The 72,089-nt window shown below is 37.4% G+C and overlaps 1 protein-coding gene across 1 annotated transcript; it reads left to right on the top strand.

The window, feature by feature from the left end:
• The first annotated feature begins 17,942 nt into the window (after positions 1 to 17,942).
• Positions 17,943 to 54,303, top strand: LOC131029477 (uncharacterized). The gene is made up of 4 exons (XM_057959969.2): positions 17,943 to 19,595; positions 53,112 to 53,214; positions 53,381 to 53,592; positions 53,683 to 54,303. Exons 1-4 carry the CDS (start codon positions 18,541 to 18,543, stop codon positions 53,942 to 53,944), a joined length of 1,632 nt encoding a protein of 543 aa, XP_057815952.1. The 5' UTR covers positions 17,943 to 18,540; the 3' UTR covers positions 53,945 to 54,303.
• Positions 54,304 to 72,089: the final 17,786 nt, after the last annotated feature.

Consider the following 72,089-nt stretch of genomic DNA (forward strand, 5'->3'; position numbering starts at 1 on the left):
ATCAACAAGAGCAAGAAAATCAGAAAGACATATATTTCCAAGGTATCATTAAAGATTTTTGCTCCAACCTTGATAGTAATTTGACACCTTTGGAAAGAGAGGATGATTAGTTGCAATAGGCCATCAAGCAAGAGAAGGTTAAAAATGAGGAGGAGGGCCCAACCCCCTAATTTGACTATCTTCCTTTCTTCATTAATCACATGGAGAAGGATATGTGTACACCTTCCCCAGTGGTTGCTTTCGAGCAGCAGGCTAATGTTGAGGAGGCCACAATGGAGTGATGTTTTTGCAATAGATGGCATGGTGGATAGGTCATGCCATGAACCCGAGGTTGTTGTAGTTAGCTTCCAATAAGAAGAGACAAAAATAGAGAGACAACCTAGAGATTTTAGATCTTCTTATGAGGTGTCTCATAAGCCTAAATTTTGTATTGATAAGTTGGTTGTCAGCACATGTGATTTTGATTTGCTTGAGGAGCTCCCTTATGCAGATCAAGAAGGAGGTGTGGCATGCTTTCCATCCTCATGTGAGTTTGAGGCCTTTTCCTCTGGTTTCAATTCATACTAGGAGCAGGATAGTTGTGATAGCAGTGACTCTCCCTTGTGTGAAGAGGTTTCTTTCTCTTCTATAAGGGTTAATTCTTATATTGGCCTACCCCTAGTGTATCTTCCCTTTACTACTGAACCTTCATCTAATATGCCTCCATGTGTTTCAAAGGATTTTTTTATATGGATTCCTTGTGGTAGCAAAGTGAATGGTGAGGTGTTCTTGCACCACTTGAGCAACATGTATGATCTAATGTATGCATGCAAGATACTTTAATTGTTGCAGTTGGCTGGTGACTGCAACCATGGTCTGATGGAGATCAACTCCTTCAGAAGGATTGTCTTTGACAAAGGAAAAGGCATTAATTGCCTCTTAGTTGTAATAATGTAAATATTAGTTAGGTTTCTTGTTTTCTAAGAAGTGCACGAGCACAAGCTATTTCTCTCCAGAATGACAAATATTTTGATTTTTGCAGGTTGCAAGGGCAGAGGTTTATCTTCATTTTTCAATCTCGACTCTATGCCCAATGGATTTCCTCCCAGGTTTTTGGTCTTGTGCCAAGTAGGCTTGCCATCCCCTCTAAGTTGCCAAATATGTTGACCATTTTTGTATCGACCTTAGCCATGTAGACAACTGATCTAAGATATATTCAAATGACTAAAACCCCATGTGTTTTCCACAAGGCCTAAAACCCTAAACCCTTAAGGCTTCTACCTTAACCTTTTTTGGCCTTATTCTTTTCCTTTGCTGACTGGTTGGGGTGGTCATTTCACTTAAAGATTATTGGTTGGAGGGTCCTTCTTCATGGTGGGACCGGTCCCTTTCACCTGCTATTGGCTGGTGGGAGTTCTTTTGGTTATCGCTGTGTCACGTTGGTCAGGAACTACCACTTTTGTTTCCTGTTGCGACTGTGCTACTTTCACGCGACACAACGATGAGTGATGCTGGCAGGAGTTACATGTTGTTATCACTAGAGTTTGCCTATCGCTCTTTCCTCGCAAATAGGAACACTGCTACTTTCGATGCCTGCGATGATGAGCAATGTAGCCAATGATATGAAGGAATAGAGTGTTAATGTTGTTTCACAATGATTAGGAACTAGGTCCCATCCTTGGCTGCAATATTGTGATGGGTTGTTTGGCTGGTATGACCAGCTCATTTTCATGGCACAATCATGGCCATCCACCTGCGCGTGAAGATGATGATCAGGTGGTTCAATTTCAAACCTGGAGAGTGTGTCAAAATTCAAATTTGTTGCTCGGGGTGCTTGTCAACTTAATGGGTCAAAAATTAGTTTCTGACCCTGTCGGTGGCCCAGATTGAATCCGATTTATCTCAACCACTTTCAGGCGGCTAGGAGACAACCACCATTATTACACCATGACTCTGTAGATGCTTCTCTTAGGCCACCCATGCTCATTTATTGTAGATTGAAGACTTTTTGGGCCTAACAATGGGCAATCAGATGCTATTCTTGCAGGGATTCTCCCTTTTTTAGGGATTGTTGCTCTTTCCCAATTCTAGGAGATGTTTTCATACATGCAACTGTAGACGTATAAAAATGACCATATTCTTAAATGAATATTTTATGTTCATTTCCCTATTTGATTAAATCCAATTTAATTAAATTATCCACATTCTTCTATTTTATTAAGTAAATTACTCAATTTATTTAAATAAAATTCACTATACCCATTTAATGAATAAATCATTTTATTCAATTAAATCCCCCTAGCCACTTTTAATTAAATTGAAATTTAATTAAATGGTTATCCTAAATTAAATAAATCTAATTTATTTAATTTCCCCAAATTGCAACCAAATTGAATTAAATCATTTAAATCAATTAAATCCTATTATCCCCCCATCCACTTGCAAAATCCCAAACCCCTTTCTAATCCCTTCTAGAATCTTCTAATCGCTTCTAATTAACCTAACCCCTCCTCTAAACTTTGTCACATCCCTAAGCAAAAGGGAAGTCACTTCTCAATGTCTCAAAGTCTTTGATAACCATTAAAGGCTTTCAACCTTCAACCACTAAATGTTTCAAAGTCTTTGATAACCTTTGAAAGCTTCCAACCTTCAACCACTTAATCCACAAAGTCTCCAATAACCATTAATGGTTAACCCAAACCCTCCTACATGGTTAAAACATTTGTTTTGACTCAACCTCTACCCAACCCAGGGGTCTCATCAGGCCTTTAATGCTTTGACCATGATTATCTCTTAATCATTTGCACAAAGGTTTATCCTTAGATTAACTCCTAATCCAGTGGGTAACCCTAACTTAGACTTGACCCTTAGCCTCTAGATAACCATGAGGTCTTCTCAGGAATTCAATGTCTCCAACCCCTTCTTTCAACCCAATCTTATGTTGACATTTGTCATCATTTCATTGGTGCAAATCATGCACATGGATCCCCAACTTTCAAACTTGGCCCTTGATTAAACCTTTCAATCCTAACCATCCATTGCCCTGTTTGTGCTATAAATAGAGCTCTCATTCCTCCATTTTTAACAATCATCCTTCAAATTTGTAGCATCACACTTATGCTCAAATATATTCAAGCTTTCATTTCATATATGCTCATCATTTAGCCTCTCTTTAAATCAGGAAGTAGACTAAATATGCATGTTTAGATTAATTTCTTTATCATTTTAGTTCAATCATAGACTAAATATTGTATGCTAGGATAGTATTCATACTAATCTTGTCATCTTATCATTTAGTTTATTGCATTTCTAAGATCATACATAGCTTAGCATCCATTTCATACTAAAATTCATCAAAGCATCTCTCGTTCTCATATTTGCCATCCCTAAATCATTTTGCTCGGTAATCTGAGAGCAAAAACGTTGGTTTGAGGGACATTGTGAGATAGAGAACCATGGGACCCTCCTTGGGAAGCTGAGTAATATTACGTTACTCCATAGCTTACACCAAGAAGTCCTGTGTGTGTGTGTGAACTAGTAATTTAATCATGTTTATGGTGAAAATGGATAACAATAATAACAAAATTGAAAGGCTAAATGAATCCAACCACTAAACCCTAGCCTAACAATGAACAAAGATCCACCATAACATATGAAGATAACCTAAGACAATGCAAATAACTCAAAATCACAAAGATTATACCATCACATGTCCAATAGGGTTTTGATCTCCATTCTTCCTATCTCCATTGATCTTGCTTGATATACTTGCTCTCAGATTTTTGTATGCACAAGAGCTCAACAAAGAACGGAATGTGGTTGCAAGTAGGATCGTAGTGTAGCCAAGTACTCCAAAATCAGTCATTAGCATGTGTCATTAGCCATTAGGGTTTGACAATGAAGAAAGCATCTCCTTAAATAGAAGACACAATATGAAATGGAGGGTTAAGATTGAGAGGTGTAAAAAGAGAGGTCGGCTAGGATTAGAGGGTAGGTAGAGGAAATAATAAAATAATGAAAGAGGTAGGTAGTGTAGGAAATAAGAGATGAATGACATGTGTCATGTGTAGAAAAAGATAATGAATTAATTAAACAAATAAAGATTTATTTAATTAATAGAAGAAGTAGGACAATTAAATAAATAAAATATTTATTTAATTTAGGAAAGGGATAATTTAAATAAATAAATGTATTTATTTAAATGAGAAATAAGGCTAGAAGAGGATAAATGAATTAATTAAATAAATAAAAATTTATTTAATTAATAGAAGAATTAGGCTTAGATAATTAAATAAATAAAATATTTATTTAATTAGACATGACAATTTTGAGTGTCTACATTTTGCCCCTCTTTGAGACAATGCGGCTTGTCGCGTTGTTTCAAAGAAGATAAGATGAACTGATACAGAGTTGCCCCAAGATGGGAATTATATGCCCCCTCGAGAGATTGGATGAAAATGTCTGAAAAGATTGCAGACAATCTCTCGATAAGAAAGACGGGATAGAATGGACTGATCAGATAAAGTGACAAAGTCACAGGATAAAGAAGACTGACTCGAGAAATGAAGGCGAGGGCTAGGGGTAGTTTATAAGATAGACCACGGGGGAAAATATATCCTCATTGTCATCTACACATCCACAAGAGCAGAGTGCAGAGCGAAAATAGAGCAGCAGCAGTCAGCAGCGATGGCTTTGGTTCATAGATTTGACTGCGTTCGCCGATTCTAGAGGCCAATAGAGGTAGGAGAGCCAATAAGTACCACAAAACCTCCTTGTACTTTGACGCATTTATTGTCATTAATGCATGTCGAATAGGTTAATAAATGCACTTAGATTAGGGTCCAAAAAGTGTCAAAAAACGTCCAGTCGGGTGAACATGGGATTGTTGATTGCACTGGCTGAGAGATGGCACTCAGAGACTTGTAGTTTGTATTTGTCGATGGGTGAGATGACAGTCACCTTGGAGGATGTATACAGGATTCTACGGATACCGATCGATGGGGAGTGAGTACCCTATGATCGAGATGGAGATAGGGATGCACTAAGACGAGTGTTCTAGGATCCAGGACTAGGGATGAGGGTGGGACATGTGGCATGGGATACCATGACATGGACAGGATTAGCACTACCAATAGTGTTGACAGGAGTTATCAGTGGGTTCCTCTGTCTGGATAGGACGACACGAGGGGTGGCTGCAGGGGACACAGGGGCCAGGAGAGTTGATCTTGGGGTGGGTCCTTCTAGGGCTCAAACTCCATCGAGGCCAGGCGGCTCTGAGGGAGGGAGTTCATCATAGCCTTAGAGGGCTCCCTATGTATCAGTATTGTACCATTTTTGTATTGTAGACACCTGCGGGTGATTTTGTAGCCATATGATTCTTTTAACATCATTGTATCATGACATTTTTAATTATATATGAGAGATGATCCATTTTTGCGGCAGCTATATGCATGTGTACCTTATGTGATGAAATGTTCTTATAATGTATGTTTTATGATATGGATGCTTATATGATATGGATGCAAATATGTACATAATGCAATGCAATATTTTTGTTCTTTTATGTTGTATATGTGATGCATGATGCAAATGTGAATGTATGTAATGCAAATGAATATGATAATGCAAATGATTATTTACATAATGAAAATGTGAGATGTGCTAACATGTGTTGTATGCAGGATGTGATGCAATTGTGATATCTATATGTATGTATGAAATGCTTATATGTGGTGATGTAGGTGTAACTATATGAAATGCAAATGTTTTTGGTGTGTCATTATACTCAGTCATGTGATAGTGGGCTACGCGGACTCGAGAAGGACAATGGAAGTCAATCAAGAAAGGGGGATGGAAGACAGAAGATATGAATGTGAAAGAGCTTCTTGTGCATTATCATCATTGAGCTTTATTATGGTAGAATAGGTTATGACAATCGAGACATATGTTCGACCCAGAAAGTCATTGTACCTGTTTGCATGGAGATAAGACAGTCACAAACAAGGAATGCCCCAGTTCATACTAGACTCATAGTGTCCTCATATCCTTGGACAAGTCATAGCATTACTAAAAGACAATCCACAGACAACAAATGCAAATAGGTGACGATACCCCATCCTCGCCTTTATAGTCAAAGACATCCTGGAGATAGAATCTCTAGTCAAAGACATCCTAGAAAAGCTAAAAGACATGTCACCAAAAAGATAAAATCAAAAGAAAACCAAGACTCGACACCAACATCCACTGTAGTCCTCAAGTTTAGTGTCTCTTGTCACTTGTATAAGTCTTATTTTGATTGTGGTCACAATGTTCACTTTCACAAAAAGGATAGATAGCACTGAACCATAATGTTGTCCGAGTCCGTTGAAAGATTTGATTTGTTGAAGCCCATTGTTGCTGCTGTGTCTCATCTAAAACTGACTGAATCCATGAAACTGATACTTTATTGTGGAGAAGGGGGAACTTTATTGTGGACTGGCGATGCAAATGCTGCTTTATTGCGGATTGTGCGCGGACAGACTGAAGAAAGCTGGAAGAAACTGTACTCCTTGAACACGTGACGTTCTTAGTTCCACACCCATTACTAGACTTAGGAATTGGCCGTAGTCACAGATAGGATCCGATTTATTATGGATGAAAAGGGGGTGAAAAGGGAGGGTTATGGATGGCTAACCAATCTTAGGTAGATCAATAACAAGCCATGATGGGAATGGGTAAGTTTATTGTGAGTGAATAGGTTGTGAGTGTGTGCAAAGTGAAAGGATGAAAGAGAATCCTGAAGGAGAGAGGAGCAATGTCTCTACGCATGGCACCGGTGACCCAGTTTTCACCATGGTACTTGCCCAGGGTGCCACCGAAGTGGTTTTCACCGTTGGACGAAATTATTTCTCTTTACTTTTCTCGATTTTTCAATTTTTTTGTTGTCACAAGGCGCCTGTTTGCCAGGTTTTCACCAAGTAACGATTTTTTTGTTTTATAATTTTTTTTGTATTTTTTTGTATTTTTGATTTTTTTTGTATTTTTGAATTAGGATGTTCCGAAGAGCTTATGTGTAGAACCTGCGAAGGTGCATGCTATTGATAGGATTCTCCAAGGGTTCACCTTCTGTAGTTGAGAGCTGATATGCCCCAGATCCATATACCGCTGTGATGATGTAAGGACCAAGCCAGTTTGGTTTGAACTTGCCCTTCTTATCTCTGTCTTGCTGATTCTTGGGGTTCTCTCTGAGTACTAAGTCACCTACCTCAAATGCGCGAGGCTTGACTTTGTGATTGTAGCTGCATTGTTCCTTGACTGAATGATGTGTAGCTTGAGTGACTGTCTTCCTTGATAAAGGAACTGAGATAGAATTACTAGTGTGTGGACTACACAGGCCCATATGCGTGTCACCTAAAGAAGTTTGGGCATCACTGATAGCAAAGTCCTTTGAGGAAGCTCCATTAAAGGTCCATGATGTATCACCAGAAGGAAAAGGATGTGTGGAACAAGTGGATGAGTTATGAAGGCTTATGATTGCGAAAAGAAGTGAAAGTAGGATAGCATGATGGAGACTTAGGATCAACAAGTATGCTTTTTGACTAGCAATTGTAGAACTTTTGCCCCCAGTTATTTTGATATTAGGGGAGATCAACTCTTGCTCTTTTTGTTGCATAGGATTTTTATCCTTGACTTTGATTTTTGCTGAGTCCAGTAGCTTTTGATTTTGATTTGGACTAAAGGACTTTTCTTTAGTTTTTACTTTTAGATTTTTCTTTTCAAAGCTTGATTTGTGATCCCCAATGAGTAAGGGCTTTTGTAATTCTTGTTGATCCAAGTCTGGAAGCGAAGTGGAAATGGAATGAGTGGATGAAATGGTAAGGCTATGTGAGTTCTCAAGAGGGTTGGCGATATGCTCAATAGATTCTTCACTGGAACCACTCTTAGGACTATTGATATCAAGAGCTGCTTGCACCGCTGGAGGAGATTTGCATTCGGACTTAGTAGCCACAACACTAGGTGGTTCACACACAATTCCTTGGTCTTGCATATTGCTTGTAGATTGTTCTTGTTGATTGAATGTCTTAGGAGACTGTGGGAGTTGATCAACATGAAAGATATACTCACCACATCCCATGTCTTTAATCTTGAACTTGTCTTCTTTTAGCTCTGCCTGTTTTGATGTAGAAGCTTTTAAGGATTCAGGATCCACATATGTCGATGAAGGAATAGCTTCGCGATTGACTGGGATTGTTATTTCTGATCTAGGTTGTAGATTGTTGCAATAGATGAATGGATTTGGATCCGCTTTGACGGTCACTTCAACTCCATTGTGTGGAAACTTGATACATCGATGATATGTAGATGGTATTGCTCTCATCTCATGAATCCATGGACGCCCTAGCAATATGTTGTATGTGAGATCTAGATCAAGGACTTGACAAACCACATCCTTTGTGACTGGCCCTATTCTTAGTGGTAAGGTGACTGTGCCCTTGGACGAACGCTCTTCATCATCATAGGCCTTAATGGTGATTTGGTTTGTAGCATTCACAGCTTTGTCAGAATATCCGAATTGTCTGATGGTGCTCAATGTACAAATATTAAGACCTGCTCCTCCATCTATCAGGACTCGTTTTATTCGGTGTTTATGTATGAAGGCTTCAACATGTAGGGGTGCATTATGAGGCTGACTTATGGAGGCGTCATCGGCTTCTGTGAATGTGAGGGAGTGTGGAATGGATAGGTATCCCACCATGGCTTGAAACTGGTCCACGTTCAGATCAGTGGGGACGACAGTATCTCTCAAGATTTTGTCAAGGATAGCTTTATGTGCAGGAGATATACGTAAGAGCTCAAGAATAGAGATGAGTGCAGGTGTCTTCCCTAGTTGTTCTACAAGGTCGTACTCAGGCTTGGTTGATGAAGAATTGGTATTATTAGTGGAGGCACCTGGCAATGTAATCTTACCTCGACGGGTTGTAACATGACATTTGGAGGTAGCTTTGGATGAAGATCCCACACCCTTTAGGACAATTTTAGGTCGTTGAGGAGGATTCTCAGGATTTTTATTTTTGATAGTAATGGTAGAGATATGATTGTCCATTGAGATGTGATTGATGGTAGAATCATAATTGTAAGGTGCTCTGGTGTAATTGGCTTGATCATCTGTGACTTTGCCTTTTCCTTTGTCATGTTTTGGGAATGGTTCCTTAAACACCTCATGCTCTTGGTTAGATGAATGTCCCTCAATCTCTATATCTCCTCTGTCAATGAGATCTTGCACAATGTTTTTCAATCGATGGCAATTACCTGTCTTGTGACCCTTGCTCTTATGAAACTCACAATATTCATCATCATTCCACCAATTCGGTTTGACCTTTGGTTCATATGGAGGAAAATCTGGAACTGTGATCACTTTGTTTGCTACAAGCTTTTTGAATACTGATTCAAGTGGTTCTCCCAATGGAGTGTACTTCCTTCGTGGTTTTGAAGTTGTTTGATTGTTCACTTGATTGTTGGTAGAACTTGATCCAGAAAAGACGAACTTTGGTCTCACTGTGTTGGCATCAACAACACCATCATTGACTGTGTTCTTGTTTTTATTCCAAAATCTTGGCTTGTCTTTTCCTTTAAAGTCATCTTTGTTTTCCTTAAATATCTTAATGACTCCCTATTCAATTAGAACCTTTTCTGTTGCTAAGCCCTTTTCAATGACATCCTTGAAGGTGGACAAACAAGCTTTCCTTAGATCATAGCCAATGTCTTTGTTAAAATTTTGTGTGAACATCTCTACCATTTGTTTTTGCGGAATTTCGCAAGAGCATCTGCTAGCTAGGTTTCTCCATCTCTGTAAGAATGTTGCGAAAGATTCTCCTTCCTTTTGTTTCGTATTGCACAAGGTAGTAACTGAGACATCTATTTCAATGTTGTAAGAGAAATGCTGAATGAATGCCTCTGCTAAGTCGCCCCATGACTTAATACCAGGAGGTAATTGAGAAAACCATTCCATAGCTTGGTCACCTAAGCTCTGTGGGAACAACCTCATCAAGTATGTTTCTTCTGCCGCTACCTCAATGCAAGCTGTGAAGAATTGTCTTATATGTGCCTTGGGGTCTCCTCTCCCTCTATATTTGTCAAATTTTGGTGTTACAAAGTGCGGAGGAAACGGAGGCATTGGAATGCTCTTATCAAAGGGATAAGGGCATATATCTCTCATAGTGTATGTAGGTTTGGATGTACTCATGTCCTCCACTTTCTTTTGTAGATCTCTAATTTGTTGTTCCAAATTATTCTTGGGAGGAGACTGATTTCTTGTAGCATACCCCATGTTTGAAACACCCATTTGAGGAGGAGCTTGTTGCATGTATGGATGATACTGATCGTAAACATGTCCATATGGAGGTCTATATTGTTGCGACATATATGGAGCACTTGGTGTAACTTCTTGTTGAGGAACCCCATATCTGTTTTGTGTGTATAAACCATATTCAACAGGTCTTTCATTTTCCATTGTGTTGCCCCCAATTTTGACATGAGGTCTCCTTGTGTCAAAATTTTGAGGATGTCCTTGAGTATCCACTTGTCTTGATTGATCCATACCTTGAGCATGTGTTTGAGCATAAGGCCTCCATGATGGTCTTTGAATGTAAGTATCATATGTTTGAGCTTGTGTATGTGGGATTGCCGGTTTTTGAAGCAGAACTGATGGTGACTCAGGCATCATATTCGGTCCTCTATTTCCTCCACTATTTGGTCTCCTTTGATCCATGTTGGATTGAGTTTGTTGTGAGGGTCGACTTTCCATAAGTTGAGATAAGTCAAAATCATGCGGTATTTTAGCTCCACTTTGTGCCATCATGTTTAAAAAGTATTGACGATCTCTCCTCATTATCTCTTCAACCAATCTATTGAATTGAGGATCCATTATAAATTCTTGTATGTCTGCTGATAGTATTGAAGAGTTGTCAACATTGTCATTGTGTGTAGTATTGTTGTTTATAGTGTTTGCGCTTTCCACATTTGGATTGTTTCTATAAACATTCATGTCTGGTAATGTAGTGTGCTCAGGATTGTAGAATAGATCATTGTCATACTCATAAGAACTCATGTTTACGGATTCTTGAGCTTCTTTAGCTATTCTCCTAGATTTTTGAAGGCGGGTTTCAACCATGAACTAGGTGTTTGACCAATATGTGAGAGACTAGATGAAAAATGAAAAGAGTATGGAAGACCAAGAGTTGTATGGAGTGTAAATGAATCTTGAGGTGTACTTGCAATGTCCAAAGTGTAAGACCAAGTATGTAAATAGTAGAGTAGGTGTGACTTCCAAAGAGAGGATAGTTTCTCTTGATGAGGTAAGCTGACCTTGACTCTAAGTAAGACCAAATGAGACCCAAAGGTAAGAAAACTTAATGAGGGACCACTTAGCAAAGTGTAGTAGTATGTAGTGTGTTGACAAAGTATGATGAGGACAAACAAGTGACCTTTTGACTCAAGTTTAGACAAGTATGAATGTAAAATGAGATGTGAAGCAATGATGGACTATGTGAGACCTTAGAACAGGCTGAATGCTAGATGAAATCTGAAGAGACAACCTAGGAAGCTCAAGTATGCCGAAACTGATTTCTTTTGTTTGTTGGATTGTGAAATTTTTCCAATTTGTGAAGTTTTTGGTGGTGACCAAATCTGAATGTTTGACTATTTTTGGTGACAAGAGGACACAATGTTGATGAGGACTCAGTGTTTGCAGGTGTTTAGACTGACAATGACTCCAAGAAAAGTGTGTTGTTTGATGTAAAATTGTTTTGCATACACTTGAAGACACAAAAGACACAATGTTTTGCTGTTTGGTCTTGATTGTTTGAATGTTTAACATAAGTCAAGCACAATTCTTATGGCTGGCCAAGACAATAGTTGTTGATCCCACATGGGGTTTTACCCCCGAGGCTACGCTATTCAGAGCGGATACTTAGATGCTTGACCTCACTGGCTCCACCCTCGGCACTCACTTCTCGGGTCAGCCAAGCATCAGTCCCCATGAAAACTCCCCATGGCGAACTTTGTATCTCTACTAAGAACCGTATGTGTGTGGGCCGCTACCAGAGGTCCGACCTCCTGCCCCAACAACTAGAAGGATTTGGGCTTCTAAAACAAAAAGGTGCTAGTAAGGGCATCCGCTCGTGTGGCCATACATGCGGCACTTTCAGCTCTGTAAATACAGAAGGCTCCTAGCCGGTAGGGGTTACGCCCTACAAATGATCAAATAAATTTGATCAAACGGGTATATGGGGAGACATAGTGTCGGTATGAACTAATCAGCACACGTTATTCATAGTTTTCACCATGAATACATTTGATTATAGTGGTTTGGATGAGGTGGGTTTTCCTCGCTACCACTTGGGTCATTCTCTTCTCACTAGTAGTCCTAATGACCACACGGGAAGACAGGCCCTCTAAAGATTAAACAAAAAGAGCCTATTGCTCAAGACATAAAAGACAATGATTCAATTTTAGTGCACCAATTGAAGTGATTGCTAGTCTATGAAAACAAGGCACACAATAAAAATCCAAAAAACCTTGCCAAGGACCTGCAACAAAGATTTATTAGTAGTTTGGATTGTTTCAAATGATCACCCCTTCCTGCAAGTACACAAGTTAGGTAAATTTTAGATCCAAAAGACTTTATGAAATAGGGGCCTTCAATAATGCGTTTTTTTGACCAATTCAAAGACCTGATTCATCATAAAAAAAGACCACCTGTAAAATTTCAAGATATTTCCAGAAATGTAAGAAAATCCAAAAAATTTGTTAATTTGCTCCAAAAATTAATTTTTTATGAAAAATCATAAAAAATTCATATAAAATGCAAAATCGATCCAAAAAATCTGAAATTTTTACTGGAGAGTCTTTATGGTCTTCCAAACCTGCACAAAAAATTTCCTGCAACAAATCCAAGCAGTTTGTGAGATATGAGTAAAATAATGCAAAACCCTAATTTTCAAAGATCTGATTTTTGAAGAATGATTTTGCATCAAATTTAAAATCACAAAGAATAGATCCTGTGTATAATTCTGAAGGATTTCCAAAAATGTAAGAAAATCCAAAAAATTCACTAATTTGCTCTCAAAATTAATTTTTTATGAAAAATCATAAAAAATTCATATAAAATGCAAAATCGATCCAAAAAATCTGAAATTTTTATTAAATATTTCTGATACTGTTCCTGACCTACACAAAAAATTTTATGGAAAAATTTGAAGCCGTTTGTGAGATCTGATCAAAATAAATAAAAACCCTAATTTTTAAAGATCTGATTTTTAGGGAAATATTTTGCATCAAAATTAAATTCACAAAGAACAGATCCTGTGTATAATTATGAGAGATTTCCAAAAATGTAAGAAAATCCAAAAAATTCTCTCATTTGCTCTCAAAATAAATTTTTTATGAAAAATCATAAAAAATTCCTAAAAATTGAAAATTTGCTCTAAAAATTCTGAATTTTGGATTGAGAGCTCCTGATACTTTCTTCAACCTGAAAAAAAAATTTGGTGTAAAATTTCCTAGCCGTTTATGAGATATGATTGAATCTCTCCAAGATCTTGATTTTGTGTCCAAAACCCTAGCTGCACAAGGTTATTCTCCAAATTGTTTTACAAAATAGCAATATAGGGTTAGAAAAATCTGCAAAAAAAACATAGATCTAAGAAAAATCTATGTCCCACCGGGCCTGCCAAAATGTTTATGGTGAAAATGGATAACAATAATAACAAAATTGAATCCAACCACTAAACCCTAGCCTAACAATGAATAAAGATCCACCATAACATATGAAGATAACCTAAGACAATGCAAATAACTCAAAATCACAAAGATTATACCATCACATGTCCAATAGGGTTTTGATCTCCATTCTTCCTATCTCCATTGATCTTGCTTGATATACTTGCTCTCAGATTTTTGTATGCACAAGAGCTCAACAAAGAACGGAATGTGGTTGCAAGTAGGATCGTAGTGTAGCCAAGTACTCCAAAATCAGTCATTAGCATGTGTCATTAGCCATTAGGGTTTGACAATGAAGAAAGCATCTCCTTAAATAGAAGACACAATATGAAATGGAGGGTTAAGATTGAGAGGTGTAAAAAGAGAGGTCGGCTAGGATTAGAGGGTAGGTAGAGGAAATAATAAAATAATGAAAGAGGTAGGTAGTGTAGGAAATAAGAGATGAATGACATGTGTCATGTGTAGAAAAAGATAATGAATTAATTAAACAAATAAAGATTTATTTAATTAATAGAAGAAGTAGGACAATTAAATAAATAAAATATTTATTTAATTTAGGAAAGGGATAATTTAAATAAATAAATGTATTTATTTAAATGAGAAATAAGGCTAGAAGAGGATAAATGAATTAATTAAATAAATAAAAATTTATTTAATTAATAGAAGAATTAGGCTTAGATAATTAAATAAATAAAATATTTATTTAATTAGACATGACAATTTTGAGTGTCTACAAATCATATTTTCACATTTTAAGTTTTATAAGCCCACTTTTCCACCATACAGCAACCATTAGATCAATTCGCCTGAATATGATCCTCTCTTTTTTGTAACCTAACCTTAGTTGGTTAGGGTTTCTATTCACCTAGCATTCCATCTGAGTTATGCCTGATCTATAAAGGCAAATTTTGTATCTCTTTCTAAGGGTTCTTCTCCCTTTTCTCTTGCAAATTTTTTTGTGTTTTCTGCAACTATAAATCGCCTTGCCTTTATGTTAATAAATCATTTGTCTTACCTTCTCTTAGTTGTCAAATACATTGTGTGTTTTTCTCACCTCTTATTTGGCAATCTTTCTTTCTTTTGTCATTAGATTTCAGTTTCTGTTAATCTTTGCCTATGTATGTTGTATGTGGATATATCTTAATCCATATCAACATTCAAATAGGTTCTAACCTTCCTATTTTCTCTTGGAGATACATTCTTAAGATTGAGATTTGTGTATATCTTTGGGTGGTTTATTGATGTCTTATGCATTCACAGACAAAGAAAGAAGCATATTTCAATCTAGGTGCATCACCTCTTTTCCCTTTCAACATTCCTTCTCCCCTTTTCCCCTTAGATCATTAGAATATGTTTTATAAGTGTTGGGTTGATCTAATACTACACCCCGATTGATAAGGAAGCCAACCTTCTCTAGAGACTCAACCTCACATGTGCAAGGCCCCACACTTGGAGGTTGTTTCCATGTTTTACCAAGTTGTTGAGCACTAGTGTTCAACAAGGGTGCAAACTTTTATGACAACTGTAGACACCTAAAAGTTGCATAATGAATTAAGTGAATTTTATTCATTTAATTATTCCTAATTCTTACAATTAATTTAATTAATATCCCTATTCTTCTAATTAGCCTATTAATCAAATTAAAGATTTGATTAAATCCATTTCTTCTAGCCTAACCTATTAATTAAACTAAGGTTTGATTAAGTACCCATTAGCCATTTAATTGAATAAATCTTATTTATTTAATTAAAATCTCCTTTTCCCCTTTTTGATTAAATTCACATTTAATTAAAATCCCTTTTGCATTTAAATAAATTAAAATTTATTTAAAAATCCCCCCACTTGCAAAATCCTACAAATGCAAGTTGCATCCCCTTTTTGGCTAAATTAAATCATTTTAATTTATCAAAATTACCTATTTTCTCTCACCCACTTGCAAAAATCCTACATTCCCCTAATTATTATTCTAGAAGCCTTCTAATCCTATCCTAATCATGTCCCATCCCTAAAATTGTGGGAGTCATTTCTTCAAATTTGGAAGAAAGCTTTCAAAATGCATTTAAGACTTTATCTATTTCAACAAGTTAACTTGTTGAGTCTTCCAAACATGTAAGGCTCTTACATAAACCACTAGTGGTTTTCCTCTTTAAGCAAGTTAGCCTTCAAAGTCTTCAAAAGGCATTTAATGCCTCTTACAAGCCCACACCCCTTAGCCATGATGGTTGTCCCTTTAACCATTTTCCCATGTTGCACAAGAGTTTACCTCTTGGGTAATAGCATGCCTCCCTGGTTAATGACATTATCCATGGTGTCACTCCTTGAGGTTATCCCTGATTGCTTGATTAGCATCTAATGCTTGTTTAGCATCCCCTCAATCCCTCTCAAGGTGACTTCTGTCAACTTGGGATTGGATTGAATCTCTCCTAGGGATTGATAACTTTCAATCCCAGCCCTTGTTGAGATTACTCAATCTCAACAATCCATTTCTCTATTTTCCCTATATATAGAGCCCATTCCTTCTTCAATTCATCAAGTCTTTCGTGCATAACAAATATAGTCACATTGCAGGTTAAGGAGCTCTTTTTGTCATCACCAAGCATCAACATCATCCTCAAGCATCCATAGCACATAGTTTAGCTTCATTTAGTTGTATTTTAATCTTCCATCCTAGCTTAATTTCACTTCTTTTATAAGTTTTGCATTCTCAACTTAGTTTAATTAACTCACATAGCATATTTAGCTTTCAATTTGGAATATACTTTGCCTCCTAATCACCTAGCTTGCATCCTTCATCTTCATCTTCATCTCTTAGCACTCACTAGAATCCTAGTTGTATCCATTTCGATTCTAGTATCATTTTTCATATAACTCGTTCTCTAGGTTGTCATCTTGAGGATCAAGTGCTTTTCCAAGTGAGGGCCACCTTGAATCTTAGAGATCTTTAGAGATAGAGGACAATGAGGCGGTTTTAGATTTTTTAATCTATTCATGTGTTTTGATTTCTAACATCTAATTTAATGCTTCATTGGTGTGTTTGAAGTGTTTTCCCTCTTGCAAGTGGAAGACCACATTTCCAGCATACAACGACAACAACTTATATGACTTTACTAGATGGAGAAGTATACATACCCAATGGTCTTTGGTTGGTGGATGGATGAACAAAACAATAGATTGATTTGCTTGTAGAACATATTCAAGGTGGATGGTTCTATTCTAAACAATTCCTAAAAATGTAACATAAGCTTCACCTATTCCTATATGTGCTATGTAACTTGCAAGCACATTTCATTTGCTCTAGCGTCAAGCCTAATTTTAAATATCCGGGATCTTATGACTTGCAACAAAGGTAATTTGTATGACAATATTTTATTTTCTAACACACACACACACACACACACAAAGGTCTTCTAGAATTTTAAAATGGAAAGGATGGAAAACTCATATAAGAACATCTATATCTTATGTCTTTCCCATCTTCATTATAGTGAATATCATGGTGGATGTTTTTTAAAAGTATAAATCCAAATAAATTATATAATTTATTATATTGTTTTGTACTTTTGATCTCTTCAAACAATTGCTTTAAGGTTTCATAACATCAATAGGGAATTTTTATGAGTCATCCCTACAAAATTATATAGGTGATGTTCCAAAATTTGAAGTTTAAAGTAAATGGTCTTCTCTTCATTATTCTTTTGATCTTCTTTTGTGCCCTTTCATTCTAAACAAAACTAAAAGCAAAGTGTGAACCCCTGACAACTCAAACCCCACCATCAACAATTAGAGTCTCAAATAACTAACCCTAAAAAAATATTATATGTATTTTAATTTTAAAATACATTTAAAAAAAAAACTATTTTAAACTTAAAATATTATACATTAAATTAATACATCTTCTATATATTTATCAAATTATACTTTCTAAAATATTAACTTTTATATAATACTCTATGGACCTCCTTTGAATGCAAGTGCAAGTGCTAGTCTTATACCTTAACTGAATTTTGCCCTAATTTCAATCTTGAATCATCGTCATTATTCGGAGTCAAAGATGCCTCGTTAAAATGAGTTGCTACTCACTAATATTTCACATTTTAAAAGGTTGTTAAGTTGAACACAACTAACTACTTTTAAAATCATGTTTGTTTTCGCAAAAGGTAGAGTTGAACACAACTAACTACTTTTAAAATCATGTTTGTTTTCGCAAGAATTTTTCTTATACCTTCAATTGACGCTTTCCGAGATGGCCCATAAAAACTGGAAATACAAGAAGAATGACTAAGAAACATGTAGATCGACCCCCAAACGTTGGGCAAACACAAATTGCGTGACAAAAACAAGTTACCCAGATTTAGCTTGTGATCTGCCCAGGAATTGGGATATCCCTAAATTTTCCACACCCACATCAAAATTCTTTGCCTACAATTCATTCCAGTGTTTTCAAGGGAGCTCTCTCTTGTGGGCACAAGGAGTCTCCTCAGTATGAAGCCTATTTCCATTTTTCCAAATCCATGGCCAAGAAAGTCTTATGAAAAAATGGACTAAAACCTATCATATAAATCGCTTTTTACTTATTTGGGCTTCTGAGGATTACCATGTATCCCATATTACATTTGCGTACGTTGGCGGAATATCATCGACATTTTAGATATAAATGCCAGATGGGGTAGTGCTTTTTCTCTTTAATGGTGACGGAAATAGGGTAAATGCAAGGGATTGCAGAATTTCACTATATTGCCCTATGAACGGCAATGGTGTCCGCAGCAATTTCTCTGGATTCGGGACACCAAGCATCTAAGGGCCATGCCATTTTTGAAAATGGGTACTCATCCTTCCATTCAAATTCTTCATTTTAATCATTCGTTTGGTTTTGCTGATCTGCGTGTCCGTAATCACTTTGACCACATCGACTCATTAGCGAAAACCATGTCGAATGCTTGCACAAACAAGGCTGTTGGTTTATCTCAGAATGTTAACACAACCAATGTCAACTGCAATCTGCATCCTATGTATCAGAAACTGGTTTGTCATTGTCCGAAAACACCTTATTTTTGCAACCAAAACTCACATTCTTCACTCATTTGCCATAAAAGTAGCCCTTTTTATCTCAAAAGAAGTTTGTTTTGTGCTCAGGCAACTAATTTTCGCCTCTATTCTACCCTAACTTCTGAGGTTATTTCGTGCTCACAATTTGTGTCCATTAATTCTGAGATTTCATCATTTTTGAAAAGAATCCCTCGAATTTTTTTAATCCGCCAGTATCAGCATCCATGTCGATGGTTGAAACATACCCAATTATTATCTAACTCTCGGGCTAGAAGAAGTAATTCTTCATACCTTAGACGGCATATCCTGTATTCTTTCCACTTACAGAGCCCCAATTTTTCGCCCTCGTCAAAATTAAGTCCTCTGGTTTCTATATGGTCATCTATGATTTCATCCTCCGTGCTCTCTTCTTCAGTATCAAGCCACATTTTTTCTTCTTCATCCTCTCCGTATACCATAGAAAGCAAGGGTTTACATACGTGGCGTTGGCTTAGTGGAGATGACAATAGTGAGAAGGAAAATAAAATTTCATCTGACAAGAAACCCGTGATGGCTGTTGTTTTACTTGGGTGGCTTGGCTCCCAACAGAAGCATCTGAGAAAGTATGCTGACTGGTACAATGCTAGAGGTTTCCATGCCGTGACCTTTGTTATCCCAACGAATGATCTTCTGAGTTTCAAACCTGGTGAAAAGGCCGAGCACCACATAGAGAATTTTGCTCAGGAATTGGCCTCTTGGATGTCTGGAAAAGAAGATGATGGCAGAGAGAGGCATGTTATGTTTCATATATTCAGTAATACAGGATGGCTCTCGTAGGTACCTCTTTCCTTTGTTTTCGTCACTTTGTTTATGTCTTCATTCACACATACACTCAACATTCACAATTTCACTTGAAGTTACACACATTACAGCAGATTTGGCTGATGTTTCTTTTTTCTTAATTCAACTTTAGTATGCTTATGAGTTATGAGTCTCTAGAGATAATTAAAACAACAATTACACCATAGTATTAGGTAGAAATGTAAGCTGATCTTACCAAGGTAACTGGTTTCTTTCTGCAGAATAGTTTGTGAAGATTTTATATTTTCTAGTTGGAGTCCTCTATTTCAGGAAATCTTATGCCTTTTAGATAAACAAATCTATTATTTTGTAGTCATATTCAAGGTTTATTATTGAGTATCAATAGAGGAATTGGTTTTTTTGAAAATATGTTCTGATGTCATTTGCTCAGTACAAGATGGAGAGCTAGATGTTTTGCATAAAATAGAATGTGTTTTGATGCTTTTCCAATATTGGATCTATTTTGAAGATCAGCACAGTTTTGTACTGAATGTATGCATCGTGATAATGAGCATGGCACATCATATAAATTGCAAGTAATTAAATTTGATTTTCACTAGGGTGGTGGAATTTTACTGTTTCTAATCCCTGTCTTTCAATTATCTGGATTGTTGTAATCCTTGGACAACTTTTGTGTATTCTTTTCTGTGAACCTTTGCTCAGTACAAGATGGAGAGCTAGATGTTTTGCATAAAATAGAATGTGTTTTGATGCTGTTCTAATATTGGATCTATTTTGAAGATCAGCACAGTTTTGTACTGAATGTATGCATCGTGATAATGAGCATGGCACATCATATAAATTGCAAGTAATTAAATTTGATTTTCACTAGGGTGGTGGAATTTTACTGTTTCTAATCCCTGTCTTTCAATTATCTGGATTGTTGTAATCCTTGGACAACTTTTGTGTATTCTTTTCTGTGAACCTTTGTGCCTCATCTGCACCAGCAGTGGCTTCTGTAGTGGTGTTCTTTGTAGCTTAGTTCCACTGGAATTTTTAACCGTTTCTACTTAGCATATTATTCCATTTGTTAGATAGGGTGCATCTTATTTGTTGGCCTAAAGGTTCTGTCATTAATAATCATTGTAAGTTGCAAAATGATACCAAAGAAAGAGGCAATATATAGTTGTTCTGCAAAGATTTACTGATTTTATTACTGGTTCGCGTGGGTTTGCTCCTGCTCTTCGCATGAAGCTTTCATGGCCCTTTCTAAGACAAATTTCTCATTTTTTGTGTGTTTCGACAAAATTTTTCTGGGCATTCACTTTTTTTTTTCCACAGGTTTTTCAAGTTTTGGTTGCAGATTCCCTTTTTCCACCTCTGCATTTTGACCTAGGGTTTTACTTTTTATAAAATCCTCATTTTTTTTAGTTGTAAGAATTTTTAACCTACAGATTCTTTTTGAGTTTTTTACGAACTTTTCTGGGTCTTCATCAGAATTTTTTGGGTTTGAAAAACATCTGTACCTCGGGATCTGTGCCAGCAACACTTCTCAAAGTTTGTACCTGAATCTGCCTCTGTTTTTGCATTGGTATCTGTGCCTTGGGTTTCGTAATCAGTTTTTTGCCTCTTCTGTGATGTGATTCTTGTTTTCCTTGCCTCAGAAAGCGTGCAAGATGGCGTCTTTGACCAACATAATGTTGGAAGGCAGTCAACGATTTAATGACAAAAATTATAACACATGGAAGCAGAGGATGATGACGATCTTTGAATATCGTTGCCTAGATGATCTCGTTTTGGGTAAAGAGACTCGTCCTACCATAGCTGGACGAGATCAGGATAAGTTTGACAAGTGCAACCAGGAAGTGGTCATGCTTATCAAACTTTCAGTTATTGATGATCAGCTGCCTCAAGTGCCATCCGGCAAGACCGCTGTAGAGATCTAGACTATTCTGAAGGATCTCCATGAGACATTAGACAAGAGTCGTGCATTCTTCCCAAAGTACCAGCTATTTTCTATTATGATGGATGAGCATATGTCCTTACAGGAGCATCTAACAAAGATTAAGGACATTCGGGATCAACTGGAAGCAATTGGTCAAAAAACAGAGGAAGATGATATGGTAGTAATCACTTTGAAGAGTCTACCTAAATCCTATGAGCATTTCATAGAAACACTCAACATTACTTCAACGAATGTTGACTTAAAGTTTTCAGAATTGTGCACCAAACTTATGCAACGGGATTGTTGGAAACAACAGTTTGGGTTGGTGTGTTTTTTATGCATGCATAACTCAGAATAAAATACCTTGAGATATCCTATCCTCTCTTGATCAAAATCTTCTAAGTGCCGAACAGATAGACTGTGTGATCACAAAGAGGACTCCAAGGTTCCAGATTCAATGCAGATGGTCTTAGTTGGTTTGTTGTGAAATGTTGGTAATCTCAAGGGGGACTTACGTAATTGTTCGAGGAGTGAATCAATCTAAGGATTTTGCTAATTGCCAACACTTGCAGCTTTTTTCTTTTTGAAATAATTTTGCAATAAGTTCTCTTCAATCCTACTTCTACTATGACTTGAAAAAAAGGCAAAAGGATGAGGGTTTAGAAAGATAGTTTTAATCCTAATCTAATCCTATGACCTCCGGAGATGGAAATTGCAAAAGTGGAATCCAAAACCAATTCTTGCTTTGCCAAATTCAACAACTACACAAGAACGGTGCGATAGAAGTTTTCATTTATTGGTTCAGGTTAACTTTGCACGATAACGGAAAATCATCCAATTATCAAAAGTATGAACACATCATTCCACATTGAGCAGTTCTATCAAATCTTTCATTCAATCTATCAACTTGGAAATGGAATCTATTCTAAGGAGAGCCTAGAAACCATGCTAACTTGCAAAAGTAGACAAAGTTCACCAAAAATTGAACAATGAATTATGTCTTAGCACCTAAGAAGTTTTAGTACAACAATTTCTTAGAAATCTCTCCCATTAGAAATGAGAGGAGGGGGGTTTATATAGGCACCCTATTACAAAGCAACTGTCCAGATTGATCCAAGACCAACGTCCAAGATTAATGAATAAAACCCTAATTAGGTTTACTTGCAAAAAAACTCTTTTTGGCCAATGAGAAAATTACAACACTTTGGATAGACAATGAGAAAATAGGAGCCACTTGTTGAGTCTAGTTCATTGCACCTAGACACGTCTGACCTGGAACTCTTGGATTGGTTGATTGATGACTGGGATGCCACCTCAACTTGCCTTGCAGATTTGATTCCTCATCATGATGAAGTGTTGATACTTTAGGCAATATCTCTTGATATTCAACTTTGATTCAATTGCATCATGTGATGAAGCATACTCCGAAATGATTTCTCTTTTGAAATCCCTGCCTTGGACTTGGAAGGTCGATGTAGAGCCTTTCATCCTTGGAGTGTTTTTTGTTTTAATGAATTTCTTTGAAGGCAATGCACTTGGTTACAATTTGGCCTTCAAATTGAACTTTCCTTGTTTTATTGTTTTTTTTTTTTAAAACTTTTTGCAATTTTATATTTTAACCCCTCTAGAAGATTCTCTCCTAGGTGAATTCCTCCATGGGATGAGTTTTATGCTTTAATCCACACCTTCTCATCTTGGGCGAATTTTGCTTTTCATTGCTTTATTTGGCTTTTGCAATCCAATTATTGCAATTCCTTACTCTAGGCGAATTTTACATGTAATGAATTTTTGTGCTTTTGTTTGACTTTACCAAGTTCAAAAATTTGAATTCCTCTTGAATTGGGCGAATTCAACGTATTGTTTTTTTTTGTTTTAATTCCATTTCACATCCAAGCTAGGTGAATTTCTTTGCTTTTCCAACACTTAAGCAAAACTTTTCTGATTTCATTTCACCCTCAATAACTTCCTTCCTCACCTGGGGCAGACTTTGTGCTAGCACAAGGAAGATTTTTTTTTTATCACCTAGGCGGACTTGTGAAATATCCTATTGTCTGAATTTTGATGGAATTTATGAATTTGTTTAGACATATGCTTGGTGTTTATTTCATATCTTGAATATTTTTGTGCATGCAACGATAAGAACATGCGATTAATATAAATAACAGAATTTTCACTATGGAACTGTAAACCCTTGTATATTACTATAGGAATGGTGAATTTTGGCACTTATTACAATAGCATTTGATGCCGCAATTACTCAGAAATTTACAAACAATGCTTGCAACACATACCCAATTCTGCAATCATTTCCAAACATGCCTTGCAAGGGGTTGCCCAAGCTAGAAATATCATATAAATTAATGTAACCTTCAACCTGCAACATGGCTCTGTTATTGTGTCCAAACACTAGCTGGAACTTCCATAAATCTGCTCAAAATTTTGCAAATAAGCTCAATGATGAACTCTTAATGAATCCACGTCACAAGTAGAGTTGGGTTTCTATCCAAACTACAAATATCCAAGGGGTTTCTTCCTCAGAAATGGCTGTCACTGTCACACCAGCAACTAAGGAGAAATACCAACTATCAAACAACCACATAATGTCCCCTTGGAGAAGGATGAGGCTCCTTTATAAAAACTTCTCAAACTGTTGGTGAGCTTCCACTCTCAATGTGGGATTAAAAATCACTTTATTTTATTTACTCCTTATAAAGTCACTTTATGACTTTATTATCATGTTTATAAATAAAGTCACTTTACTTTTATAATTTTATTTTATAACATAAAAAAGTAATTTTTCTCACCAAATAATAATATAATATCCCATAAAATAATATTCCACCTTTTATTTCTCCACCAATAGAAATTAATGACGTGACCAACATATCATCCCTTATATCTCTTGATTAGGTTATTGGGATGGCATGAACAAGGCTAATCAACTCTCGTGTGGTCACTGGGGAGAAGGGGACATTACAACTTGACATGTGTCTAAGGTACCTTTAAACATCTTGAGGGCGAACTTTGCAAGTGTGCAAGGAAAATACACCATGAGGTAGGACGAACTTTGTGGTACCTTAGGGAATTTTACAATGTGTTTCTACTTTACTTTCCCAACCCTTAGCATTATTTCTACCCCTTTTTCCTTAAAAAATGCTAACACTTAAATCAGATTTGTTAATTTCTTGAGCTGCCTTCACATGGTAGGGCGGACTTGGGGTTTTACCAAGCAATGTTGCCAATACTGGTCATACTTAACCAACCTTCTTACCTGTCAACACTTAATCACTTTGAAATTCTTCCTTAGGGCAGACTTGATAGGTGCTTGGGAAATTTACCATACTTAACCAAATTTCCAACTTTTCCCCTTCTCCAAGTGCCAACAGTCAAACATTTTCTTTACCTCTTCCTAAGGCGGACTTCAGCATGAGATTGGAAATATTACCAAAGGGGGTGGGCGGACTTCAACCTTGTCCAAGGAAGATTTCAATGTGTCTAGGCGAACTTGCTCATATGATTGAGAAATTTTCATCATGCCTTGATCTCCACTTATTGGCTTTTCTCCTTCCAAGTGACCTTCATGATTCGAACGAAGAATTTCCAAACTTAGCCGTATCACCATGATCTTCAACTTAGCTTTTTGGAGTGCATCCTCTAGATTTGAAGCTGCTTCATAACTGGTGCATTCTGGATGAATTCTTCTGACTTGAAAATTGCTCTAGACCTGGAACCATCAATGATAAAAAAAAGCAAAAAAGCAACTTTAGAAAAAACAACTTTCTATTTTAAGAAAAAAGCAAAGTCGAAAAAGTAGGTTCCCGGATTGGCCCCAAAACACCAAAAACAAAACTTTCTAAATTTAGAAAAAAGCAAAAAAAAAAAAATTCTCGAAAAAGCAAGTTGTCAGAATTGACCCTGAGAAATTATGATTTTACTCCATTAGCTATCTGAGCCTATTCATACTGTCAAAACATCCATTTGACCACTCCACTTCACTGATTTTGGTGCCTCCTCCAAATGATGAAAAACCTGACTCATTTGCAAAGGGTAGAGACCACAAACAAAACCTTAAGACGCTAAGACAACTCTAAAAAGCAAAGATGAGGGGGTGCCCATTTGAAGTTTTGTTCTACCGCTTTTTCCAACTTCTATGATACTCATGGCATCAAATGCTAGTTGACCACACCTTACACTCCTCAACAACACGTCGTCGTAGAACATCGCAACCACACTATAACTAAAATGGTTAGGTCAATGTTGGAATGCAGAAATGTTCCCAAGAAATATTGGGCAAAAGTAGTATACTCCGCAGTCTATCTTCTTAATTGGTCTCCCACACAGGCTTTTAAGGGGAAGACTCTTGAGGAAGCCTGGACTGGTTGCAAACCCAAGATTAGTCATTCGAAAGTCTTTGGTTCTTTAGCACATGTTTGGATTCCAGATGCCAAGCACTCCAAGTTGGATTCCAAGAGTCAAAAACTCATGTTCATAGGGTACAGTGACAACCACAAGGTTTATCGATTGATTGATGTAGACATTGATTGTCTCATTTTTAGTTGTGATGTTGTCTTTAATGAAGAATGAGGACCTTTTTCAGTTATCCTCGTCTGAGCAGAATTCAGAGGATCAGCCTTTGAAGGTTATTGATTTGGGCGTTTGTCTTCCATTTGGTTCACTTGATGGCAGGGATGATGCAGAATCTAAATTTGATGATGCACTACCTGACTGTACTCCCGATGATGCTACTCTTCAACTTGTTGCAAATCTTGTTCCAGTTATTCCTCCTGCATCTGATGTTGGTTCTTCTACTCTCCGGCCTAAATGGTGGGCTAAGACCATAAGTGATCTTCGTCCTGATGAGCTCATTGAGGGTAGATCTTCCAGAAACAAGAGTAAGCAGCAAAATATAGTCAACTTTGCTCTCATGGCCAACATTCACAGTGTTTTTAAGCTACAAACATATTCTGAGGCTAAAAGAATTCCTGAGTGGGAAAAGGCTATGGAAGCTGAACACCAGAGTCTTTTGAAGAACAACGCTTGGGTCCTTTCTGATCTTCCACCAAGGAAGAAGCCCATTAGCTACAAATGGGTGTATAAGGTTAAGTACAAAGCTGACAAAACCCGTGACAAGTACAAAGCTCGTCTCGTTGCTAGGGGGTTCTCATAGAAGGAAGGCATTGACGATGAGGAGACTTTTGCTTTTAAGTCAATATGAGTACCATTTGGCTTGTCTTTGCCTTAGCAGCTTAGTTTGGTTGGAAAGTCTATCAGATGGATGTTAAGAGTGCATTCTTGAACGGTGAGTTGCAGGAAGAAGTCTACATGATGCAGCCTCTAGGGTTCAAGGTTGCTAGAAAAGAACACCAAGTGTGCAGACTGGTGAAAGTACTCTATGGCCCAAAACAAGCTCCTCGGGCTCGGTACATCAAAATTGACAAGTACCTCACAGATAATGGCTTTCAGAGGAGTCTGTTTGATTCTAATTTGTATGTCAAGAACACTGGTGGTGATATTCTTATTCTTATTGTCTATTTTGATGACCTCATTATCACTAGTAGTTCGACACTTTTGATCGATCGGATCAAATAGAGTTTGTGTCAGTCCTTTGACATGATAGACTTGGGACTTTTGCACTATTGCTTAGGTGTTGAAGTTTGGCAGACTGAAGGTAGTATCTTCATATCTCAGTCAAAGTATGCCTGTAGTCTGCTGGACAAGTTTCGAATGCAAGACTGCAAACTTGCATCCACACCTATGGAGAAAGGGCTGAAGCTAACAACCAAATCAGATTCACCTATGGTGAATGAATCAACATTTAGGCAACTAGTGGGAATCTCATCTACCTTACTGCTACTAGGCCTGATCTCAGTTTTGCAATGAGCTACATTTCACACTTCATGATAGCCCCAAAGGCTGATCATTGGGCAGCAGCGAAGCGTGTGCTGTGTTATGTGAAGGGCACTTCTGATTTTGGCCTTTTGTACAATAGAAGTCACGATCCTAGACTCATTGGTTTTACAGACTTAGATTGGGCAAGTTCCATTAATGATAGAAAATCAACCTCTGGGCATGTTTTCAGTTTGGGATTTGGTGCAGTCACATGGACTAGCAAGAAGTAGTAGGCAGTGGCTCTTTCCTCAACAAAAGCAGAGTATCAAGGAACAATTAAGGTAGCTTGTGAGGCAGTTTGGCTTTGGAGGATGCTTTTAGACATGCAGATGTCTCAAGCAGGTCCTACTCCCCTTTACTATGACATTTAGGGGGTGCTCAAATTGGCCAAGAATTTGGTCTTCCATGAGAGAATCAAGCATGTTGAACTTCATTGTCACTTCATTCGGAAGTTGGTTGAAGATGGATCGGTTCAGTTGCTGTATATTTTGATGGTGGATCAAACATCAGATATTCTCAACAAGTCTCAAAGCCTGGACAAGTTTGTAAAATTTAGGGGGCAACATGGTGTATTTGATAGATTGGCCATTAAGGGAGGGTATTAGAATAATATCTTTATTATTTATTATTAATGGTCAATATGTAAAATAATGTAAATATTAGTTATTTTCTATTTACGATTGTTTCGTTATAGAAACATTGTTTTTGTAATTCTTTAAATGATTGTTTGATTATTTCTTTAATTCATTCAATTTTTTACCAAAACAATTACAGATAGGTGATGCTAATTGTATGATTGTGGACGTGTCTCCTTTTATAGCCAATAGTAATTACTCTGTTTGGTGGTTTGTTTTCTGTCACAACAAGTGTCCTATCCATTATCACCATATTAAAAATGTTTTTTGTATTTTGTTACAATTATCACAAAAACTTGCACCCTTGCTGAGCTATCAACTCAGCAACCTCGTGAAACATGGAAACAACCCTGAAGTGTGGGACCTTGCGCAAGGGGGTTGAGTCTCCGAAGAAGGCCAACTTCCTTCTCAATCCAGATGCAGGTGTTGAACCAACTCAACACTTCAAATTTTACTTTTAAGCCTATCCTAACAGCTTGCAGAGGAAAAGGGAAGAGAGAAATGCTTAAAATGAAAGGAGGTGATGCACCAAGATAAGAGATGTTTTTATCCCTGCCCAAAATGGCACAAAGAATCAATTGAAATACCTAAGAGATGCACAAACTTCAATTGCATGAGTGACCCCAATGCATGTATGGAGGTTAGAATTTGCTAAATGTCAAAGGGGAGAAGATTCCCACAAGTCACACTCAGAAATAAATTAACACATCACATATGAGAGAAGAGCCACAAAACATACACCTATGATGAAGGTAAGGAAAAATACACAACATACATAAGTTGAAGGAAGGCAAGAATGGTAATTTCAACCCATTCAAAGGCCAATGGCCAGACTTATAGTTGCAGAAATGCAAGATAAATACAAGAGAAGTGAAAGAGCATAGAATAGCTCAAGCCAGTAGGGAGAGAACCCTTTACAATGAGGCATAACAACTTTATATAGAAAATGGTTGCATAAGAGAGATCATGACCCTTGTGTGTGCAGGGAAATGTTGGTCTGGGAGTGCAGGGAAGTGCATGCACCAGACTTTTTGTACATGCAAGCAACCTAGCCATACCCTAAAAATGCAACCCTGAGAAGGGTGGTTTGACTAACATTCCAAAGTCAGAGCATACAAACATGACATAAGTAACCACAACAACCATGGCCTTGTACCTCTCTTGATGGAAATCCTGCCAAAATCATTAAATGTGCCCTTGTAGCTCCACAAAAGGAGGTGCACAAGTCACAAAAGTCGTCAGAGCATTTAAAGCTTTGAGTGTTGATCACGCCATCCGGAAGTGTTGCAAGCTAGAAAGAAGTCCGAGGACTTCGGAAACTCGGGTTCTCGAAGTGGGGAAGACAAGGAAAGAACTTCGGAACCTCAGGGTTTCGGAGTTCCGGGAAGGAGAAAGGAGAGGCAGCAAAGAACTTCGGAACCTCGGGGTTTCAGAGTTTGGAGGAACTTTAGAGAGAAGGCAAGGAAAGGAAAAGGCAAGACCTAGCAAAGGAACTTCAGAACCTCGGGGTTCCGGGAAGGGAAAGAGAAAGAACTTCGGAACCTTGGGGGTTCCGGAGTTCTGAAGAAAAGAGAGGGAAAGCCAAGGAAGGAACTTCGGAACCTCGGGTTTCGAAGTTCTAGGGAAGGGAAGAAGAAGAAGAAGAGGAGGGAACTTCGGAACTTCGTAGCCTCAGGGTTCCGGAGTTTCGGAGAACTGAAGAGAAGGGGCGAAGGAAAGGGAGGAACTTCAGAACCTTGGGGTTTTGGAGAAGAAAAGAAGGGAAGGCAAAGAGAAGGAACCCCGGAACCTCGGGGTTCCGGAGTTCCGGGGAAGGGAAGAAAAGGAAGCAAAGGGAAGGGACTTCCTCCATACAAGACAACACTTCACACTTCATAATTCCATTGCTTTTCTCTTTGATCAACTGAGGCAACACTGGTCCATGGAACACATCTCTGATTGGTTCTTACTGATGGACCAGGGGTGTCATAAAATGACAACAATTACCTTTTTAAGTGGCCATTCTCTGGAATGATCAGCCCAAATAGAAGATGTTGTTGGTTTGAGGATAATAGATTAACAGGTTTTCAAGAAATCACAGTCAGATATTGGAGGATGCATGAGATGTAGCTGAGAGCTTGGAAATTGAATTTTGAGAGTTTTTAACCTACTTGAAAGAGTTGAAAATTTAAATTATCATATACAGTCATGAGTGGTCACAGACTCACAACCCATCTATAGGAATCTTGTGGCTAGTGCAAGAAAAAGATGCCTCCTTTTGTTGCATGTAAGCAGTCTTATTTAAATTGAACAATCCTCTTTACTTCATCAGTTACACCCTAAATTTGGGTGGTGTGCCTTAAAGAGATTGTGATTTCTTTTATGTCAACAATACAAAAGTCTAGTGCTGTCGATTGGCTGCAATACGATCTTAGATCTATTTGCCATATTTGTACATGTACAATTTATGGGGCATATTTTTCCTTTTGCCATAGGAATTGAGATGCATTTTATATTGTTACTCAACAGTAATAACGGAACTGATAATATATCTTTAGGTTTGTTGTGACTGATCCATATCCACATGAAGTTCCTTTCTGAAGAAAAGAAGATGGTTGGTGGAATAATTTTAATGATCCTGTTTGGAAATGCCCTTATTACTAAATTCTCCGTCTTCAGTTTTGACCAAATCAAATTGTGATTATGATGCTGTCTCATTGTTACCAAAAAAATTAGTTGGTCCTAGCATCGGGATGCATATGGGTTTGGGTTTTGAGTACACCGGCACGACATTTTTCCCGTTGGGTACAGATATTGATTCGTGTGTGTGATTTTATATATATTTAAAATTATAAAAAATATAATACTCAAAATTGCTAATAAACAAAGTATATAATACCTCATAATTTGCAATAAAGAAAACACTCATAAACTCATAATTCAATGATTTGTCAAATGCCAATGCAAAGGGAAAATTACAATCAATAGTCAATAATCCTCAAATTGCTTTCATTGAGGGCATCAAAGTCAACATTTTATTTAACTTCATTTGAACCACAATCAACTGCAATGCCACTCCCACTAATCATCATATGTAGAAGCTTCCTCATCATCTATATCAACATATCTAATCATACTCATAATGGTTTTAATGAAACTCAAAACATATTCCACATGAGCCCACCACTCATCATTTAGGCTCAATGTTTTGACTTTGTGGGCTCTCTTCGTATTTGATTGCCTCCTTACACTCCAAAGAGTGTTGATGGCTGTGGTGATTAATGGCTCTTATCACTTTCACAAGTCATCTCAAGACAAAGCAAATGCTAGGGGATGCAAGGGAATGGTCCTCTTGTTCCAATGGTGAACAATAATCTTTTGCACTTTCTTGAAAAATGTTTTTGCTCAATCATGCTCCTTGGATTTTGCGATGGTCTTTTTTTTTCAATCATGGAGTTCATGCCATCATACATTCCACTTAAACATGGTTGGTCTATATCAGCATATCTATTCATACTCATGATGTGGACCTAATTAAACTCAAAACATATTCCACATGAGCTCACCACTCATCATTTAGGCTCAATGTTTTGACTTTTTGGGCTCTCTTTGTATTTGATTGCCTTCTTACACTCCAAAGAGTGTTAATGGTTGTGGTGATCAATGGCTCTTGCACTTTCACAGGTCATTTCAAGACAAATTTGTGTGATGTGAACAGAGTCTTCGCAACCTAACCTAGTGTAAAAAATATAAAAAATAGTTGACATATCAATAATTAAAAAAATGAAAAATTCTAAGTGGGAGAAGGTCTTGAAGATGACTTGTGACATTTGATGATTTGTCACAAACATATGAATCTCTTCAACTTCCGTGCAAATTTCTATGCCAATCTTTTGCAATATAAAGTTGAGAGAGTAGGCCATACATGGTGTCCAAAAAATATGCCTATATGTAATTTCTACTCTTGAATGAGCCATTTTGTAATTTTTAGTGTTGTTTGTTATGACTGTTATGTCCCCTTCCTAATTTGCCCTAAAATCACAATTGCAACAAATTAGGGTTAAGGTTACATCTTACCAAATAAATATCTCTTTAATAATGTGATCTTGGGATTTTTAATCCTGCAATCACATCATGAACAACATATGCACACACACACGCATATTAAACATTTAATGGTTAGGTAATATTGCAGACATCATTCGTGAATAAATCTATGGTTAGAGCAAGGAAAATTTATATTCATCATTACACAGCAAGTCTGATTTGTATGTGAACCTCAGTCGTAGGAGATATGGAGTAAGGAGGCATGGTAGGGTGCCCTTAGACAGCTGTTCTCTCCCTTCATGCAATCCTCCTTTACACATCCATGGCTGGAGATCCTTATGTTCATCAACAGTCCTTCAACGTAGGGATTGGAAGGGAAGTGGCAATAGGGTGCCCTTAGCCGTTCTCTCCCTTTAACAGTGCATTGTAATCATATAATTAAATGCATCGATGTTTAGATCAGATAATTAGATGTGCATACAATTGATACAATTATACATCAGCTATTCATATTTACATATATAGGTGTATGGATAAATATTGTATTCGTTTCTGCCTACCACAGTAATCTTATTATACCAATCAGTCTCCTGTGACTTGGAGGAATTCTGCTGATGCTGGAGAGTCGGATCTGCTTCCTGCTGTGTTTGAAGTTATATTTTTCTCTTAGTCGATGTTGAGAGGTTTGATGACTATCTTTCTGAAATAATTTTTAAGTGATTGATGATTGATGGTCCTCCTTGATGCCCTCCTTGAATGATTGGTTTTGTCTTTTAGACTCCCCCATCAGGGGTGGAGGTGTTTTTTATGCACATGCGAACGCATAATAAAATACCCAAAAGTGTCTTATCCTCTCTTGAACAAAATCTCTCAAATGCTGAAGATTAGCTTAAGGATCACTTGAGAAGACTCCAAGGTTCATGAATGTAGGGTCACTACGTGTGGATAAGCTCTGTTGGTTGATGTGATTATGCTGGAATCACAAGGGGACTTACATTAGAATGCCTGAATGCTTGATTTGCTGGAAATCGATCATCTGATGTTGCGATATGGTGATGCTTTTCAGTCCTAAACTAGCTCGAGTTTGAAAAATGGGCAAAAGGAAAGGGTTGAGAGAGTCTAGTCTAAGGCCTAGAATGTAAGAAGATGGATGAATGATTAGATGGAATCCTACTAAGCGAGGTCTCACCATCAAACTGAACAATTTGATACAAGCTCAGTGCAATGTTCTAAGGACGTTTCAAGGATATTCGAATCAATACCATCAAACATTGATCACCATTCAAGTTAATGCATAAGCAATGAGTGTAGGACGATTTAGAGTTAAGCTCATATCATTCCAGTTGACCACACAAGGCGCACTTACAAGCAACAAGAGGCTAGTGGTATGGATTAGGCGGATTCCACACAAAAGCATTCAACAAATTCTTCCATTCAATCTATTTTTTTTATCATCTAACATGAGGATCCAACAAGAAACCATGCACATTGTAAAGAAACAACTCACTTCACCATAACTTCATTGAAAATAGAGCTCCTTTACAACTTAGGCAACAATCTCTGCCTTCTCCTCCTACTCTATTTTAACTTCTATTCTATTCTCTTTAGACTATCTATTGACTATTAACTATACACTATTAGCTATTCTTCAACTATTAACCTTTACAAATGAAGAGTCTGATCTTTTATAGAGAGCTCATTTACAATGAATGGTCAGGATTGAATCTCCATCAATGGCCAAGATTTTACAATGAAAACCCTAATTAGGGGGTTTGTTACAACAAACTTTCCTTAGCCAATGAGAAAATTACATTCCATGAGTGTGGACCAACAGATATTGAGGGTAGTTACATTGGAGTTTGTGCATCCATGGGTGAGCTTGGTTCACTGAGTCAAGACATGCTGAGCTAGATGTTCCTTGATTGGTAGAGATAGTGATTGGGATGATGACTGGGACGCGACCTCCAACTTGCCCTTTGTAGACTTGATTTGATTCATCATGAAGGAATATCTCTTGATATCTTCTTGAGAAGAGAACACTCGCTTTTCTTCCCATAAAGGAGGCCCATTGGAAAAGGCCTTCAAGAATGAGGCCAGTGGGGTTCCAAATGAGAACATTGCTCATTGCATTTATAGCAATGGGGTTCTTTTCAAACATGTCAAAACACCATATTGGGGAACATGGTGACAGTGATTGCCAATGCAGCTACTAATAGTCCTAATTATGAAAAAGGGTGCATGACTTTATGGGCAAAAGAAAAATCTTCCGTAAAGGCATAATTGAAAGCAGTAAGGATACATGGATTGAAATAGGAGCGTCCATCGTTTCTATAGATGGAAGGATTGCAAAAATAAACCACTAATTAAAGTCATTGCAATGTCCCTTTAAGGAGTAATGTTTTATAGACAATTAATTATGAGGGACAATTGAAGGATTCAACTTTCATTGCCAATGTCTTCCTACAATCCATTGAGATGGTGGGCCCTAAAAAATATTGTCTAGGTCATTGTCATGCCCCCACCCTAACGTTAGACAAAATAGCAAAGGGAACCAGTAATTGAGAAATTGTCTTACAATAAGAAAGACTTCACAATTTCCCTTGACGTGAATCATAATTCCCCACATTACGTGGAAGGAAAACATCATGTGTATAGATGAATACTTACTTGTGTGGATTGGTCTCCCTCCCTTATTAACAACAATCTGATCTAATCAATAAAAGGATTGGCTAGAGGGAGCAATGCATTAAGATATTAATTAAACCAAGCAGCAAGTGATTACTTACAAAGAGGTAAAAGTCAAACAGAAAGGGATGCATCTCCTTCCAACGGTCACTACCTTGAGAAAGACCATAACCCTCCTGTTGTGAGGTATTCACACATCGCCCCATTGCAAATGGGGACCCCCACTTTTTTTTGCTTCCTAGGTTGTGTTTGAGTCTTTTGCTATTAGCCTTTGCATTAGAGAGGCATAGGAACTTAAAATGGCAAGGAGTCAGGGGAATAGCCTTGTGTGAAATGTGAAGTAAGTGAGTAAGTTTATAAGGTTTGCATACCATGTCAGTTGATCAGAGGTCTAGTTAAGGAGTTCACTGAAGTTGCCCACTTCATGTTCAAGTGATAGATGAGTGAATTCTCCTTGAGTCTTTGGCTTAAGAATTGGTATAAGTATGAGTTTGAGCAATTGAATGAATTATTGCAAGGATTGAAATCTTGTGCAATAAAGTGATTAATAAGTTCATTTGTAATCTACCTCATCTCTAAGTCTTCTCTAGGTTTCAACTTCATGACTTCACGGTTTGAAGCGAACTTCATGTTTGAAGGATTTGAAGCGAACTTCATGTTTGAAGGATATGGAGCGAACTTCGTGAAGGAGGAGACTGGAGCGAATTACACTTTCAAGCTTTCATAGGCGAGATTGGCGATAAAGGAATGAAGTGAAGAGGTTGAGAGCACGAACTTCATGACTTGATGGTTAGGAGCGAAATTCATACTTCATGACTTGAGCAAGTGGAGCGAAATTCACACTTTAGGAGTTAACATCTTGGAGCGAACTTCATGACTTTGCCCATAAGAGCGAAATTTCTTACTTTGTGACTTCACCTTTTGGAGCAAAATTCCCACTTTAGGAGTTAACATCTTGGAGCGAACTTCATGACTTTGCCTATAAGAGCGAAATTTCTTACTTTGTGACTTCACCTTTTGGAGCGAAATTCCTACTTCAGGAGTTGCCTTCTTGGAGCGAACTTCATGACTTCACTTCTTGGAGCGAATTTCATCAATGAGAATGCACAAGCAATCCAAAATGAGCGAAGTTGAATGAGAAATGAAGGATGATCACCTTGAGTAGATGCAATGCCAAACGAACTTCATGACTTTGTGTTTTGGAGCGAACTTCATGAGTTGTCATTTTGGAGTGAACTTCATGATTTCACCCCTTGGAGCGAACTTGAACTTCATGAGTTGATGGTTAGGAGTGAAATTCATGATCTCACAAGTTGGAGCGATTTACATCTTCAAGCCTTCATAAGTGAAGTTGGAAATAAATGAATGAAGCGAATTAGAAAACATGAACTTCATGAGTTGCAAGTTGCAAGTGAACTTCATGACTTTGCTAAGTGGAGCAAAAACCTTACTCCATGAGTTGCAAGTTGCAAGCGAACTTCATGAGTTCCTAAGTTGGAGCGAAATTCACAACTTCATGAATGAGCAAATTGGAGCGGAATTCACACTTCATGTATTGAGCCATTGGAGCAAAAAACACACTTCATGAGTTAAGGATCTCAAGTGAATTTCAATAATCAAGGAGGAGCGAATTTCATGCAAGACTCAACTTCATGAGTTGCCTTCCAGGAGCGAAATTCATAACTTCATGAGTTGCAAGAGTGAAGCGAAATCTTTACTTCATGAGTTGAGCAACAAGAGCGAAATTCCTACTTCATGATCTCACAATTTGGAGCGAAATTCACATTTAAAGTAACTTCATGAGTTGGAATATTGGAGCGAACTTTAGGTTGGAGAGTTTTGGAGCGAATTTCAAACATACTTCATGAGTTAAGGGTCTCAAACTCAACTTCATGAATAGACAGAGGGGAGCGATCTTCATGTTTTGAGCTTCAAGGGTGAATTTCAAGTGTAAAAGTTACGGAGTGAATTCTACTTCATGTGTTCCTAATTGAGAGTAAATTGGCAAGATTGACTACAAGACCACTGCATTGAAAGAGATTTGATGATTGGAAAGAATCATTTTAAGTTGAAAGGATGAAAGATGAGAATTCAAAGATCACTTTATGAGAAGCAAGGCGAATTTCATGAGCCGGGACTTAGGAGTAGACTTCAAGAGCTCCTTTTCACGAGCAGAAAGCAACTTCAAGTGTCCCTTTATGAGGGCGAATTCTCTTTATATGCTTTAATTAAATCTATATATCAAGTATACTTGATACTCGCTTGCTTGTTTTGCAGGAAATGAAGAAAGAAATAAGGAGATAACACAGGAGGCATTCACTTACACAAAGACATGATCTACAACATCAACAACACGAAGGTAGTCACAAGAGGAGTTTGAAACTCCGAAGGAGAAAGGTAGTAGTGACATCAAGAGGTCGTTCCAAGGCATCATCAATACTTCAAAATTAAGATCTATACATTGCACTTCCATGATCAAGGCATTCGAGAAGATAGTTTCAGAAAAGTTAATCAAAGTTAAAAGATCATCGTCATCATCGCTGAAGCTAGATAATGTTGAGTATTTCTGGCATGAAAGGATGTGAGCCAACCGGTTCTGCTAAGCCAATAGAAGTTTGTGTGATCCTTTCTTGGAAAGAGGATGTACTCTCTCCTTGTTACTTATAATGTCAACATCCTCTTGTTTTTTGATATAGTCCATCGTTTGTTCCTTTGGCAACCCTTATTTATTTGGCTTTGGACAAAATCACATCCCTAAATCTCACTTATTTTTTTATATATTCTCTGTTGTCCCCCACAACAGGAAATGTTTGTGCAAAAAAAATTTGGTTTTGGAAATTGCAGGGAAATGTCCCCTGCCGTCCCCCCATCCCCAGACCGGTTTCTGTTTCTGAAACGTATATAATTTTGCCAAAAATGCGTCCCTGGGTTTCACTGAGAAATGCCAGTCATTTTGTATGATTAACTAGACAAAATAAATAAATTATAACTCTAAACCAAGTTTTCTGAGAAATCATTCGCCCAAAAAATGGCATTGTAACCCCTATATTATGTATAAAAAGTTCTAATAAATATTCAAAACATTTTAAAAAATAAAAAAACTTAAAAAATTAAAAACATCTCGAGAAAATAAGTTAAATAACAAGGTTCACTCACCTTTGAGAGAAAAATCTTTTTTGTGCAGCTCTCTCTCCCCTATAGTCTTCACTTTTAAAGAAAAAATGCAGTAACTTTCACAATTCAACAATGGCAGCTTGAAGGGGGAAAAGCTATTTTTGCCTACCTTTTATTGTGAAATAAGGCAAAAGAAGTGGACAGCCCTCACTTTAGGGCAAAATGAGGGTAGGAATGCACTTTTTGTTTTAAAAAATGCATTCTTTTGATTTTCTAAAAGTGGTGGCCTGTGGGTCTGTTTGGGTTCACCTAGGGTCTGCCCTGTCTACCCTAGGTACCCTGTGGATCCTCCTCTGCCTTGGGGCACCTTGGAGAAGGACCCATAGGGTGCTCAGGGTGAACCCTAGGTTGTCCTGGCCCTGAATTAGGTCTAGATGGGTACATGGGGGTGGGGCTGAGTGGCATTCTGAAACCCCAATGGCATAGCTAAAAAACAATTGTTCTCTTGTGAGACATTTGAATTTTATTTGAACTGAAGAAAATCTGATTTTGATCCCTTTCACTGTTTTATGATATGGATAGACATTTTTTAAGGCTTACCAAAATATTCTGAGAACTTTTAGGTTTAAACAAGATTTGCCTGCTTATGTGGAATGCATTTAAAATACAGAATTAAGTTACAAGGTTACCAGGAGACGGGGTACTTGGAGATGCTGGAGACTGGTACCGGTACTGGTACGGCTAATTTTCAAAAATAGGAGATGGGGTACTTCAAGATGCCAATTTTTTTTTTAATATAATTTAATAATTTCTAGAAAATATTATGACATAGAACTTTGAAAACAAGAACAGTGGTAAAGTTTAACGTTAAATTTAAAATTGAACAAAAATTGAAATTAAAATTGCTTATAATACTGGTACTATAGCCAATCTAAGTGGCCTGTGCATCGAGAAGTTTCCAGTACTGGAGATGCTTCTCTATCTCCGGTACACGTCTCCGTGGGTAGGAGATGGGTCTCCTGGTAATGTAGGAATTAACAAAAAAATGTACCTTAAAAATGAAATTTGTCATTAAAATATCCAGAAAGTTAAAATCTCTTTTCAGCTTTGATTGTTATAGTCGATGCTCTCAAGCTCGAACATATGGTGCAGATAGGTTGTAAAATAGAAGCAACTAATAGATTTCACTGACTCATTCAAAATAATTCCATTTACTTTTGACCCAGTTGGTTGAATAAGGTTTTATAATAATCTATAACAATTAGATTTTGAGATTAATCCAGTGATTTTTATCTCAGGTCTTTCTTCTCTCGATTGGTAAAGGGGCAAGAATGCTCATCATTCTCTAAATCTACATAAGCAATGCAAATTGAAATAGAAGTTGGAAACAAAATCATAAGCATACTAGTGTAGTTCATCTACAGAGATAGTGATTCAATTAGTGACCATGCCCCATATGTATGCTTAACTACTGCATGATATACTCCTAGCAAATAATGAGCAGTTTTAAAATTGTTTTGTATGGCCAGCTGATCACCCCATATATGAAGGGAAATAGTATGCTAGGCTTGGGAAAAAATAAACATATGGCAACTTTAAGGAGATTGCACATTGTGAAATATCTAAAGATTTTGGTATCAATAGCAAGGCATTTATAGTCCTATGACAGATTTTTAATTTCCAGTCATTGGATATTCTTATTGCTTGGGTACTTGATCCATACTCTATAGAATCAAATTTTAGCTGTCCATGAACATGTGCAACATGAGCCATGTGATGTATTACTAGCACGTGCAAATTTAGGAGGTGCAAGGGAAGTGTTGATAGGAAATTCAAGAGGACTCTAAGAAGATTAGGAGGAATTAGGGTGATGAAGACCTAATACCTATTTTAATAAAAGACATGAATTATTTATGTTTCTCACGTTAAACATCTAGAATGGTAATGAAATATACATTCAAAGTTGGAACTAGGGTCAAGGTTGTTCCAATCAAATTGCCTAAAGTGACTCAAATAACTCTTGTACTAGATGGTGTACATACAGAAGAGATATATAGTGAATTGTGGTGGTAATGATAGCAACTGGCATGACTGCCTTAGTAAAAAAAGGCAATAAATAGCCACTTTGTCTATGCCTTCATCATTGACATTATAAATGTCTTTGTGCATTTTCTTTCCACCACATCCTCCTCTATATTGAAACACTCTCCATCACCATACCTAGCTACAATGTCATTCCTCTAATTATAATGTCACTTCTCTTTTCTACGTAAGGGGTCAAAGCAGTCTCCAACACTTAGTATTTAGAATAGTTCCAAGGAGTTCCTTGACGGGGAGATGGGAACAACTTTTGGGGTCAGGAGGACCAAGGGCTTAAGTATGAGGATGGTGGGGTGATGGCTTGGGGATAGTGGTTTGGGGACTTGGGGAGGGGGAGGGGGAATGGTGAAAATAATTATATAGTACTTGAAAAATTACAAATGAAACTTTAGCATACAAAGTAAACTACTAAATACTAAATAGTAAAGAAAAACACATTGTAATGATTGCATTGAACATTTGAACTTATGAAGTGAACATTGTCAATGAAAATGTCAATTCTGAAATTCATATTATATTCAAAATTTCATATAATGATTACAAATACAATGTTCAAATAATGCTCCAAACTGATGTTCAAATAAAATTAATTTTCCTAGATTGTTTTTAAGAAATTGTGATATATGGAAACTTTGATATAACATTGAAGAGGTCCATCTGCAAAGTCAACCCAAGAATTCATTAGCTAAAGCTTAGTAACAAATTTTTTTTTTCAAAATTTAATCCGGATATTTCTGAGAAAGCTACAACTTTGCAGAGACAAATGACAAAAATTAAAAACAACAAAGTGAGGAAGAAAAACAGAGAGAAAACTTATAAAGTTAATCTCTAAAAGATGAAGTTCTTGTCAGAGCTGTTGAAAAAGGCTAATAAGTTCTCAGTGCCCATATATTGGACTTAACAAAAAATGAATTGTATTCTATTCTTCTATGGCAGAAAAGCCACACTTCTGTACTTACAACTCTTATCAATCTCTGGTACAATTGCCAAGTTTTCAAGCATGGACTAAAACTTCCCTAATAATTCTCATGCACTACTGGAATGCTCTACCAGTGAGCTTTTAACGCTATTGGAATTAGAGACTTTCAGCTCAGAATATGTCTAGTTCAGTTTAGAAGCCTCTGTTAATTTCTATAACCCAGCAACCGATTAATTGCTCAACAAATATCACAAAAAATAAACTATCTGATTTGTAACAACTAATACTCTGGATTATTTAACTAAATGAACAGCGGAAGCAAATTCAAAAGAAACCAAACACATAAACACAGATAACACGGATATACCCAGGAAACCCCAATGCGGGGAAAAACCTGCAAATGTTGAATCTTCTATTCAGCTTCAAGAGCAAACTTTTCTTCGAGAAATCACTTCACAAATCTTCCAATCTCAGAAGAATTTTATACCAGTTGCTACAACGATCTTACATATATAGCCTTCTTGATGAAAACATCAACTATGCAAGATAAGTGAAACTTTCCTAACACAATACATCCTAAGAGAAACATTCCTTACATGACTCGGGAAAGGAACTAAATCCTTACATGACATGCAAACTGGAAGTTTCCTTACATGACACATGAGAAAGGAAACTTGTCTTACACAACTAAGACTATCCACACATAAAATCGTTCTTGGAAATAACCTCACAACTCTAAGAAACATTCTAAATACAAAATAGAAAATATCCTCTTGTTGAACATCCAACACGAGCTGCACTTAAGCAACTTCCACAATCACACCTTCCGAACTACAAAAAGCTTAACACTCCCTCTTAGTGAGGAAGGTGTTCTGCACAACACCTAGCTTATCTCTGAAGAATAGAAACTTACTCTTCACCAAAGCTTTAGTTAGAATGTCTGCTACCTGTTCGCCCATAGGAATGTATTGCAACTTGTCCCCTTCTCCACACAATCCCTGATGAAGTGGTACTTGATTTCAATGTGCTTTGAATTGTCATGAAACACCGGATTCTCAGAGAGTTTGATACAACTCTGATCATCACAGTAAATGACCGTAGGATCTAGCTTCTGATCAAAAAGCCCAGCTAGAAGTTTCCAAATCCAGATAGCCTCACATGTAGCCATATTGGCTGCCATATACTCCGCCTTTGTAGAACTCAATGCAACTGACTTTTGTTTCTTGCTATACCAGGAGACTGCTCCCGATCCCAAGCTAAAACAACACCCTGAAGTGCTCTTTCTGTCAGCGATACTGCCTGCCCAATTTGCATCGGTAAACCCCTCGAGCTTCACTCCATCCTGTTGAATATACCTCAATCCATAATCAACTGTGCCTTGGAGATACCTCAAAACATGCTTCGTAGCTATCCAGTGCACACGTTTAGGTTCCACCATAAACTGACGAAGTGAATTCACTGCAAAACAAATGTCTGGCCTAGTGTTGACCAGATACATAAGAGAGCCTATCAACTGTCTATACAAAGTTGGGTCCACTGCCTCTGATCTAGAATCATCAACCTTCTTCCAGTTGGTTACAAGTGGCGTGGACATTGGCTTAGAGTCCTCCATCCTAAATCTCTTCAGGATATCAATTGTATACTTCCCCTGTCCAAGGAAGATCTCTCCCTCTTTCTGCCACAACTCCAAACCCAAAAAGTAGTGCATCAAACCCAAATCCTTCATCTCGAACTCTCCTGCAAGATCCTGCTTGCAATGTGCTATGAGCTCTTCTGACCCTGTAAGAAACAAGTCATCTACATATAACACCAATATGAGAAGCTCGCCCTTCACCTGAACATAGTGCAGGTTTGGATCAGCCTCACTCTTGGTGAAGCCCACACTTTGCAAGTAACCATCAATACGCGCATACCACGCTCTGGGAGCCTGCTTGAGGCCATACAATGCTCTCTTCAACCTGCATACATGAGAATCCCTCCCATGTTCTTCAAAACCCTTTGGTTGTTCTATGTAAATCTCTTCCTCAATCACTCCATTGAGGAAAGCTGTCTTCACGTCCATCAGGTGTATCCTCCAACCCATCTGCACTGCTATAGAAATGATAGCCCTTATCGATGAGTACCTGGCTACCAGAGCAAAGGTCTCGTCATAGTCGATCCCTTCCTTTTGAGAAAACCCCTTAGCCACAAATCTTGCTTTGAACTTTTCCACACTACCATCTGCAGCATGCTTGATCTTATACAACCATCTCGACCCTACCACGGACTTGTTTTCGGGTCGTGGCACTACCTCTCACACGCTATTCTTCATAATGGAAGAATACTCTTCCACCATGGCATCCCTCCAAACCTGATTCTTAGATGCCTCTTGAAAGCTGGAAGGCTCCACCTCAATCAGTTCACTCATGAGTGCCATATAATCAGAAAAAACGATTGGGAGCCTTTCTTTGTCTGATTGGATCTTTAGGATTACCAACATACTCTTGGGCTTCTCTCACTGTTTGCTCAGCTGCCCTATTTCTCCTTCTCCCTGTGATAGGAGTCTCAGGTTGAGGAATACTTTGTTCCTCCTGTTGATCAACTTGCTCAACCTGCGTGCTCTTCTCTCCAGCTTACGTGACTTAAGTTTGAGGAATTTGTGCAACCTCAAACTTGGGTGCCTACTCCTCTTCCTGAACCTCTATCAAACTACCAAACTTCTGAAGAGCCCTTCCCTCTTCGAACTTCACATCTCTGCGAACAACTGTTTTCCTGAGGGCAGGAATGTAAACCCGATAGGCCTTAGAAGTTTCACTGTATCCCACAAGGATACCCTTCTCTGTAGTTGGTTCCAACTTGGTTCTCTTCTCCACGGGAATATGAGAATACACAAGGCATCCAAAGATGCGAATGTGCCCCAAATCTGGTTTCTTCTCGGCGAACGCCTCTTCTGGAGTCAATTTGCCCAACACTTTGTGTGGGCTCCTATTCTGCAAATACACAGCAGTATTGCAAGCATCTGCCCATAAAAACCAAGGCAGATCCTGATCATGAAGCATGGCCTTGGCTGCTCCAATTATAGCCTTGTTTTTCCGTTCAGCAACCTGTTGTGACGTATTCACACATCGCTCCATTGCGAATGGGGATTCCTGCTTTTTACTTTCTAGGGTTTGTTTTTCTGGGTTTCTAGAGTTTTGTCTGTTAGCCTTTGCTTTTCGAGTGTCGCCAGGGGGATCGCTAGGATAGCGGGTTCTGCTTGAGCTAGGTTGAGTCAGTAGATGCTCTAGATTAGGGTTTCTTTGAAAGTCTTCCTTAGGGCCTGGTTTTGCTCTTGTTGCTAATTGTGTCTTGCTTGGTGAGTAAGTATCATTCTTGAAGGTCCGAGTTAGGTCAAGTTGGTGAGTGATGAAGTCTGGAATGTCATCCTGATCTTCAAATGCCCTGAAATTTGGCTAAGTCTAGAATGCCCTGATCTTGAAATTTGACTAAGTCTGGAAAACTGAAGAATCCTCCAAAAACTAGATTTTGCAATATAACTCCTGGAGGTCCGAAACCACTCTCAAACATCCTGACAGTATATATGGAATATAACTTAAAGTATAATACTTAAATGTTATATTCCATAAAATGATCCTGACAGAGAGACCAAAATGTCAAATTTCGCTTCTGACCCTTCCAAAGGGTCCAGAGCGAAATTCTCCATAAGACATTCGACTTTGACCAAAACCTAGAACTAATGCATTTGAATGAAGGTAAAAACGCTTGTTTGAATGAGGAAATGTGAAAATGAAGTCAGGATTTGAGCCCAAGGATGATTTTTGCTCTTGACCCTTCCAATGGGTCCAGAGCGAAATTCATTTTTCTCCACTTTGCTCTTTGACATGACCAAGTTTGTTGACTTTTGGGGTGTGATGGGAAGGTTTTGATGCAGATTTGTCTTTGAGAGGAGATTTGAGGTGACAAAATGATGGAAATTAGCCTAAAGTAGGAATTTCGCTCCTGACCCTTCCAAAGGGTCCAGAGCAAAATTCTTGAAAACCTCATTTTTTCCCTTGTTTAGACCAACGTTCTAGTTTTGAGGTGATGGGATGTGAAAATGTGAAGGATTTTGGCCAAGATTAGGAATTTTGCTCCTGACCCTTCCAAAGGGTCCAGAGCGAAATTCATTATATACTTCATTTGCTCCCTTGTTTTAGCTTGAAACCTTGCTCCTTAGATGAAGAATGATCTATGTTTGCTCCCAAATGAGATTGAAAGTTTGAAAATTGAACAAACAAGTCCAAATCATGATTTTCGCTCCTGACCCTTACAAAGGGTCTAGAGCGAAAATCTTCTTAGACCTCATTCCCTTCCTTGTTTGACCAAATTTTGATTTGCAAGGTATCTTGAAAGGAAGAATGGACATGTTTGGCCTTTGGAAATGTTTGAAAGCATTGAAAAATGAAGGATTTTAGCCAAGAGGGTGAATTTCGCTCCTGACCCTTCCAAAGGGTCTAGAGCGAAATTCTTGGAAACTCATATTTTCTTCTTGGAGATGGTCAAATTCTTGAGTTTTATGGCATAGTTAGAAGGACTTCGATATGTTCTTGCCTTTGAATATTGGATTGAGGTAATGGAGTAGTCAAAACATGCTCAAAATAGGAAATTCGCTCCTGACCCTTCCAAAGGGTCCAGAGCAAAATTCCTAAAATCCCTTATTTTCCTAGCAAAGTCAAGTCAAACTTGGGTTTTTGTAGCTTGGATGGGTGAGGAGAAGTGTTCTCTTGCCTTCTAAGGTGGATTCAAGTTGAAATGATGGAGGAATAAGCCTAAAACAAGATTTTCGCTCCTGACCCTTCCAAAGGGTCCAGAGCGAAAATCCTAAAACCCATCATTTTTTCCAAAATTTGTACCAAGCCATGCCTAGACCAAGGTGAGGTATGCCCTTGAGATTGTCCTTGAATTGATTGTTGTCTCAAAAAATTATGATTTTGGGCTAGAAAGGGAAATTCACTTCTGACCCTTCCAGAGGGTCCAGGGCGAAATTGTGCAAAACCTATCTTTTCCCTTAGTTTCATGCCAAATCTAGTGTGGATCATGATTAAAGAAGGCCTTGGGAATGACTCCAAATTGCCAATAATTATCAAGATTGAAGGAATTGAGCCAAATGATGAAAATCGCTCCTGACCCTTCCAATGGGTCCAGGGTAAAAATTCTTCAGCCACCTATTTTCCCTTGCAAAATCAAGTCAAACTTGGGTTGGATGTGAGAGGAGAGAAGTGTTTTCTAGCCTTTTGAGGTGAATTCAACTTGAAATGATGGAGGAATACGCCTAAATTAAGAAATTCGCTCCTGATCCTTCCAGAGAGTCCAGGGTGAAATCTCACCAAAACCACCTTTTTTCCAAATTTGTGACAAGACAATTGCAAACTAAAGTGAACTGGGATGGAAGAAGTCCTTAGGAGTAACTTCAAGTTGGTAGGAAACATTGAAATTGAAGGAATTGAGCCAAATCAAGAATTTCGCTCGTGACCCTTCCAAAGGGTCCAGAGCGAAATTCTAAAATCCACCTATTCCTTTCGCATTTAGACCAAGCCAGGCCTGGACAAAGATGATAGAAGCCCTTGAGATTGCCCTTGAATGGATTTTGGTCTCCAAAAATGATGATTTTGGGCTAGAGGAAGAAATTCGCTCCTGACCCTTCCAAAGGGTCCAAAGCGAAAAACACTAAAACCATCCTTTTCTCCAAATTTTGTGCTAAGTCAGGCCTGGACTAGGGTGAGAAAAACTATTTGGAATACCTTGGAAAGATGTTTGACCATCAAAAGTGTGAATTTTGAGCTAAAATGAGAATTTTGCTCCTGACCCTTTCAGAGGGTCCAGAGCGAAATTCTGGATAGGTCCTGTCCCTGGCTAGGTTTCTGAGCAAATTTGACCTTTTAGGCCTTGTGAAGATCAAACCAATATTGGCAAGTTGGGAAATGGGTTCAATGTGAGGGAGTCTAGATGAAGTGAAGTGAAGAAAGTGAAATTGGGTGTGAATAGGCAAGCAAAGAGTGAATTTCGCTCCTGACCCTTCCTGAGGGTCTAGAGAGAAATTCATCAAAATCACTATTTCCCCTTTGTGTTGAGGCAAGATTTTGATTCCTAAGGCATGAAAAGACTGGAGGAAGGTTATTTAAGCCTTGCAAGATGAATTGAGGTGAAGGAAGTGTAAAATGAAGCCTAAAGAAGGAATTTCGCTCCTGATCCTTTCAGAGGGTCCAGAGCGAAATTCCCAAAATCACCTAGTTTGCCCATGAGGAAGGTCAAGCTGTGGATTCCCAGCCTTTGGTGAGGAGAAGGATAGCGTATGCTTGCCTTGGAAGGCATTTTGGAGTAGAGACATGATGGAATTTGTCCAAAGATGCAAAATTCGCTCTTGACCCTTCCAGAGGGTCTAGGGCGAAATCCTTTGAAACTACTATTTTTCACCTTGTTTGGGCCAGGCAAGGAGCTAATTGTGAGGTAATGTTGAAAAGAGGTCTAAATTGGCCAGGAATGCAAAATTCGCTCCTGACCCTTCCAGAGGGTCCAGGGCAAAATTCTTGTGGAGCCTGTCCCTGGGGAGAACCTTGGGCAAACTTCATTTTGATGTCTTCTTGTTGATGATTTAAGGTATAAAATGCTATGTTAGAATAAATATATTGTGTGTCCTTAATCATTTTATGGTTTGTCTTGCAGGTGAAAGAAGACCAGGCCAGGGCAAGGACGGCCTCCTCTAGTCCAACATCAGCAGGGACGACCTCCTCTAGTCCAACATCATCAAGGACGACCTCTTCCAGTCCAGCATTTGAAGGAAAGGTACACCATCCATCCTGCACATCAAAGACAAAAGAGGTTAAAGCAAGGGTCCATTGGAGAAGCAGATAGTCTCAGAAGAGTTAATTAAAGTTAGCTTCTCAGCATCATCAAATTGAACATCAACCAAGTTGCAAGTGTCAGACAAGGTGGCGTCCCAGCCATCACAAGCCATCACTCCTCCAGTCGGATTGGTCCACCTCAGCGTGTCCAGATTCAATGTACCTGACTCATCAAAGATGACACAAACTTCGATGTACCTACCCTAGTTATCCATTGGTCGAATATTCCAGAAAAGACATGTGTCCAAATAATGCAATTATTTCATTGGCCAGAATTGAGTTTGTTGTAACAAACCCTAATTAGGGTTTTTATTGTAAAATCTCGGCCATTGATCTCAAATTGATCTGGGCCATTGAATTGTATTGTGAGCGCTATATAAGCCCTGGCTCCTCATTTGTAAAGGAATAATAGTTAGTCAGTAGTTAGAGGGTGAATAGTTAGAAATAGTGAATAGCCAGTTGATAGAATAGCAATTAGAGTAGAATAGAAAGAGAAGGCAAAGATTGTTGCCAAGATGTTGTAAAAGACTTGTAAAACTTCACTGAAGAAATGGTGAAATCTATGGGTGGATTCAACAATTTGCATGGTCTCTATACTTCTCAGATTTGATTTCATGTTATTAGATGAGTGGAAGAAATGTGTTTGATTGATGGTGAAATTCGTATATCCATACTACTAGCAGTTTGTTGATTGCAGACTTGCCTTGTGTAGTCAACTGGAATCATTCAGTTTAAGCTTAACTTCAATCGTCGCTATGCTTGTAGCGATGATCTGAACATCATAAAGTTTTCCTCCAAAGATCACACTAACCTTGTGGAGATGGTCCTGAGATGTCAAAACAAGACTTAGTTAGAATTTCATCAAAGGTTATTCATTGCTCCTACATTCTTAGCGTCAGAATTAGATCCTTTCCTCGCCCTCATCTTTTTCCTTTTTTTTCAAAATCTAGACTAGTGAGATCGTATGTTCCAGCAATATTCAAAGCAAATTAGACGTTCAGTCATCAAGTATAAGTCCCCTTGTGATTCCAGCAAAATCACATCGTACCGCAGAGAGCTTATCCACGAGTAGAGATCCTACATACAAGAACCTTGGAGTTGCCTCGACTGATCCTTCGGTGAGATCTTCAGCAGTCGGGAAACTTTACTCAAGAGAGGATAAGATACCTCTGGGTATTTTATTCTGTGTTCGCACGTGCATAAAAAACACATCAACACAACCCCATTCTGTTGAGGGTTGTATGGAACTGTCAACTCTTTCCTGATACCTTCCTGAGCACATAAATCTTTGAAGGCATTCAAGGTATACTCGCCTCCATTATCAGACCTCAGTATCTTTATCTTCCTCCCTGTTTGGTTCTCCATGAGAGCCTTGAACTCTTTGAACCTACTGAAGACTTCATCTTTATTCTTCATAAAATATATGCACGTCTTCTTGGAGAAATCATCAATAAAGGTAACATAATATTCATATCCACTCAGGGATCCTGTTGACATGGGCCCACATACATTTGAGCGTATGAGATCCAAAATTCCTTTAGATCTAGTATCGCTGCTTGGAAAATTGGTCTTAGCATATTTCCCAAGAGCATAGCCTTTGCACACCTCACGCTGATCAACCTTCATTTCAGGAAGCCCTGTTACTATTTCTTTGAGCACATTAAGTGCTCCATGGTGAAGATGAGCCATCCTCCTATGCCACAATTCTCCAAGCCCTTTACTGTTACTCACCAACGCATGTGCTGGTTCAAACTGTAACCGAAACAAACTATCATGCCTGACTCCAATCACTTTTGCTACCTTGGAGTTCTTAGGACGGATATAAACTTTGCCTTCTTCAAAGGTCACGATGTAACCCTTGTCGTCCAAAGTAGAAACAAAGATTAAATTCTTTGTCATTCTAGGAACATACAACACGTCCTCCACCAATAGAGGTTTTCCGGACTCCCTCTGAAACTTGACCGTGCCAACAACAGTTGCATGGTACTTGGCATTGTTCCCGAGCTCAATGAAGAAATCCAACTTCTTCTCCTCCAACTTGGTGAAATATTCTCTGACTCCTCTCATGTGGCAAGAAGCCCCACTATCAATATACCAAACACTGTTGGCAATTGAACTTGAGAGACAGGCAATGAGTGAAAACTTATTCTCAAACCACGTTGAAAACTCTTCCACCTCTGCAGTAGCTGCAACTTGCTTCTTTGGCTTACCCTTGTTTTTCTTAGTCGGGCATTGACTAGCATAGTGACCCATCTGATGGCAGCAAAAACACTTTATCTTACTTAGGTCTTTCTTCTTCCCATCCTTGGAAGATGACCCTTCAGTTTGCCCTTTATTGAATTTCTGCTTGCCCTTGCTTGCAAGTGCAAGATTTTCTTCATCGTCAACTTCTTTGTCTGGCCCCCTTGATGACTGCTTTCACGAATCTCCTCTTGGACGAAATCATCCCAAAGCCTCGCCCAGTCAGGTAGGTGATCACGACTAACAATGCATTTGACAAACGCTTCCCAATGCTTCGAAAATCCATTCAGGGCTGTCTGCACCAACTCATCTTCAGCAATCGTCTCTCCAACAACAGCCGACTTATCCCTGACCTGTGTCAATCTGGACAAGTAAGAGGTCACGCTCTCGCCTTTGGACATCTTTGTGTTATGCAACTTGTCCTTGAGCATCATCTTATGACTCTGATAGAGTTTTGTGAGCGTATCCCACATTTCTTTGGCAGTGTCTTTCCCGGATAGATGAGGAATCAAATGATCTTTTACCCCATTAAGGATAATCCTCCGAGCTTTGGCCTCCTTGATTTCATGCGAATCTAGGGCAATAGGATCATTTGCTGGAGGAGTCACTTCTGTACTAGCATAGATCCACAACCTATTCTCCTTGAGAACGGATGTAATCCGAACCTTCCACTGTAAGAAGTTAGATGCACCGTCGAGCCTATCCTCGTACTGAACACTGGTTGCCATTGCAAACTAAGACCCTCGAAGAAGTTGAAAACTGAAATCTGAAGAAATCTGTGAAGCAAAACTTGGCTTCGTATTCAGAGTTTAGAGCTCTGATACCATGTTAATTTCTATAACCCAGCAAACCAATTAATTGCTCAACAAATATCACAAAAATTAAACTATCTGATTTGTAACAATTAATACTCTGGATTATTTAACTAAATGAACAGCGGAAGCAAATTCAAAAGAAACCAAACACATAAACACAGATAACACGGATATTCCCAAGAAATCCCAATGCAGGGAAAAACCTGAAAATGTTGAATCTTCTAGTCATCTTCAAGAGCAAACTTTTCTTCGAGAAATCACTTCACGAATCTTCCAATCTCAGAAGAATCTTATACTAGTTGGTACAACGATCTTACATATATAGCCTTCTTGATGAAAACATCAACTATGCAAGATAAGTGAAACTTTCCTCACACAACACATCCTAAGAGAGACATTCCTTACATGACTCAAGAAAGGAACTAAATCCTTACATGACATGCAAACTGAAAGTTTCCTTACATGACACATGAGAAAGGAAACTTGTCTTACACAACTAAGACTATCCACACATAAAACCGTTCTTGGAAATAACCTCACAACTCTAAGAAACATTCTAAATACAAAATAGAAAATATCCTCTTGCTGAACATCCAACACGAGCTGCACTTAAGCAACTTCCACAATCACACCTTCCGAACTACAGAAAACTCAAGAGCCTCTCTCCGACTGCTCTTTGATGCATAGTAGAGAATAAAAAGAAATTCCTAGAATGTTAAAGAATTTTAAAGATCTCAAATAAAATGTAAGTTTTCAAAAGATGCTGGGAATGCAAAATGAAGCAAATAATCCGGACACACCAGGCTGATAAAAAATACCAGTGCTTGGAGGCATAAGAACACCTGGGCTAGACCAAAAGAAAAGATTAGAAAACAACATTTTAAATGCCTCTACATCCATTTTATTTTCCAAGGTCAAGGTTTCAAACTTTGAAACACTGAAAAGCAAAGAACATAGCAAACAATGCAGGCAACTTGTAACAACATGCTTATGAACTGGTCAATTTCTTGGAAAAAGAGGAGATTGCAGGCAGAAGGGAGGTGAAATAGCAAGGGTTTGATTGATGGAAAAGCTCAGAAAATTGTTGCAGCAAAGAGCTGGCACAAACACTGTGGCAAGTACCACACAGCAATCATCGCCAGGAATGTAAGACTTGGCTGGTCTGGTCATGTAAACCAGGCATAGTGACAGGCTCATGATGGGTTTGGTGCACTCCATGTTGGCATCTATCCACTGTGCCACAACATAGCCATGGCACCCAGCTTTGACACTGTGTTTAATGTGCTTGAAAATGGTTCCCATATCAAATGCTGGGATAGCCAGGGCAATACCCAACAGATTCATTTGTGTCCGTCTTTCTTTGCAGCTGAGGATGATAAATTGTTCTCTATGCTGCTCCACAAAGAGCCTGAATGCATACCCGAATAAGGCTTTCTGCAGCAGTTCAGAAATTGAACCTTTAATACTCGCAGGGAGGCTGTCAACTGGATTCTCAAGGTGTTTAGTTTAGTTGCTTGCCTTTGTCCCCAGCAGTCTTTAGCTTGCAACAAAATTGTTGTTTTTATTAAAAAACATTAAAGATTGATTCTATGGGTGTCCAGTTTTATCTTGATGGAAGCCACTGCTCCAGTTATTAATACCGGATACTAGCAAAATACAGTTGAGATACAAGTATGGTGCTGCCAATATAAAACTAATAATGAGGAATTTTTATGATCCAATTTGATCATGCCTCTGATGTTGCTAAACACATGTAAGGTGCAAATTCTTTCAAGAGAGTGGATGTTTGGCATACCTTTCACTTTATCTTTTGAGATGGTTTCCCTTGGAAATTGAATTTTACTGTTTTCTGGCAAATTCAAACCTGTTTACAGGCATGAAACAGGTTTACCTGCGGCTTTGTTGACTTGCATGTCTGCCTAAGAAGCCTATATCCGCTAATTAATTGTTTATATCTTCCGTTGACTGTAAGTACTGTGGTTGATCTATGGACTACCTACTACAGCACAGAGCAGAGTGGGGTTTCCTCTGTGCAGTAAGTTATACCAGACCTGGAAATAGTCTGGGACTGGTGGGGCTCCTTTTATTTAAGCATGTTTTCAGTTTATCATGTAGGTAAGTGGATAACCATTCCACAAACAATATAGTGTATTCCATGGATAAGGTAAGATTTTCCCATGTTTTCACCACTGCCAAGATTAACATCTGAGTTTATATTTGAAATATAAGGATACAACCTTGACTAACTTCACATTACACGGCTATAAGGTTAATTACTTTTCAGCTTCTTTGTTGCTTTTCTGACATTTGAAAGAACAGGTATGGTGTTATATTGGAGAAGTTTCTGATGCTGGGTGATTTCTATGATAAGATCAAAGGCTGTGTCATTGATTCAGCTCCAGAGCCAGAGCCAAATCCTCAGGTTTGAGCATTGGAACTGTGATTTTTCAAAGTAGATATTTCTGAGGTCATGGAATGTGTCATTTTGTCATAGTTTTTGTTGCCAAATAGAGATTAATATCTGACCAAGGATTTTTAATCTTCTCTGTTATGATTGTTCAGTGAACTGACTCTTCTTTGAATCCCAGGTTTGGGCATTAGGATTTTCAGCTGCATTGTTGAAGAAGCCTAATCGTCTTATGCATTTGACAAGTGAGAATGGTGTTGAAAATTCACCAAAAAATGATTCCAATGTAATAAAGTCAACAGAACAGACTGATCCACCTTTGAGTGAAGTGGCACTTTTAGCGATATTAGAGAAATTCTTCTCAGTTGTACTTAAGCTTTCTTATGTTGAAAGGTGAGTTCTTGTTATGGACATCAATGGTGTTATTGGAATACCTTAAGGCACCTTTAAAATTATACTAATGCCAGATATTTGCTTGTGTAGGAGGCTGGCAGAAGTCACCTCTATCCTCTCCAAGAATCAGCCACCATGTCCGCAATTGTATATATATAGCAGTGCAGACAAAGTGATACCGGCAGAATCAGTTGAGTCCTTTATCAAGGGGCAGAGGAAAGAAGGAAGAACGGTCATAGCCTATGACATGAAGACCACACCACATGTTGACCATTTCCGAAGTTTCCCCCATATTTATACTGAACAATTACACAATTTTATTGAAGTGTGTTCTCAGGTTGTCAGTCAGTAAGTACATTTGCAAGGTCCAGCTTTTAGGCTGCTATGAGGATCGCATGGGCATAATTATCTTTTGGTACATTTGCAAGGTCCAGCTTTTAGGCTGCTATGAGGATCGCATGGGCATAATTATCTCTTGTCTTGGGTAACAAATTCAATCTGAGGATACTCTTCAACATGATATTTCCAGACATCATATAATGTGAAACCCTGTTTCCAAAACCCACCGTATAAATAATTTCATCCTGTCCTCATGTCATAGCACTCGTGATCATTTTGTTCATTGTTAGCTGAAGCGGTTATACAGGATGTCATCCCAAAGAATGGTTAGTAATTAATGTGAATGCCTTGCATGGATTTTTATGGGTGAAATTTAGCTGGAAGACATTTTGTTAAATATAATTTTTTTTGATAAGAACACTTCTGAAGTTATGCCTATTGTTATACACAAAATATATTTTTTTGATGCATTTGGTCCAATAAACATTAGGCTCATGGTGAAATTCGTCACATTCAAACAACGATGAGAAGGGCAACTCTATAGTGGCTCAAGAATAATTGATTAACAGCATAGGAGAGAGAGCTCTTTTGCGAATATTCCCTGAAATCTATTTAAATAGCATATTTTTGCCATTGTAAATCCTCGTATGATGAGACCTTTATACGATGAATTGCTATTCCTCATATGCTGAGACCTTGCTTTGACGGATTATTGTGGGTGCTACAAAGATCTTTCTGAGTAGATTAAAGAAAATTAGTGGAGGTCACATAATACACAAATAATCAAGAAGCTTTTCTATGGATGATGCTCATCCATTTTATCCACAAACTTTAGGTCATTTATCTGGATGGGGATGACTGATCATTGGGCATGGGCGATATGCAGGAGGAGGTTTTTCTTATCTCAATTGCCTCCTTAATATATTTATTGGTGTGGTATTCAACTCTAGCAATGAGTATTACATCCAAAATGCAAACATGATCAGTGAATGGATTGCTATCCTGAATTTAGCCTGTTAAACAATCATTTTGTATATTTTTTCCTCGTGTTTAAAACTGTATTTGTAGTTTCTGTTATCCAAGTGCCCTCAAGAATAGAGATTAAAAAGCTACAATTTATTATTTAAACAACTATTATTTAAAAAATGTTATAATTGTAATGCTTGATAAGTTTGGGAGGGAACTTCTTTGTAATAAATTTTAAAAATAAAAATTTAACTTAGAAAATGAGAGTGCCTCTTGTGTCATGATTATAAATCCTCTATATTGTTAAGCGAAATATAGTTATATCGCATTGTTAAGCGAAATAATCCTTCCTAAGCTTAATCTTGGCTAATCTAGTTAAGAAGCATACAACAATTAGAAATTTAATGATAGGTTAGGAAATTAAATATAATAGATGTAATTAGCTCTAGGCTCTAGGATGAATAATTATAAAATTTAATGTTAGGTTAGGAAATTAAATATAATAGATGTAATTAGCTCTAGGCTCTAGGATGAATAATTATAAAACTTGACTAGGAATTGGAAGTAGATCCTTTTTTGTTTATTATTATTATTTTAGAATGCTTTTAGAGAGTTTAGGGAACACATTCTTCTTGGTCAACACTTATTAATGACTATAAAACACATTCTACTAGGTCAACACTTAGTAATGACTAATTTTATAGTCATGTAAAGGACTGAAGTCACCATAAAATCATGCAAATGTCCTAAATGATGATGTTGAGGTAAATGCTTTTTTTGTTTAGTGCATTGATTGAATTGTTGTTTTAATAATGCTCCTAAAATGCTTTATGAATGTGAATGATTTTGGATGAAAGATGGTGAAATGATAAAATGAATGTAACTGAATGTCTATAAAGACAAGGACAACAATAAATTGTGCAAATGTGTTTGGTCAACTCATAATGACTAGTGAAATGGGTTGGTTTTAGTCAAGTTTGAATTTGAATTTGAATTTAGGAATTTTATAGGTCAAATCCATGGATTCAAGATCACTCACTTATGGGATTGCCATATGATAATAGAGTGGTAACGTCTAGGCAAAGAATGATTTTTGTGATCATGGAAGGTGCAATGAATGTAAACAATATTGTAAAATATGTAGGGATGGATGAGGTATGGTTGCAGTGTGAGAATGTGTAAATGTGGATAGGTAAAGGTTGGGGGATTTAGCCCATCTTTGTAGAAGATTGAACCATTTGCTAATATGTAATGATAGTTAGATATTTAATTGACATGAACACAAAATTAATAGGAATTGGCATGTGTAAGATAATTTCACCAACTACATTTTGGCCCCACTTTGAGATGCACATAAATCCCCTCAAAGTATGTAAATCTCACAAACATGCATGCATAGTAATATTTAGACATAAAAGGATATGTGGGTCCATACAAAGTAATGGAGCCTATTGATTATTTTTGTGCAAGTTCATCCTTGACTTATGCAATCCACATAAACCTACAAAATAGAGTAAAAATGTGCAAAGGATAGCTTATGTGTCACAAATGAAAAATAGGCACAAAATACATGCTTGGCTGACTATTTAAAAAATTGAAAATTAGGAAATGAGAGAGTAGGCTTGGGAAATTCTATTTTTATAAAAAGTGATATCTCATTTTCATGTGGTCTGTTAGGATCTTCCTGTAATACCCTAAAAATGATCACCTAAACCATGGGCCCCTAATCTCGGCTACATCACCAAGGTCTTAACCAAAGGCAATTAGATCAATCTTGAGCACCTAATTAATTAATTCCTCAATCATCAATGTCACATGGCAAATAAATCATTCTATATAAATTAAATATTTATTTAATTAATTAATAATTCAAAGTAAATCATTTTAATCAATTATCCTATTTATTTAATTAAATATCCTAGCATATTTAATTAATAAATCAATTTGCCATTAAATCATTAAAAAGGAATTAATTTGCAAAAATAAATTAATTTGAAAAAAAATTTAAATTTAGAAAAAATGAATCAAATTGAGATAAATTGAAAAATCGCAGAAAAGCAATTGAATCAATTAATTCAATTAAATATCAAAATTGAATAAAAATATGAAATAAATTAGTTTTTCTGATTTTATCTTAAATTTAGTTCAATTTCCTTTAAAACTGAGAAAAGTAGCCAATTATATCAATTCACCTGGATTGTGCTTCCTCTTGGAGAATCTCGACCGCTCATCATTAATTGATCGTGACCGTTGGTCTCTCTCTGGATTTTCTATAAATTCAGGCTCTCATCTCTTATTCAAAAAACCTCAGAGATTTATTGTTATTGTGCTATTTTTGCTCTAGGTTCATTGAGATTTTGTGCATTGAGAATATTACATCTTAGTTTATTGCATATTAGTTTAATCATCTAGCTTAATATTCATTCATCTAGCTTAATCTTGCATCCATTTAGCTCAATTTTGTGCTCATATATATTTAATCCTTCGTCTTGGTGTAGTTTAGTCACTGGTATTGCTTATTAGACAAATTTGAGAGCAAGTCTATACTCGCATATTTTAGAAGGCAATAGGTTGATTTGTTATGGTTTTTATATTCATGATTATATCTATCTAACCATGCATGCAATGATTTATTGAAGTGTTTGTGGCTTCTAGCTTGCAGATTACCACTTTTCACACATTTTTGGCGCTCACCGTGGGGCTCAAGAATTCAGTTTTTCGGCCTTGCAATCATTTCTTTTTATTTTCCAGATTTCGTCCGTACAGTCTCTGCAAACAGTTGTACGAGCTTTTGTATCACATAGTACGAGTTCTGAGTTTTGTCTTATGGTTATGTGGGAATCCTGGTACGATATTCAACTTTTGTCATTTTTATTCAGTATTTACTCATCTAGTTCGCTGAGAATACTCGTCTGGTTATGTGAGAATTGTCATACGAATTTCTGATTTTCTTGTTTCAGAAACATTATATATTTTAGGGTTTTTCTTGAATTGAATTTGATTTTACTGATGCTAACCCTGATCTATCTTCTGTTTGCCTGAGATATTTTCTTTTCATAGCCTAACTGTTTTTTTTTGTAAAATGCTTATCAAAGATTCTATCAATCAAACTTACGCCTGTCAAAGAATCCATTGCTCAAAAAAACAATATGACTACTAATTCGTTGTTTTTGCAGGTTGCCTAAGAAGAATCAACTGAACATTGTGTATTCTTTAATTCATTTCTAGGCACTTAAATTGTGATATGGTTAATGAACAAGTTTGTTTTTTCGTATTTGAGAAGAGTCTAAAAGGTAGGAGAGTATGCTCTTGTCTACATAGACAATCAAAATTACAGACCCTTGGAGCTTTTCTAGTTTTGAGTTTTGTGTTCCTTTAGTGGGCTTGTCATAGTGGAAAAAAGTATTCACCCTGTGAGAACAACCCAAGTGAGTACAGCTAGACCCAAGCATTCCAACTCACTATAATAAATAGGCCTTTTGGGATTAAAGTCTCTGAGGATAGGATTATTTGAGTTTTCTCTTTGAGATCTCTCATATCGGGTATTTTGTAGGGCCTCACAGTTTCAATCACACTTGCGTGACTACATCTTGTTTCGGTACCTTGTCGGGCTATAGGCCTCTGTTAGGTCTCGGAGACAACTGAGAGTGGGGGGGGGGTGAATCAGTTGTCCAATAAACTCAACCAAAATTGACTTAACCAAAACTTAATGCTTACTACTGGTAAACCAAACTTTATGCCGGTAGATAGTCTTAACAGTTAATTGCAGTACCGGTAAAGATTAATGCATGAAACCGAAAGACAATAACATCCACAACACATAACACAATTATTTGTACGTGGAAACCCTGTAAGGGGAAAAACCATGGTGGGAAGCCTTACCCACAATCAAATGATACTACTGTAGATAGTATGTGTTTACAATATGGATTCTGCACATGCAGAAAGGCCAGCTGCCTAGAGCTCACTGCTCAATCACAAAATGAGAGTCACACTGACTACAATTGGATGGTTAAATCCAATGATAATGTATTGCTCAAAATAGCATCTTCATATGCTGGATTCAGTACCGGTGTAGTTCTGATTGCCTTCACAAAATCCTTCCTTCAACCTTCAAATGATGTCTGCATGTATAGCTCTGCTTATTTACACATATACCTTATTGCAATCCTTTTCACATTCACAATCCCATCTTCTTATGATCTTACAAATAAGATCTTACATATATACCATACCTAAGACCAATTGAATAGGTCAGCTCACTAAAAGATATTACAATAAAATCAATTACAAACAAATCAATATCCGATGCATGATGTCGGCTCAATGCATTTACAATAATAATAAATCATCTCCATAACATGTCGTGCTGATATGGAATAGATAAGTTTGCCGATGCTTATCCTGGACCTATTTGCCGGTAATAACAAATATGCAAACTCGAATAAATAATTAACCAAATCGCCAAAACCAAGTGATCGAATAATGTCTTCGACATAACCAAGTAGTTTCCAAGTCATTCCAAGTGCCGGTGAACAATATAATCTGCTGGTGAACCAAATACCAATGACTTTGCATAAGTCTGTAACTTGCCGGTGAACATAATCAAAGTCTCCAAGTGCTGATAAGTGTTGACAAGTGTTGACATCAATGACAAAACCATATCAACATATCCAAAATACCAACAATCTCCCCCTTTGGCATTGATGGCAATACAAGATGGAAAAACCATCAAAGTGCCAAAATAGAAATGCCAAAAACCAAAAACCAACAATCTCCCAAAGAGATCATTAACTAGAAATAAAAAATACATAATATCTCTCTCCCCTAGGAATAATGGGAGAAAAAGATAATGTGTTTTTCCATATCAATCTCTCCCCCTTTGACATCAAATGCCAAAGCAATACAAAACCAAATATAATTAGTTTTCTCTTTGAGATCTCTCATATCGGGCATTTTGTAGGGCCTTGCGGTCTCAATCACACTTGCGTGACTACATCTTGTTTCGGTACCTTGTTGGGCTATAGGCCTCAATCGCGCTTGCATGACTTCAAGGGGTAATTTCGAACGAAAATCCTTACATGAACTTTAAAATAGCAGCTACCCGGTTCACCTCCGGAAGGGGGATAATCTTTGTGTAAGAGAGATAGTAACTCTCTAAAAACACGTGCCATATCGTGCTCCCATTAGCGTTTGGAGGCGACTAATACGAAGTTGAGAATTCATTGCGTGAGACTCAGCGACTGTATTCTGATTAGCTATTGGGTGTGTATTTGAGTTTGCAAGCAAATGTTTTCTCTCTTAGCCAACTTCCTTAGAATTAGCGTGCTGTGTTTGAAGTCACTTTATATCTTGCATGTTTGCTGTGTTTTTGTCTTGGAAACTGAAATTGAAACCTCGAAACTGGAAAACAATCAAAAACATAAAAAACTTAGTGGTCAAAACCCTATCCTTGTCAGAAACTCCTCCTCGTCCGGTCCTGTGTCGTACGAGTCTTCTAGTTTGTCGTCCTGGTCTATGAGAATTATCGTCTGATTAATAGTAAATTGTTGTATGAGTTATCATCATCTTTAACAGTTTGTTGTCTTATAAGTCTTAAACTGTCGTACGAGTATAAGCAACAACTTGTACGAGGATCCCAGTGTGTCGTTTGGAAGAATTTAAAGTATTGTCCGAGTTATTGTATTTTGTCATATGAGCCTCTAATTTTGTTAGTCCAGAAGCATGTCTTTTTGCGTGCTTTTCTAGATCTATCATACTTTCCTAATTGGTCTACAGTGAGCATATATCTAGTCTTTTTCATCTCGAGCATAAACAATCTTGATAGTGTACCCCTGTTGTTGTGTTACACGATTTTGTCGATTATATCTCAGGTAGTTCAATCAATCCTACATTAATGTAATCAACCCAATCTTCTTAGATCATGTCTTATACAGGATAGATCGAACCTGAAACCAGACTTGGTCTCAATCACTTTACTCAATCATTACCTCAAACGAACAACTAGCTTTGATTTGATCTTGACATCTGTATCACTCCTAGCTCTCGGTCACGTCGATTGTAAATGCCTGTTCAAACCAATAGCTCTTATAAGAAAGTTGACAAAAGTAAGAACAATCTTACTCATTACAATCTAATCCATTCTTGCAAATCAAAATTGTCATAAATCTCCATGGCTACCTTGGCCCAACAAATTCAAGATCTCAAGAGAGAAATATATGACATTCAAGCCCAACAAAAAGATTCAATGACTCCTCTTGAGATGAAATTTCATGATATCAAGAACACCAGACTTCAATAAATGCTAAAACAATTATATAAGGTGGAACAAAAAGTAATTGAAAATCAAAAGCCAAATCTCATACAAGATCACAACACATCGTCACCAATACAATAAGACATCTATCCCCTAGATAGACAGTTTCCACTTTTGGGGCAATCTATTGAGTCAACTTTGGAAGAGCTTCTTGAGCACAATCTTATCATATTGCCTAACAAGACCACATGGGGATGTGAATTTTTGAGTAATTATTGTGCATATCATAAGCATAACAAACATAAGACTTCAATGTGTATGGAATTAAAACATAAAATTCAAGACCTCCTTGTTGATGGTGTTATTGAAATTGAATCCTAATAATTCACCTAAGGAGAAACCAAATGTCATTACCAAGCATGATCAAAATTATGAACCCGTGTCTAGCAATGGCCCACATGTAGTCTCCATCTCTTCCATGATGCCTCTGTCTCCTAAGGCTTCTCAACAACAATCCATACCATATCCCTCAAATAATGAATCTAATGATGAAACTTCTCATGTTGACCCTCAAGGGCTATTGAGATAGCCATCCCATCCAATGGTTGAAAAAGATCCCACCTCCCTAGAATCCCATGATGATCCCATTATACCTTTCCATTTCTTCCAAGATGATCCCATTCCATCTCAAGGGAAAATCATCCTTCCAAATCCCATTTCTAATCCACCTCCTAAGCAAGATCATGATCCCTCTTCCACCTTTTCAAACGATGCTATTCAAAATGAAGAGTTGAACGCCATTCCTACTCTATCCAATGGTCCTCTTCCATGTCAAGATTAAAGTATCTCTTCATCTCCTTTTCATAACCTCCATGTTCACATCAAGGATCCATCATGCCTACAAAGCCCTCTCATGATCCTATCATTCCCTACATCCCACCTCATAATGGACCCACGTCTTCTTCCCAAAGCAAAGTGTATCCTACAAGTTAAAATATTTATAAAGGCAAAGGGGTAGACCTTCACAAGCAAGAAACCCTCCATATTAAAGAAAATATTAAGGGTCTTGGCCTCAATGACATTCCTCAAGATGTTGGTATCCCTACTAAACCAAAATCCAAATACACGCCTTCCCCTTCATTCCTTCCATCCATTTTAGGACCCTATATCCCTCCATCCCATATGCAGGATCAACAAAGGCATACATCTTTGTGCACCTTCCATCCATCTAAAAGGACACAAAGGCCCAATGAGCAAAATAAAACAAAATCAAAAGTTATATGGGTTCCTAAGGCACTTGTAGAAGCTATGCGTTCCAAGGAACTACAAAAGCATGAAAAATAAAAAACCATGTGGATCCCTAAGCGGCTCCTTGAAGCACAACAGTCTAAAGAAAAATCCAAATTGTCATCCAAAATTGTTGTTCCTCCATCCAAACCTTCCAAATCTATTCCTCCATCACCTCCTTCATCCATTTTGTATCCTTATGTCCCAAAATCCCTAACTGTTCCTCCATCCAAATCTCAAAATCTGAAATCCACTTTTCCTCCACTCCATCACACCTCAAGATGTGCCCCAATGTTGATCCTGCTAACATTTCCATTCATTTAGGTACCAAACTTTCAATACCTGATCCATTATCCAACAACTCTTTTTCACTCTTCCATCCCCTTATCCAATCCTTTGCATAAGACTTTACCTTAATTTCATCACAAAATCCAAAAACTAAGGAAATCAACATTAGAGATGCTGAACATGTACACTCAGCCGAGTCCTTATATTCTATTGGAAAAAAACATCTTTATCCGACTCTTCAAACAAAGACCAATGAACTACACAAAACTCCCCGACCCTATGAACAACATGCACCTTAAACGATACTATATCTAAAGGCTGGGTTAGTTTCGGTTTTGCTTTTTGCATTGCATATCATTTTATTCAAAGCACTGCATCACATATAGTTTCTTTTTCAAATGCATCACATTCACAAAATTCGCGCATTTGCATATAGCAACATTAATAAAACAAGGCAACTGTCCAAGTTTACCATTTGTTTGCATTCAAGAGAAACAAGGGTTGTCTCCTTTCTTAGATATTTAGACATGAAGTCTTTGAGATCCTAAGGTCATTCATTTTCAACATCACCCCGTGATGACGCTTTACTTATGGTTGGGTAGTGATTTCACTATTTGAGACTTGTTAACCCAAAATCTATCAATTGCTATATCCCAAACACATTAACAAAATCTTTATTTCATTCTAGACACCTAGTTGATCATATGACTAGTGAAAAATATAAAATTCTACTTCAATGCCACTGTAATTGTCACACCCAAGTAGGTTTCATTACTTGCAAGTCAAGGCAAGAAAATAAAAAAGAAGTGCTATGCCAAATATTCATCTCAAGGCAAAAGAGAAATGATATATAACTACAATATCACGCATACAAGTGCAACAAAAAGCTTGACTATGGGAACATGCGAGTAACTCCACCAGGGCTATGGACACCTGCTGGCAATGGATCAATATTTGAGAAATTATAGTCTATAACCTCGTCGAAGCTTTAAAATCTTGCTGGCAACGATGTTGGCATTTGCATGAAGATTGCACTAATGAAATGTTATGTTGTCATTGATGTCAATTAACCGGTAATGATGTTGTTATAATATTGTTTTGTAACCGGTAGGAAGAGCTAGTGAAGGGAACTGCAACCGGTAAGTGAGTTTGTGGAGGAAACTGATATTTTTTAGAGAAGAAGTGAGATCAACCGGTAAACCCTACCTGTTGATATGATAAACCCTAACCGATGAAGTTTGGTGAATTGGTTGTATTGGTGTATGATCTGATGATGAGCGGTAATGATTATGACACGTATGCATGTTGTATGAGTAGAGTTTCAAATGGTTTTTGGCACATTGAGATAATGGTTTTTATCTTGGGAATGAGCAAGTATTTTGCATGTAATGCAAACCGTGTGATGAGTTACAAAGTTCGATGAAGTGGTGATCAAGGAGCGGTCGAGGCTATCTTGAATGATCTGCAGAGATTATTATGTAATCCAATGGTCATACTTGAACCATTTTGTTTGTAATCTCTATGAGAGAATTAGGTTTGTGTTGTGTTACCGACCTATTGATTTGTTTATAAGGTCGATGAGTTGTTTTGTTTCAGAGTTGGCAATTTGTAGTTGAGAGTGAGAGTGTGGTTGCCGAACCAGATGATGTATCTATAGTTTGTGTAAAGGCAGATAGGAGCATGAAAAGGATCTGAATAAGCAAGTGTAGTGCTATTCAAATAGATTAACAAACCCTTGTTGTTTTCTAGCAACTACAATAGTTAAAATCTCCTAACCGGGCAAGCTCTAACAAGCCTAGTGCTATTCAAATCCTCTAACCAGGTGGTCCATTAGCTTGGATTTCAAATCCCCTGCTGAGGTTACTCCTCATAGGGTATTGCTTCTAATAGGGCATTATAGTCAATCCATTAATCAGGTGGTCCCTAACATGATCTATTCTTAACAGGACTTTTTGTAAAGCTTTAACAAGCTTGTCTTTTAACAGGGCAAACTTCAGAAGAGTTCAAAATACTTGTGGGTATTCATCCCCACCGTGGTTTTTCCCATTTGGGTTTCCACGTCAAAAATATTGTGTCAAATGGTGAATGTTTTTGTGGTTATGTTTACTATGGTTGAATTGCTTAACTACTAAATCCACTTTGATATGTTATGTTAATCGAAAACAATCTGAAATGAGGTTTTACTTATGTCAGTAAAGTATTTGGATGTTTGTGAGTTTCAAGTTGTTTTACTATTAATCTATTATAACAGTCAACTGGTTTAAATTGACAATGATATTGCATTTGTAGTTTAGTGGTTTAACTTGTTAGTTTAGAGTATTCTTTGAGAGGTTGATTTTGAGATTGGTAAAAGTTTATATCAATTTTCTATCTACTGATTCACCCCCCTCCCCTTAGTAGTTGATTAGACCCTTATTCTTTCATCATACCATCAAGCAAGGCTCTATTCGGGATGATTTTGAAGTTAGAATAATCCACGTAGCTAGTCATATAGGATGCTAAGGATATTTAGTGAACACAAGAGCGAGGTTTAACTCATTTGCACTCACATGGGCAAAATAAGATCAAAGTTTCAAGAACCAATGGGGAAGTTTTTTGTGTCTCCATTTGTAAAACCTAGTCACTAAGTGTGTTAATTTGGATGTTTCAAGGGACTTTAACGATCGATTGGCCGCTTATCTATGAAATGTTTTGTACCTCCAATTCAATTGGTGTATTAAATGCTAAATGAACATAGTCATCCTTGTTCGAATAAGAAATGCATCTTCATCATGCATATTGCATTAACATAGGTCATATCAAAAATTCATTGTCTCTACATGCATTCTGCGATCATCTCATATAGGTCTACATAATGGGGGCATAGCTGAAAAAATCCAAAAAATCCTAAAAATAAAAAACTCACAAAATTAAAAAAAATTGAAAAAATCAAAGCAAAAAAGTGTAGACCATCCATCAAACCAAAACAACCATAGACAAACTCTCAGAGTTTGCAATCAAACTTAGCACATGTCTTGTTAATCAATTTATCAAACTCTATGAAACATTAACATGTCTTATACAAGGAAGGGTACACTCGAAACCCCTTACAGAATGGTCTTATATGGGGTACTCACTCTTTGAAATTAGACATTCCTATCAATTATCACACAAATCAAAACAATGACATAGATCAATATGACTGCTAGATTTTGTCCAGGTTGGTCTTATTTCCTGTACTGAAGTGTTGCATTTTTGCTTTAGCTTGTATATATCTTTTAGTCGCTTTTGTGACACTCTGGTTCTTTTTTTTTGGAATCCTCATGACTTGAAACTGATCAACGTCCTAGTCTTAGGGTAATCGACTAATCAATCTAAATGTCTTAAGCAGTTTAACCAAGTCAGTTTTTTGTCTATAGTACCAGGCCACCCAATCTGAGTCATTCACCTGTCTCCAAACTACTACAGAGTTTTACCACTGAGTAAACAAGCAAAACTAGAACAATGAAAATAATCACTAAAAATGTTTGAGATTTGATTGAAATTTTCTTTGTGTGCTCTTTTAAATTGGTTTTCAATTATTATTCCCTTTGATTAACTCGAGGAAGTCTATCTTGACTAAGAGGAGAAAGGACTGGGGGCATAATACTTTTCTTTGTTTTCTGCTTGTAGGAATAATTCTGATGATCTGAAAACATCTCATAAGCTTGGTGTCTGTGATAAGTTCCTTCACATCAAGGTGAAATCGCCACACATACCTCAACTCCATTTATTTGTATGCTACAGGGAGGTTGGAATCAGTTCCTTGTCTATTTTGAGTGAATTTTTTAATTATGCAATTCGAATGCATGCTTAATTTGTCCTAGGATATGAACAATAAAAGGGTCATTGCAGAAAAGATAATTAATGTTTCATATAAAAAGGGAGGAACTTTTCTTTGTTTGGTGTGTTCGCACGCAAGAAACATTTAGGTCATCCTGGCTCTTTATGCCTTGATGCTTATATTCACTTGCTATATTAAAAAGGACGTGACATTCAGGTCATCTTGGCTCTTTGTGCCTTGGTACTTATGTTTATTCCTACATTTCCGCTTAGTGATGATAAAAAAAAATTAAAATCCAGTGACTCAGTCCTAGTTTGCATACATGTCCTAGTCTGCATACATGAGCATATCATAAAGATCCATAAGCCCATTATGCATTCATTTGCATTCATACTATTGCAAGAAAAAAATTTAAAATAAACATTTGCATTATTAGGTCATCGTTTTCACTCATTAAATCATTTATTTGCATATGAAAAGAAACAAAAACATCCATATTCATCTGCATTATATACATACATACTGAAAAAAAATGCATTCATATAGAACAAAGCATATAGAAAGACATCTCATAATGATCTCATATCGATAACACAAGAACAATAAGATCAAAACACTGACTCATATATATATATATATATATATCTCATCAAATCTCAATGTCAAAGGGTACAAATGATATCAAATGTCACAAATACTATCAATCGGGGCAAGAATCGTATAAACTATAAAAATGGGGTATACAACAAAATGCAGAAAACATCAAAATCTACCTATGGCCCTCTCCCTCATCGCCTGGTGGAGGTGGTGGTAGCTGCTGAATATGGGCATCATCCTATCTAGGTGCCCTAGCTCCCTCTGATCGAGCCATGTACTAAGAATAAGGGACTATCTGCCTATCTACTAGGACCACCACACTATAGGCTGCTACATAGTATGTTGCCCTTCTTGTCTGATGTACAACCTCACGCTGGAGGCTATCACACTCTACTCTCATACTTTGCAGTTGTTGATCTCTCTCCATGATTCTCCAATCTCTCTTCGCTATCTATTCCTGCATCACTACCATTTGTGTCTGCAAGCCTCAAACTCTCCCTCTCAAGAGGTGAATAATGTCTACAAGTGTCTGACCTCCTACTCCAGCCTCCTCACCTCCACCACCCTGCTCCTCTCGCGTCTACCATACCTATCTAGGAGCATCCTCACCCCCAGGGCCTGCTGCCTCATCCATCTCTACATCTACCATGGCCTCTCCTCCCCTATCATCACCTGCATCTCCAACAACTTCTCCTAAAGACCCTCCCTCTCCCCTCTGGCGCTGTCGTCCTGCGATAGATGCTCTGCTACCGCTAGCACCCGAATCTCCTCCTCCCCTCCTAGGTGTTGCCTCTCTTTGAGATCGCGTTGGCATGTTATAACCCTCATCTATCTGAGTGGCCTTCTCTCCAGGACTTGTGAATCGTGGGAATGGATGTCCCTAGAACCAATCCCTAAACTAGGGAATTACCCCCACATTTGCAACATCCTCCAGATACTCCCACCTCTGTGGTTGTAAAACTACTAACTTCTGCATGGCCAGAGTATATGATAGTCTAGGCCCCCATCCTTGCCTCTCCTCATCAACAAAGTGGGCGTATGCTATAAACTCCTGGGAGATACCCTATGGCCTCCCATACTACCTTAAAAACCTACTCACTACAAAACACTCAATAATGGTCCGAGATCTACCTATGAGTGGGTGAGTCATGAACATCACCTTCCTCTCCTGCCTCCAGTCATCCCACACCTCTAGAACTCTCTACGACCTCCATACCACTACAATCAAGTCATCAAGCTACGATCTCCAATAATAGGTCTTGCCTAGGTGGGGCTGCGTAATATAACCTGCATATCGATAGACAATAGGCTGATGTGGCTATTTTGAATCCTCAACAACTAGCTTGCAGATTGGGATATCCTCCCATGCCCAAATATGTAAAACCAAAACCCCAACGGTCATTCTCTTCACCTCTCAATAGGTGATCGCGTGCATCTCATGATACACATGGGCCAATAAGAAAGAACCCCAACACACAAGCAACTGAAAACTATGCTCCATACCTGCTCAACATGTCATCCCAAGTGATGGAACGAACTATAAGAGTGTCATCATGAAACACTCTCCGCAATGCTGTAATCCCCCGCTAAGGAGAAGAATCATAATCTACTCTGCCACCTATAAATGGTATCCTCAAAATCCTATACACATCCTCTAGAGTGATAGTCATCTCCCTGGTAGGCAAGTGAAATGTATTATGCTCAAGATGAAGCCTCTCAACTAAGGCAATGAGTAATCTGTGGTTCACACGGATATCTGGCATATAGAGAAACCATCCCAACCCTCATGCGTCAATATGAGCTCTCTGATCATCTGTCAGCTATCAAACTAATCTCATGGTAGGTGGATATGTACATTGAAACTATATATCTGACAAATGAACCTAGAAAATCAAACGAAAAATCATCAGTATGCAATACAAATTAAGTTAGAAAGGTGAAAAAAATGCTCACAAATCCAACTCATCAATCACGAAAAATTAAAAAATCACGTTAATGCCTTAAAAAATATACACTATTTCCCATACGAGTTTTCACAGTGGGGCAACAACTCGTAAAAGTAAAATCTACGAGTCGTACGAGTAAACTATCCCATACGAGCTACTATTCCATATTAGAGGACAAAATGGTTTATGATGAATAATCTCGTATGATACAAGGTAGCAACCATTCGACAAATCTAATGACTTAATACGAGCAAAGAAATTTAGCCAGTTACTCATATGAGAAACCCTAGCTGGCCATACAACTATATGACTCCAAATGAACTAAAACAACACTAAGAACGAACAATTCAACAAAAATTCACAAAATGAAAAATGAAAGAGGCTAAAGATCGATTTGTTACTGTTGCTGGGTAGTTTTGAGGTCGATTATGTCATTTTTGGCACTCGAATCGATGGGTATGCCCTGGATTGCCATTTTTCTCCCGAGAAGGTTTTTGAAATTTTGAACTTTGAGAGGTAAAAATGAATTGAAAAAGACACTTTAAACCCCTTATATAGGCGAAACCCTAATTTGCAAACTTGCTCTGATTGACACAAATTTGTAGTCTTAGCTAAATCAACCGTCCTGAGTCTATTTTTGGGATTGAAATTGAAATCTAACGTCAATTTTCTAGTCAAATTTTTACAATGTTGACCACTTGACACTTTCGTCTTCGCATCAATCTTCACATCACTTTCACTCAAATCTTTTCTGAATCAAGTCTGATCTCAAATTAATTCTCAAATCATTTTTCGTGCTCAGATTATCATCAATGTATTATTTTATTAAATAAAATTGCCTAAAATCAATGTGATCTCGCTATCTTTCGATTTCACTCCCAAGGGGGCATACTCATTACGTCAACATTATTAGTGATTACATCATCAAAAAGTTGAGAAATTTTTCAAATCTTCATCTAAAGACGAGCAAAAAATCTTTTCAATCAAAGATTAATCGAACTTCAGTCAATCTCTAGGGGCATATCAAGTTTTTCCTCATCTAAATCAAACTTCAAATAGGTGTTCATTTTCATCGCATCAAAGCAAGCTGGACATTCTGTTTTGCTAATCAGTTCTTGTTCAATCAAGTTCAGAATCAGTTTTATCTCTTCGCTCAACCAATTCTAGTTCAATCAAGTTCTATATCGGTACTTGTTTCTTGATCCATCAAGTTCAAGATCGACATCTCGCTCTTCATCGATCCTAGTTAAATCAAGTTCAGGATGGGTATCGCTTTAATCAATATGTTCAGTTTCATTGCTTCAAATCAAGCTGAACATCTCGCTCTTTATCGGTTTGTGATCCATCAAGTTCAAAACTGATATCTCTTTGACACCAACTATTCTTTGAATCAATGCGCTGCTCGCACAACGATTCAAAGAGGGACAAATGCAATACCCTAAAAATGGTCACCTAAACCATGGGCCCCTAATCTTGGCTACATCACCAAGGTCCTAACCAAAGGCAATTAGATCAATCGTGAACACCTAATAAATTAATTCCTCAATCATCAATGTCACGTGGCAAATAAATCATTTTATATTAATTAAATAATTAATTAATTAATTAATCATTCCAAGTAAATTATTTTAATCAATTATCCTATTTATTTAATTAAATATCCTAGCATATTTAATTAATAAAACAATTTGCCATTAAATTATTAAAAAGGAATTAATTTGAAAAAAGAATTAAATTTGGAAAAAAGAATCAAATTGAGATAAATTGAAAAATCTCAGAAAAGCAATTAAATCAATTAAATATCAAAATTGAATAAAAATATGAAATAAATCATTTATTTATTTATTTTATCTTAAATTTACCTCAATTTCTTATAAAGTTGAGACAAGCAGCCAATCACATCAATTCACCTGGATTGTGCTTCCTCTTGGAGAATCTCGACCACTCATCATTAATCGATCTTGACCGTTGGTCTCTCTCTGGAATTTCTATAAATTCAGGTTCTCATCTCTCATTCAAAAAACCTTCGAGATTTATTGTTATTATGCTATTTTGCTCTAGGTTCATTGAGATTTTGTGCATTGAGAATATTACATCTTAGTTTATTGCATATTAGTTTAATCATCTAGCTTTATATTCATTCATCTAGCTTAATCTTGCATCCATTTAGCTCAATTTTGTGATCCTATCGATTAAATTCTTCATCTTGGTGTAGTCTAGTCACTGGTATTGCTTAGACAAATACAAGAGCAAGTCTATACTCGCATCTTTTAGAAGACAATAGGTCGATTTGTTATGTTTTTTATATTCATGATTATATCTGTCTAACAATGCATGCAATGATTTATTGAAGTGTTTGTGCCTTACAACTTGCAGATTACCACTTTTCACACACACACTTCCATCTAGATAGTGATGAATCTCTATGTAGTAATTTTAACTACCTAAGCTATCAAAACATAGGAATGTTAGTGACAATAAACCCCCTACAATTGGTTGTATCCACTAGATACAATGAATTGAAGGAGAGGAAAAAATAGTACATGTAATACAAATATAATATGAATGTGTAACTTACATATATTGGTATTTTGGATATGTTGATATGGTTTTGTCATTGATTTCAACAATTGTCAACTCTTATCAGCACTTGGAGATCTGGTTATGTTCACCGACAATATAGTGATTTATGCACAGTCTCCAGTATTTGGTTCACCAACAGGTTATATAGTTCACCGACACTTGGAATGACTTGGAGACTACTTGGTTATGTTGAAGACATTGTTTGTACACTTTGTTTTGGTGATATGTTCATTTATTTGATCGGGTTTTCATATTTACTATTACTGACAAATAGGTCTAGGTTATGCATTGGCAAGCATATCTATTCTAGATCAACACAAGACGACAAGAAGATGATTTGTTATTATTGTAAATGCATTGAGCTGACATCATGCATCGGATATTGATTCATTTGTAATTGATTTTATTGTAATATCTCTTAGTGAGCCGACCT

The sequence above is a fragment of the Cryptomeria japonica genome, chromosome 4, assembly GCF_030272615.1.
Source record: "Cryptomeria japonica chromosome 4, Sugi_1.0, whole genome shotgun sequence".
NCBI lineage: Eukaryota > Viridiplantae > Streptophyta > Pinopsida > Cupressales > Cupressaceae > Cryptomeria > Cryptomeria japonica.

What these genes read in the sequence shown, in the direction of transcription:
- LOC131029477 (XM_057959969.2), top strand. Translation starts at nt 18,541, where the DNA reads ATGCCATTTTTGAAAATGGGTACTCATCCTTCCATTCAAATTCTTCAT. An exon ending in AGTAATACAGGATGGCTCTC is followed by an intron (nt 19,596 to 53,111) that starts GTAGGTACCTCT and finishes TTGAAAGAACAG; the next exon opens with GTATGGTGTTATATTGGAGA. An exon ending in AGCCAGAGCCAAATCCTCAG is followed by an intron (nt 53,215 to 53,380) that starts GTTTGAGCATTG and finishes TTTGAATCCCAG; the next exon opens with GTTTGGGCATTAGGATTTTC.